This window comes from Camellia sinensis, chromosome 14, assembly GCF_055761805.1.
Source record: "Camellia sinensis isolate YWXY chromosome 14, ASM5576180v1, whole genome shotgun sequence".
Lineage (NCBI taxonomy): Eukaryota > Viridiplantae > Streptophyta > Magnoliopsida > Ericales > Theaceae > Camellia > Camellia sinensis.
In genome coordinates this window covers 72,827,044-72,899,132 of record NC_138974.1, presented here as the reverse complement: position 1 = coordinate 72,899,132, position 72,089 = coordinate 72,827,044, and the positions used below count along the sequence as shown (strand labels likewise).

At 35.2% G+C, this 72,089-nt stretch overlaps 2 protein-coding genes and 1 long non-coding RNA gene across 6 annotated transcripts; 2 read left to right on the top strand and 1 right to left on the bottom strand.

The window, feature by feature from the left end:
- Nucleotides 1-37,919: 37,919 nt before the first annotated feature.
- LOC114287072 (putative serine/threonine-protein kinase PBL7) lies at nucleotides 37,920-44,120 on the top strand. Of its 4 annotated transcripts, none has more exons than XM_028230338.2 (5): nucleotides 37,920-38,257; nucleotides 39,239-39,480; nucleotides 39,630-39,819; nucleotides 39,990-40,381; nucleotides 43,526-44,120. In XM_028230338.2, the coding sequence occupies exons 1-5, from the start codon at nucleotides 38,149-38,151 to the stop codon at nucleotides 43,841-43,843; spliced, it is 1,251 nt and encodes a 416-aa protein (XP_028086139.1). In that variant the 5' UTR covers nucleotides 37,920-38,148; the 3' UTR covers nucleotides 43,844-44,120. The 4 variants fall into 4 exon arrangements, with proteins under 4 accessions (XP_028086139.1, XP_028086140.1, XP_082761972.1 ...); XM_028230339.2 differs by having other exon boundaries at nucleotides 37,921-38,257; nucleotides 39,990-40,385; XM_082905846.1 differs by having other exon boundaries at nucleotides 37,921-38,257; nucleotides 39,990-40,534.
- A 2,166-nt stretch (nucleotides 44,121-46,286) lies between these two features.
- LOC114287073 (uncharacterized) lies at nucleotides 46,287-47,751 on the top strand. Its single transcript, XR_014350648.1, has 2 exons — nucleotides 46,287-46,772; nucleotides 47,320-47,751. It is a non-coding gene; the product is annotated as an uncharacterized LOC114287073 (long non-coding RNA).
- A 215-nt stretch (nucleotides 47,752-47,966) lies between these two features.
- Nucleotides 47,967-50,118, bottom strand: LOC114287071 (uncharacterized). Its single transcript, XM_028230337.2, has 3 exons — nucleotides 49,140-50,118; nucleotides 48,466-49,011; nucleotides 47,967-48,099 (listed from the first exon to the last, which is right to left on the bottom strand). The coding sequence occupies exons 1-3, from the start codon at nucleotides 49,992-49,994 to the stop codon at nucleotides 47,998-48,000; spliced, it is 1,503 nt and encodes a 500-aa protein (XP_028086138.2). The 5' UTR covers nucleotides 49,995-50,118; the 3' UTR covers nucleotides 47,967-47,997.
- Between the last annotated feature and the right edge of the window lie 21,971 nt (nucleotides 50,119-72,089).

Sequence of the window (72,089 nt, the reverse complement as noted above, 5' to 3'; positions counted from 1 at the left end):
TTATCGGTAATCAATCGGTCATTAATCAGTAAACAGTATGAGGGTTGTTACACCCCCGCACATTTTTTCCTACTATTTGTTGGAATCATCATCAACAACAACAACAATGAAGAAAAAAAAGACACCAATAATCCAACAACAGATTTAAAAAATGAACAAAATAGATCTTTTAATCCAAATCCAGATCATTCATAGCATATCCACACACGTTACATATGATGATCGGGTACATAATCGGTCTCGTTTTCCTTTTATTTGTGATTATCTTACTTGCGTTAGGAGTGTCAAGGATTAACATGAGGTCTTGTCGACCTCTTGGGTTCACAATTTTTGAAACCTTCTTTAGATTCTCGTCTTTATTTTATTCCTGAGTTGGGTTTTGCTTGTTTCGAAAGGTGTGGAATTGGATCAGGGATGTGCATTTTTCTGGATGGAGGACAAAATCGCACATGTGGGGCCTTGAGCTGCACGTGTAATGCGGTGAGGCAACCGATGGTGCGAAACTACTTTATATACATAAGCAGTGGGAGGTGCGGAATTGTGAGCCGCACATGTAGGGGAGAGTGTCACACGTACGGAAGATAAGTGCCGCACATGCAGAAGAAGGGGCGCACATGTGGGAATATGCTGAGTCTGAAAATTTTCTCTTTTTCTTCTCTTGGGTTGAGCATCCACTCCACTTTTCTCTCATCTCTCTCTCTCTCTCTCTCTAAAACACATATCTCCTTATTCTCTCTACATTACTTCCACCAAATCACATTAATCATTTGATTCCTCCAAATCCATTAGAGTTTTAACCCTAGTCCCTCCATCAAAGTTGGAGAACTCTTCGAGGGCTATGTTTTGTGCGGTGAAGATCGAGTTTTAACACCGTTGATTTTGGGGATTTCTTCTCTCTTTTTCTTCAAAACTTGAGATAAGGATAATCTTTGAGTTATATACACATTTTTGCAAGTCTATGTTGATTTGGAACTTCTTCTTGTAGTATGGAAGTTTTATTTTGATTCATGGTGTCTTGATGAATTTAAAAATGGGGTTTTCTCAATGTTTTCAATGAAACTCTTAGGTGTATGTACTACATTGTTGAAGAAGGTTGTTGTTGCGAAACCCTTTCAAAAATGATGAAAAACCTAGTTTTGTGAAAACCCTAGAATTTTGGGGATTTTGGAAAAAAAAATGTTAAGATATTATGAAATTTATGATTTATAAAGTATTATGGTGTATAAATTGTGGAGGATTGCCATGTTTGTTTTTAAATGAAGAAATTCTTGGTAAGACAAGAAATGTTAAATTTGGGAGGTTGATCATCATTAAATTGTCTTGAAGTGGCTAATTTGAAATGGTTGATTAACATGTGAAGAATGTATGTAAATGGTGTTGTCAAATACATTGTTGTATATTGCATTGTCATTCCATTTCATTTGTTATCATTGATGTAGAATTTCAATTGAAAACTATTGTTTTGAGAAAAGATATATTTTGAGAACGAAAATTGATTTGTGAAACAAGATCTTTTCGATTTGTTTTGAGGTAAATACGTTTGGTAAGTCCAGATATGGGGTGTAGATGGTTTTGGTTAAGTTGGCTTGAGTGTCCATGGTGAAAGACTGAAAATACGCGTGGATGAGGTACCACATACCTTCTGGTTAGCTACCGGTAAAGTGGGGATTTAGTAGTGCTTGTTAAGCGTACTTGCAGACACCAACTTAGGGATTACCTGAGTCGTATTTACTGCCCCTGTTAACTACATTGAAATTATTAAAATGTTGATTTCTCATGATTACATTGTGCACAAAGGTTTTCAAAAGATAAAGATATATGTTATTTTGAGCATGGCATGGCATGTGCAATTATCTCATGAGATTGCATAAAATGTATATACTTTGTTAAGATTTTCCTATTATGCTTTGTCACCTCTATGAGATTTTGTGTAGGAAAAGATGTAGTGATTCCGCTAAGTTAGAGGCGTGTGATATGTTTTTGGGAGCACGAGACTCTTTGTCACGACCCAAACCCACCTCTATAGGTTTAGTATCTTAACCGACCAGTAATCCAAGATTACCAAAGGCCTTCCTGTATAAATCAAAATATTGAGGCTAGCGAAAGCTTATAACATAAATACAACAAATAGTCCATTGAGCTATGAATCTATATGAACAAACTTAGATGCATATAACATTAATTTATTCATTGAACAATACATACATATGCCATGTACAAAACCTTCCATCATCATATATACATGTTATCAAAACTTCCACAACAAAAGCACAAAATTCGCCAACAGTCTTCTAGACCTAGCCTCAACTCAAAGGCACCAAAACTCCATAGACTTCAAACAGTGGCTTGACTAACGGTGTTCACCTAGGCTTGACCTTCATGTCGCTCACCTATACATATATATATATATATATACACAGTGAGCTAAAGCCCAGTGAATAATAATAAAGTAAAGAGGTTAGTGAATGAATTCCATACATGTCATAAACATAACACAAATCATGTGAGAATCATTCTCATATCAGAACATAATAGTGGTACATCCAACAAAACAGAACATATCATCTTCCGACTAGAGTAATCGATTCTGGATACCGATTAAACACATCACTACGTTATCACGTGGCTAACGAGATCTCGTAATCACATATATGTCATGGACTCACATTAACATGCTGTCCCTCATGACTTGGGACCATTCTTTGGATGCTGCAGTAGATTCAAAATCAGCTATTCGTTCACTTGAGCAAATAACGTTTCAGAAATATAACATATCAAATAGCATTTCATATGAGCATATCTTTACAGTAATGTTACTCACAATGCTTGGTCGGTGATACACCTCAACGGCTCAACCTGCAGACACATAACTAAGCACAACATCTCAAGATTACATGCCATTCAATTCATTCGTTTCATTCGTTACTCATTCGTTTGGTTATTCCTATTCTCTCTTTAATTTCTTTCATGCTCATGCTATGCATATGGATATGTATTACATGTGAAAACTGTGTAAATGAAGGCTCGGAAGTCATGTAAATGAAGGCTCGGAAGTCAGAAAAAACAAAAAAAAAATCAAAAAAAAACAAAACAAAACAAAACAAAATCAAAAAAACTGCCCTGCTAGCCGCACGAGCGGTGGTTAAGCAGAATGCATTTTGAGCCAAAATAAGCTTCGCCGCTCGTGCGGTGACCCAGGCCGCTCGAGCGATCTGGGTGAAAACCAGTTCGAAAATTCAACTCAACTTGGAATTTCTCTTTACACAAATCCAACCTCAAATTCATGAAAATCAAAACCCAAAACTTATAAAAACATGTTGAATTACCAATTTCTAACTTCAAACAAAACCATAATTTCAAATCAAACTAACTTTTTCCATGTAGAACAAATCAAACCCTTGAATTGAAATGTAAACCCACAAAACTTTTATTCTTGAGTTTCAAAACCTCAACTCCCATGGAATTTCCTCTTTAAATCAAGAACCATGCAAGAAAGCAAGTGTATGAACAAAAAGCTCAGGCCATGAATGCCAAAATCTTGAGCTATTTCTTATCTTTTTCTCTTTGATGTTCTTAGATGCATAAATCTTCCTAGAAAACCTGTAAATAATCATGAATTTATCCTATCTCAACTTAATGTTCATGAGTTTATGTATGTCTTAGCTCCATATCAACAAATTATAAGGAAATTCTTACCTTTAAGTGTTGATCTATGAAGATTATTTGATTTTCCCCATTTGCTCTTCTTCTTCTCTTATTCCTTCTAAGTCGCTAGAACTCTCTCTCTCTCTCTCTCTCTCTCTCTCTCTCTCTCTCAGATTTGTCTTCTTTTGTTGAGTCTAAGTTGTCTAAATTAAGCTCATATATATATATATATATATATATATATATATATATATATATATATATATATATATATATAATATTTAATTAAATCCAATTAATTCATTCTGAATTAGATTTTTACAAAACTTCATATCAAGTCCTATAAATCATGCTGATTACCTATATGTCCTTCGTTTTGGTTTCTGGGGCCTCTAAGACCTTCAATTTTTAGTTTAAAGTTGTAATTGCAATAGGTTTTTCTACCATCAACAAATATAAATTCAAATCCTTCCAATTCACATGCAATTTCTCATCAACACATAATCAATTAGCACAAAACAATGCAATTAGATGATTATTTCATCAAATACATGTCCGGGTCGTTACATTATCCCCACCTTAAAAAGTTTGGTCCTCCAAACTTGTCTTATTACATCACAAATCGAATTCAGGTCCTATTTGTCGTTTCATTTTCCTATTACTCTACTAATTTCTCGTTTTATACGGTAATACAAAAGGTCGATCAAATTTCCCATAGTCAAAACCCATGAGTACAATAATCCGGCAAGTGAACAAGTAATGTTTCTTAGTCCTTCTTGGAATTTTAATAACATGAGGCAGCACATTTCAATAAAGCTTCATATAGTTCCCATATGTCATACACGCAAGTCATTCATGCAGTTCACAATTCTCATTTCCCATAGTACCAATTGCATAATACACTAATCCTAAAACAATTAATCATAGGACATATAAAATGTACATGCGTCCAAGTAGTTGGGGTTTACAATCAAAGCCCATAACATCACATTTAAATTGTAGTAGCATGGAAGCAGCCGTTTTCTAAGTAATCAATCCCATGATCACAATAATTCCCACATGTCATAAAATAAGTCATTCATACGATGCAGTCATTTGGCATAAGAATTTCATTCATAGTCTCATAATTTTCGTTCAGTGAACATATCCCTCCGAATTCCAAAACTGTAAGAGGATAGTCAGTAGTGTAACAAAGAACTTGTTATTCATGCTTAGCTTCAAAAGAACTTAGATAGAAGAACCTAGACGGAATTCGACCAAAAAACCTAAAGCTGAAAACAAAAAAGAAACTGCCCTAAGATGATTTTTTCCAAAAAAATTCAAAACACAAAAAGTGTTGATAATAATATTTTACTTCAATTTACGCCAAATTAATGAAAATGAGCTCGTTTCATGAGTTAAAACAGCATCTAAAGTCTACATTGCTAAAATAAATAAAAACTATTGTAACCAAGATCATCCGATTACAAGTTCTAATTGATCTTTTTGGTAAAAAGTTAAAATACAAAAGTTGTCTAGAATTACGTATATACATGCATCTGCTTAAATTTCATAATTTATCGAGGTCGTTTACTATTTTTCAAAATGTACAAATTAATACAACTCAAACTATACCAATAAGCTCACATTTAATTCTTTGTACCTTATCTCTACCACTTTGGCCCTTTACTTTTGTCTTACACATATATCTTGTGTGTCTTCCATATACCTAACACCGCTCTAAAGCCAAACTTGCATGGGGATATCACACCCACACTCCTTGGACGGTTAGCATATACGTACGCACGTAAATTAAAGCACTCGTCTACTCATGAGAACGAAGCAACAATATATATATATACACAACCCATCATCTACTTATGAGAACAAACATAACAATGCCAAGCCCAAGGCATTCAAATAATCTCACAATCCTCACTTTTTTTTTATACACTTTTTCTCACCAACACTCAAATAAAACAACAATTCATGGAGTCATGGTATAGTATTCGGAATTTATCTATGGGTTCCTAGTTTATTTTAATTTCATATATCCATGAGTGTGATTACATCCATAATATATATTGTGTGAGTGATTTTCTAACCACACTGCCCGCTTTAGTATTCAGCTAGAGAGCACAGGTAGAATAGATGACACCTGGCTAACCTGTAACAGAAAGAGAAGATTCCGGAGGTGGTTCGTCCACCCGGGGGCACTCCGGCGATCAAGTCAGTATATCTCTCAAAGATAATCAATAGTGCTTAACTCACTAGACAGAATATAAATTGCGTACCTTAGACCCACGGAGGTGCCTCTCTTTTATAGCTAACTCAATCCTAGTCCCAACAGAAGCCTGACCTCTATGGACTCCCGTTCAGTATATACTTTGGACTCCTCAAGAGATATGGATAGATTCCCTAAGAACATTATCCTTATCCATCTTGAAGTCTTCCCTCATTCTAGGACTTTTGTCCTTTATCTGCTTTTCTCGGACTCCGATATCTTCGGAGATTACCTCGGCTTAACCGAGATTACCTCGGCGTCATGACCTGAACACGTGGCACCTCGGCTGACACGTCAGCATCACCTTGCCACGTGTCGGTACTCAAAAATATATCCCCACAACTGCCCCCTAGGTTCTATTACCTCGGCATTCTGAGGTGATAGAACATATATCAGTACCTCATGCTCGTACATTGGTTTAATCCGAGATCATTATCGTAGGCCGACATGCCTTTTTAAAGATCAAGAATTTTGTGAGTTGTCGTGCACAAGCAACTCAACTGTTTCAGCCACACGTCTTCTTTTTACTGGATCGTACTCCAGACGTGCTTGTAGATCGTTTTTGCGCCTGTATGCGCCGCCTGATGGATTCGTTTTTCTAGAATCATTAATTTTCCTTTTTTGCCGTCGTTTCAAGTTTAATCAAAAACTCTTTCTTTTTCCCCCGTCTTTTCACTTTACTCTTTCGCGTCTGAAGCTCTTTCTCTCTCTTTCTTGCTTTACCCTTTGAAATCCTCCATTGCTCAAGCTTCCAAAGTTCTGTAGCCACCGGTGTTTGCTTTCCTTGACTAGGTTCATGCTGATTCTCCGATCCGCCACCGTCGTCTGTCCTCGGCAACGTTTAACACCGGCTCCGTTCTTCCTCTGGTAATATACTATTCCTTCTTATTTCAGTTTCTTAGTTTTTTCTTGAACTTGTTGCCATTACTATTTTGCTTAAACATTCGATCTTGTGAATCATTCATCTGAATGTGTTTTTTCCACGATTTTACCCTTGCCCATATCTTGAACACACGCACTACTTCACCACTTCCTTGTACTTTTGCCACTGATCTTGGCCGTATACTTCTTGTATTCTTTATCCTGTTGATAGACCCTCTCTGTTCTTGATTCTGAAACTTCGTTCTTGTTTTCTATTTTTTGTGTCTTTTCCAGATTCGTGCCTTCAATCTTTGTTTTCATAGATTTAGGTTTGGGATTTGTCTGTAGAACCCAAAATTTAGGGCAAAAACTGGAACATCCCTTACAAATTTCTACACCAGCTCAAACCTAGGTTTTTGCTGAGGTCCCAATAACTTTTTTTTGACACATCTTCTTTCTAAAATCCAGTACCTTTAATTATCCCGATATCATAGGTATGTGGAAACATCGAGTAGACATCCCCTCAAAGCTAGAATTTTTTAGGCAAGAGTTTGAAATCTCAGCCGATGTCAATCTGAGGTTGGCTGGGGATGATGACTCCATCATGCCTACAGACAACTCCATGCCCTTCCTTGTGGTTGCCTTTATTGAGTGTGGACTTCGGTTTCCACTTGACCCTTTTTTCCGTCAAATCCTTCACTTCTATAAGTTGAAACCAATGCAACTCGCCATCAATTCTTACCAAGTTATTACTGGTACCATAGCTTTAGTTAAACAAGAGAATGTCAGGATTACGCTTGCCGATTTCCAGTACTGTTATACCATGTGTCGCCTTAGAAAAGACACGGACTATGTCTATTACCTCAAGCCAAGATCCACTGAATATAAAATCGTAGCCGACCTCCCAAACTCCAACAAGGGAGCTGGAGACGATTACTTTATCGTCTCGGGCAATTGGGAGTTTTAGCCAAATGATGACCTTCATCTTTATCCCTTAAGCCAAACAGTTCTCGAGGAAGGAGTTGGTAAGGGCCACCCTTCATAAGTTTTCTTATCTTCTTGCATAAAGTTTTCAATATTCTGTTCTAATGTCTGTGCTGTTCTATCTTTGCAGTTCTTCCTCAGCCTCCAAAGAACTTCCACCAATCCTTCTTCCCCAGCAGGGATTTGAAGAAGCTACTGAACTTGCCAGTTCACAAACGGAAGGTGCCTTTGCTTCTCAATTTTATCCCAACCTATAAGTCAGCTTTGCCCGACGTCCCTAAGAGGAAGAAGAAATAGGGGTGAGCATGGTCCAGATTGGACCGAATTGGGGTAAAACTAGGACCAATCTGTTATCTACGGTTCTTGAAAAATTGGAACCAATCCAATCCGTTTAAATCATGGAACCAATCCAAACCAATCCATTTAAATATGGATTGGATCGATTTAGGACCACAGATTCACATAATTAAATAACAAAAATATATATATATATATATATATATAACACTTTAATTTCATAAAAATATAAACATAGCGCTATATTAGTTCCACAACAGCAACATGTTTTTCTATAATAGTGATATACTGTTCTAGAATTTAAACAACCATAAGAAAACTGGTTTCACCATAAGTATTTAGACCATTACAAATTAAAACTAAAAACTAACAAACAAAAGTAATAAAAGAATATATTATACGGTTTTAGGTTTGAGTTTAGATTTTATATAGAATAAAAGAAGATACTATGGGGGTGGATGTATAATAAAAATACAGACTATTTGTATACGGTCCGGATCGGTTCCAATCCGGAACTGTGGGGTTCAATCCGGAACCAATCCGTGGACTACGAATTTTTAATTCTTCAATCCGGAACCGAACCACGGATTTAAAAAACTAATCCAAACCTATCAGATTGGACTAGATTGGATCAGATTACGGATTTCACGGATTCCTTGCTTAGCCCTAAGAAGAAAAGCCTCTCTCCTCCATCTGTCATACGTCCACAGACTGCGTTCACATCTCGGACAGATCAAGGGTCAACTTCCGATCCAGCTGATCAGCCATCAACCTCGGCTCTATACTTGATTCCAATATCACAGCTGCTGCCAACGTCGAACAGTTTCTATTGCCGAGATGGGTCGCCCAAAACCGGTTGCAAAAGATCTTCTGGCCAGCATTCCGTCATCCGTTGATGATCAACCAGCACAAACCCAACCTTCACCGAAGCCGAAAAGAATAAAGAAGGCTTAACCAAAGGCTAAGGTAACTCAGGTTGAGTCTGAAGATACCTTGCCTATCTCAAAGTTGGCTGAGAGTGACAAACCTTAACCCTCTACTGGGAAGAGGCCCTCTGAAGCCCAACCATCAGAATCCCCAAAATCCAAAAAGCCGAAGTCATTCTCCGCTACAACTTCGAGGTCTAAAAAGAATGATGCCCCCTGGTCCTCAAAAATTACTTTGGAGGATAAGCCAGTCCTTGCTACTGGTAGTGCCGATGACATAAATGTCGGCGTAGCGCTCAGTACCGCTTTGCTTCTGCCCGGCGATCTTGATCGCAATGTCGAGCTGAGCGAATATGAAAATTACGTTCTGATGCTTCAACGCTCCGTCCAAGTAAGTATCTTCTACTTGGTAATTTTCTTCTTTCTTTTATGTACTTAGAAAATTTTGCAATAACTTTTACCTTGTGTTTTTTTTCAAGCCATCCAGCATGCCCACTCTTTTTCTGTTCAATCTTTTGAAAATCGATAGAAGTTGGCCGATATGAAGAGGGAGTTCTCTTCTCTTCAAAAAGTCAACAAGAATTTGCAGTCAAAGATGAAAAAGTTGGAGGACCAAGCCGAGGCTGCAATCAAAGCCCAAACTAAAGCCGAAGAGAAGGCTGAATCTTCCGAAGCCATCAGAAAGGTTGCTGAGTCCCAAAGAAAAGAGGCTGAGGAGAAGATGGCCCAAGCCGAAAAGAGCTTCAAGAATCCTTGGCCACCAAAGAGGCTGAAATCAAAGACGCCAATGAAAAGGCATACGCCCAGGGCATGGCTGATGTTACTGAGGCTTATGAAAAACAGGTGAAGGAGGCATGCAATAAGGGTTTCACCCTTGGTTGGATGTCCCTTCTGAAAAATCTCAACGTTCCTGAGGACTTACCCTTAAGAAAAGCCGACGCCATTCCTCTTCCATTCCCTCCATCTCCACCTCCAAGTCAAGATGTCGGCGAATCTGAGTCTGAGGATGGTGATAAGGATGAGGATGAGGCCTTGGTGAGAAAATCCAAGGATACTGATGGGGCCAAGTCCCCTCTTTAGAAGGAGCAAGTCCTAGACTTGACTCAAGATGAGGAAGGTGATGAGGTTCCCAAAGACGCTGCTCATGAGAAGGTATCAGCCGACGTCCCCTTCGCCGACAAGAGTATTGAAGAAACTTTACAAGAAATTGATGCTGAGCTAACGGCGGAGAAGACAACCGAGGTTGCTCCTCAACAATCGTCCGAGGTCCCAACCCAGCTTACTGTCAACGCTGAGGAACCTTAGTTTTCATGTCTTTTCTTTTGTACTTTGTTTTTCTTTGTTTTTTGAAACAATGTAAGCCCTCCATATGGCCGATGTGCCTCATTTTTGTTGAATGCTAATACAACTTTCCTTTACTGATTGCTTGTACTTTTGTCTTTTCTTGACTGCTCTAGCGTGATTCTATACTTAGAATATTCTGCATGTCTTTCACATACTCTTCCTTCTTTGTACAATCTTCTCGGGGTGACACACCTCGGATAGACAACCTTCTTGGTTTTAATCTTAACTTGTAAACTTTTAACAAGTGTTGAACATCATACTGGTTTAACTCAACTTGTAAATTGTCCATAATTTCAACAAGTGTTAAACAATGACTTCGGCTTAACTTCAACTTGTAAATTGTCCACAAATTTCAACAAGTGTTAAGCAATGATTTTGATTTAACTTAACTTGTAAATTGTCCACAAATTTCAACAAGTGTTAAACAATGACTTCGGCTCAACTTCAACTTGTAAATTGTCCACAAATTTCAACAAGTGTTAAGCAATTATTTCGGTTTAACTTAACTTGTAAATTATCCACAAATTTCAACAAATGTTAAACAATGACTTCGGCTTAATTTCAACTTGTTAATTGTCCACAAATTTCAACAAGTGTTAAGCAATGATTTCAGTTTAACTTAACTTGTAAATTGTCCACAAATTTCAACAAGTGTTAAATAATGACTTCGGCTTAACTTCAACTTGTAAATTGTCCACAAATTTTAACAAGTGTTAAGCAATGATTTCGGTTTAACTTAACTTGTAAATTGTCCACAAATTTCAACAAGTGTTAAACAATGACTTCGGCTTAACTTCAACTTGTAAATTGTCCACAAATTTTAACAAGTGTTAAGCAATGATTTCGGTTTAACTTAACTTGTAAATTGTCCACAAATTTCAACAAGTGTTAAACAATGACTTCGGCTTAACTTTAACTTGTAAGTTGTCCACAAATTTCAACAAGTGTTAAGCAATGATTTCGGTTTAACTTAACTTGTAAATTGTGCACAAATTTCAACAAGTGTTAAACATATTCTTCTTCTCTCTGTCCCCTAATATGAACCTGAGTTCTTCTTGGGTTCTCATTATGCATGTATTCTAGAGACAATATCAAGTATCTTGAAAAGAGAACTGAATCTTTATTTATTTACTTTGGCAAATGGCAAAAGAACAAAGAAATTCTAATGATAGAAAATTTTCAAATTACAAGTGTTCCAAGGTCTTGGCAACTCTTTGCCCTCATTATCTTCAAGCCGATATGCCCCATTGCCCAGTACCGAGATGATTCTGTAGGGTCCTTCCCAATTTGGGCCAAGTTTGCCCTCTCTAGGATCCTTCTTGTTGCCAACGACTTTTCTTAAGACGAGGTCACCAATCTGAAATTCCCTTGGGTTAACCTTCTTGTTATAAGCTCTGGCAAGCTGTTGCTGGTATGCTGCGAGTTGAATTGCAACTTTCTCCCTTTGTTCTTCTAGAAGATCTAGATTTAGGGCTAAGAGTACATCATTAGTCCCATTCTCTACTCCCTGGGTTCTGCTTATTCTTGGGATCCCGATCTCTAGCGGAATGGCTGTTTCTGTGCCATAAGCCATGGCGAAGGGGGATTCCCCTGTTGATCTTCTCGGCGTAGTCCGATATGCCCAGAGTACATTGGGCAATTCGTCTACCCACTTGCCTTTTGTTGCCTGCAGCCTCTTCTTTATTCCATCCAGAATTACTTTGTTGAATGCTTCTGCTTGTCCATTGCTTTGTGGAAAGCTTGGGGTTGAAAAGTAGTTCTTGATCTTGAATTTTGCACAGAAGTTCTTGATTAGCTTGCTGTCAAATTGAGTTCCATTGTCTGTAACAATTGCTATTGGAATTCCAAACCTGGTGATAATGTTATTCCAAATAAAGTTCTTTACGTCTACATCTCGGATCTTGGCAAGAGGTTCTGCTTCTATCCATTTTGTGAAGTAATCTGTTACTACCAGTAAGTACTTTCTTTGTCCAGTTGCTTGGGGTAATTGCCCAACGAGGGCAAATGGCCAAGGACTGGATACAGGGTTCAGGTCAGCAGCTGGCTGGTGTATCAAAGGTGCAAACCTTTGGCATTGTTCACACTTCTTCATGTAAGCTTCTGCATCTTTTTACATGTAAGGCCACCAATACCCCTGGGTAATGGCCCTGTGAGCTAGTGATCTGCCCCCAGCGTGGCTTCCACAAATTCCTTCATGGATTTCGTATAAAAAATCTTCAACCTGTAAAGGGTGTACGCACCTTAAAAGGGGTCCAGTGAAGGATCTTCTGCACAGGTGTCCCTCTGCTGTTAGACTGAATCTTGCCGACTTCAATCTGATCTTGTGTGCCTCCTTGCGGTCGTCTGGCAGCTTTTCTTCTTTTAGGAACGCAACAATTGCGTCCATCGAGCTTGGTCCCATGTCTACGCACATTGCTTCATGCTCTATGGTTGCTAGTTCAATGCTCGAGCCCGACAGGCAGTCAATCATTATTGTCCTTGCTTTTCCAGGTTGTACTACACTAGCTAAGTTTGCCAATGCATCGGCATAGCTGTTATCATCTCAGCTTACCTGAAGTAGTTGGCAGTTCTGAAAAAGGGCTGACAGTCTGATTACTTCTTTCGCGTAGGCCGACATTCTTTCATCTCGGGTTGCAAACTCGCCTATTGTCTGGTTAACTATCAGTTGTGAATCACAAAAAACTATTACCTCATCTGCTTGCACTGTTGCTGCCAACTTCAGTCCTGCAATGAGTACTTCATACTCTGCTTCATTGTTTGAGGCCATGAACCCCAAACGAATTGATTGTTCTAGTACCTGCCCATCTAGGGATATTAATACTACTCCTGCCCCTGCTCCTTGTCGGTTTGAACTCCATCAACAAATAGTCGAAAGGAGTCACCAATGTAAATGCTGCAGGGTCTGAGTTTGTCCTCTTTCCTTTGTTTTTTTGCCTTTGGCTGTGCTTCTCCTTGCTTGGTTGGACATCGCTCATCCTGGCTCAACGGAGGCCGATGTTCGATGGATTCTGGTGTGAACTTAACCACGAAGTCGGCCAGAACTTGGTCTTTGATTGCTGTCCTTGGCCTGTACTCCAGGTCATACTGGCCTAGGGTGACTGCCCATCTGGCTATTCTTCCTGTCAGGTCTCTTTGTTGTAGTAAGGACTTCAAGGGGTGTTCTGTTAGCACCACAATTTTATGGGCCTAGAAGTAATGGTACAACTTTTTTGAAGCCATTACTAAAGCTAGTGCCAATTTCTCTAAGGATAGATACCTCGTTTCTGCATCGGCTAGGGTTTTGCTTACATAGTAAACAGCCCTTTGCTCCCATTTTTCTTCTTGGATTAGTACTGCACTTATCGCATGTTCTAAAACGGTTAAGTACAGAAACAACTCCTCCCCAAGTTCTGGATTTGAAAGAACTGGAGCTTTGGTCAAGTACTTCTTCAGGTCGGTCAAAGCGGCTTCGCATTCTTCTCTCCATAGAAAGTCTGTGGCTTTCTTCACCAAGTTGAAGAAAGGTCTGCACTTATCTGAGCTTCTGCTGATGAATCTGTTTAGGGCTACGGCCCTTCCAATTAGCATTTGCACCTGTTTTGCCGACGTCGGGCTCTTCAACTCTAAGATGGCCTTGATTTGATCTAGGCTGGCCTCAATGCCCCTTCTAGTTACCAGGTATCCTAAAAACTTACCAGATCCAACTCCAAATGCACACTTTGATGCATTGAGTCGGAGCCGATATATTTTAAGGATTTCAAAGACTGCTTGTAGATCGGCGAGATGACCTTCGGGCTCCTTGGTCTTAACGACCATGTCGTCGATGTAGACTTCTACTGTTCGGCCGATCAGGTGTTTGAACATTTTGGTTACCAGCCTTTGGTAAGTTGTTCCTGCGTTTTTCAATCCGAAAGGCATTACTCTGTAACAGTACAGGCCTTTTGGGGTGATAAACGCTCTCTTCTCTTCGTCTGGGGGGTACATGGCTATCTGGTGGTACCCCCTGTAGGCGTCTAGGAAGCTCATTCTTCCATGCCCTAAAGTGACATCAACTAGCTGGTCAATCTTGGGTAGAGGAAAGTTGTCTTTGGGACAGGCTTTGTTGAGGCTGGTGAAGTCTACGCAGACCCTCCATTTACAGTTCTTCTTCTTTACCACCACTGTATTGGATAGCCATGTTGGGTAGTGAACTTTTCTGATGGCCCTGCCCTCTAGAAGTTTGTCTATTTCTTCCTCTACTGCTTCGACGTGCATCAACGGCGGTCTTCTGGCTTGTTGAATTACAGGTTTGGCCGACCTGTCAACATTCAGTTTGTGGAAAGTGACCTCGGGGTCAATGTCAGGCATTTCGTAAGGTGTCCAAGCAAATACCTCAATATTTGCTCTCAAAAAAGCTTCCAACTCTTTTTCCTCTTCTTCGGCTAAGCCCGAGCCGAGAAGAAAGAAGCGTTCTTCATCCCCATCCTGGATGAGGATTTTCTTCAGTGCCTCTTCGCTTTTCTCGGCTAGCTCCTTGCCGACGTCTTCTAGGACTTCCACGTCCTCATCTTTAATTTCTGCCTTTTCTGGCTCTCGTATGCTGCAGGTAGATTTCATTGCTACCATGAAGCAATTCTTCGCCTGCAGCTGATCCCCTCTGACTTCCTTTATCACATGCTCTGTTGGGAATCGCAATAGTTGATGCAATATTGAGGGAACTGCCCCCATTGCATGCAACCATGGCCTTCCCAAAATGACGTTGTAAGGGGGGGAGTGTCGATGATGGTGAATTCTGTCTTGATCTTCTTGGTGCCGGCCTGCACCTCCAAGCTTACTGTTTCCAGTGGCTATGTCAACGTTTCATTGAACCCAACCATTGGGTCATTGGATTGTTCCATATCATCTGGGTGAAAGCCGAGCTCCTTGTAACATCGGACGTATATGATGTCACAAGAGCTGCCTTGGTCAATCAGGATGCGCTTCACTTGGCACTCTCCAACCTAGAGGGATATTACCATGGCATTATGCGGATGTTGGACCATCTCTAGGTCAGCTTCAGTAAAGGTTATCATTGGTCCCTGGTACTCTTTTGCCCGATGTCTTTTGTCCCCGACTTGGTAGACATGTTGTAGGTGTTTTACCTTCTAGGTCTCTCCTCGAATTTCGTTTTCGTTGACCTTTGAGTGGATTACGTTGATTATTCGAGGTCCTCCTGCCTGTGGCTGTTGTGCTGGAAGAGGTGGGGCTGCTGGTGCTTGAGGCAATCTTGCCCGTTCTTCCCTTGTCCTGGTCTCATCGACAAGGTCTCTCAGATGTCCTTGTCTCACCAGGTCTTCCAAATGTGTTTTCAAGGCTCTACACCCCTGAGTTGTATGCCCATCTTCATTGTGGTAGGCACAATGTCTACTAATGTTTCTTCCCATGAACTCTCCTAGAGTCCTTTCTGGCGTTTTGAAATAGGGTTGGTTCCGAATCCGGTCCAGGACTTTGGGAATTGGGATATGGAACACAGTTGTTACTGCTTGTGTGGCCCTCAATTCTGCCTCTTGTTTGTTCGTTCCATTGTTACCTCGGCCTCGCTTCGGCGAGCCGTTTCCTTTCTCTTGTTTTATCTCCCTAGTTCCCGACGTGTCTTCTTCGGCTCTGGCGTACTTCTCGATTCTCGCCATGAGCTCTTCCATACTTTTTGACAATGTCTTTGCCAAAGACTTTCGTAGTGGACAGTTGTCTTTCAGGCCATTCTTGAAAAATACGACCGCCACCTCTTGATTACATTCGGGTATTCGATTGAACACCTCATAGTATCTTTTTGCATCGGCCCTAAGGCCTTCATCCTTACTGATCTTCAGAGCCATCAATGCGTCCACCTGTAGACGCGCCCGTGGGCCTCGCTACAGTTCGGACTCGATTTGTGTCACGGTTCTTAATCTAAACCAAAGAGTCCAAATCCGGCAAATCGTTTTGAGAAACAGATTTTTTGAAAAGAAGTGTCAAACATGGACTGCTTTGCCAGATACAGAGTCACCACCTAAATATTTTTATGGGGGAATTTAAGAAACCCTGACTCGGTGCCAAAGGCCACATGTCCGTCATCACCGGAGTTGCCTCGGCTCGGGAGCTAGGGTACGATTGGGGAAGGTCAACTATGAGCACCCCCTCTCGCCCGATCCAAAGATCGGCCTCTACTAACCGTGATATCCTTTTTTGAAAACGTTATGTGTTCTTATTCCGGTTATTAGCCTAGAATTACTATGTTATGCGCACAGCAAACAAGTATAGACCAAATCGCCTAAATTGGAACAAAGCATTTCATGCTTGTTTTGAAAATGGTTTGCTACTCGCAAGTAGGCTAAAATGTAGGTTTTGCCACCCTCGAGTGGGCTTTGGTTTTGCCACTATCTAGTGGGCTTAAAACTCACAGTTTTAGTGCATTATCCCAATTTAGGTAATTTAACCTCCATCCACAGGCATTCAAGCAGTTATATCACATAAGCAGCTAGTCTCATGGTAATCATGCAATTATGGCAACACTCACACGCATGCGGCATGCTAAAGCATAAAAGCTCACCTAGTACTCCAAGCCAAAACAGAAACCAGTTAGTAATCACATGCATGATTCTAGTTCATGTTAAGATGGCTAATGTAACACATGCGGAATGTCACTAGAGTAAGCTCGGCTAGTCTATAAATGACATGTGAAAATGCACAAGTAACATGTACTCAGGTTAGATTTGAAATACTTATGCAGTTAGTATGATGCGCCGAGCCTGGTGCATGTGATACTGATGAATGATGCACGCATGCATAGCATAAGGTATGCTAAAGTAAACATGTCCTAATACTAACCATCAAAAGCAGGTAAGTAAAAAGGGTGAAAGAAGTGGGGGTTGGAAGACATGCACACACGCACCCACACTTATTACAAATTCACCCTCGCTCGGAGAGACCAAAAGAATAATACAAATTAATTAACCTACAAGCTAATTAATTATTACAGACCAATTAATTAATTAACAAATTAACTAATCTAATGAAATCAGTAAACGGCCTCGGGAAGAGGGCTCAATGCAATGCGCGCTCGGCTCCGCTCGGAAAGTCACTGCCATGCACAAGTTTGCCTCTGCTTTGACTGTTCTGCTTCTCTGAAAATTGCACAACTCCCAAGGTTGCTTCTCTGAGTGTTTTGGAACACCACCGGCTGAGTGGGATCATCACCGACCATTTAAAATAGTCATCGGCTAAAAGTTATACTCTCGGCCAAACACCCTTTGCCGGTCGGCACTCAACACTGCCGGCCGGCCAAATCTGCCTGCAAAAACTGGTTTGACAGTAGCAGAGGACAAAACATGGCATGGCAATGCATTTCAAGCAAATGTGTGCACCACCACACTCCATATCATGTTTAAGACTCAAGGGAGTATGGTGCTCGACCCTCGGACCACCAATCACGCATTTCAATGCATGATGGCCCAAGAAGCCAAGTTGTGCATTTCGATTTCAAATGACATGCAAACCAATTAAACACATAAGGCCCAACCTCTATCATACTCAATTCAAGAGGCAAAGCATGCATGCTCTATGCAATGCAACCTAGGCATGAAGGCTAAGTATGCAACATGAACATGAGGACAAGTATACAAGTTAGCAAACATGCAAAGTGTAATCTTAACCATGCACACATGCAAGGCATATAACATGTTAGGAAACTTAGCAAGAAATGCATGCCAAATGCAACACCAATTAAACATGCAACAAAATGTCATGAGCCAAATACCTAAGCATACAAACATGCATGCAAACATGGTTGAATACCTAAGCATATAGAAGCAACTTCCAAGCACACTTAAAAGGGGCAAACATTGGCACATAGCATACATGATAAGCTTTGAAAAACATGTAGAAGATGATGCCAAATCAACCTACCAATGCAAGCAAAGCATGCATCCAAGCCCAAGTACTTAAACTATGATCATATGACACACGAAGCAAATGATCAAAGTGAATCAAAACAGTCCCAAATCATGCCAAATTAAGGTCAAAGACACACCTAGATGGCATCTAAATGGCCTATACATGGAAGCACACAAAAGGGGCCAAACATGGAGCATAAGATACCAACCTTTTAAAGCATTAAAGGAGCATCAAATGCAAGCATACAAGCATGCTATAAGGTCTGAAATGGCATGATAAATGGTTCCAAACCATTGAAACAAAGCAAGTAAAGCATGCTAGGGGGGTCAACACTCAAGGCCTACAAGGGAGATTGCATGGTAGCTATACAAAGCAAAGCATGGATGACCCAAATGACCAAAAACAGACCTTAAGCACACTAAAACATGCATAAAAGCTTCACAAAGCTAAGCCAAAATAAGTAAGCATAGTGGTCTAAATGCTAGATACATGTTGAGGCAATTTCATGGCATTACAAGACAAGTATGCAAAGCAAGCATGGTGTGTCTAAACCAATTAAAAACAATGTTATATCATGGCAAAATAAGCACAAATAACACTTAAGACATGGCCAACATGAGCTTAAAAATGGTGTTCACACATGAGGCTAAAATGGCACTTTTTGAAGACAACAAGGAGAGGGGATGGCCCTCTCCTTCTTAGGACCTTAAACCACCATCCTCACCACTGAAATCCCTCAAGATTTCAGTGCTGAGGAGGCCCAAACAAGGTGGTCCCGAAGTTCACCAAAAATAGCACAAAATGGGGCCAAACAAGGCCTAAGAGGGGGTAAACGACCCCAAACACAAAAGTGTCCTTAATGAAGTATCTTAAACACAAAAAAACAGAACTTTTTTATGTTATACACAAAGCCCAAATCCGAAAGTAAGACAGGCTAAAATGGTGTGCAAAAACGGGGAATAAAGAGGGAAAATGGGTTACCTTTGTAGCCAAAAGGGAACAGCAGCCTCTAGACCCAAAAATGCAACCCTCAACCTCTGAAAATGGCCTCCAAGCTCTTTAGGTTGATGATGGAGGTGTTAGGCCAAGAGTTGTAGTTCAAATGGCCAAAAATTAGACCCTTTTGAACCCTCTAACCAACACAAATGTAGAGAAAGAGAGAGATATAGAGAGGGAGTGATATATATGTGATATATCAGATTTTTCTAACCTCTCTAATGGAAGGAGAGGCTCTCCTTATATAGAGAAACCAATGGGGCAAAGCTTCTCTTAGAAGCTTTGACCAAAAAGGCCAAGCTTCTCTTAGAAGCTTGGAGCAAAAGGGCCAAGAAGGCCAAGCTTCTTGGAGAAGCTAGACAAAAGGACCAAGCTTCTTAGAGAAGCTAGGCAAATGGGTCAAGCTTCTTGGAGAAGCTAGACAAGGATTCAAGAGGTGCAAGCTTCTCTTGGAAGCTTAGAAGGGTTCAAGCTTCTTGGAGAAGCTAAAAAAAGGGTCAAGCTTCTTGGAGAAGCTAAAAAAGGGTCAAGCTTCTTGGAGAAGCTAAAAAGGTTCAAGCTTAAAAGGTTCAAGCTTCCTTAAGAAGCTAAAAAGGTTCAAGCTTCCTCAAGAAGCTAAAAAAGGGTTCAAAAGGGTCAAGCTCCCTCAAGAAAAGGTCTCAGCCAGGAAAAGTGGCCGATTGATCAGAAGCAGTGGCCGGCCGACCAAACACAATGCCGACCAACAATAAACAGTGCCGACTGGCAATATACATTGCCAATGGCAGCAAAAACCAGCCGGTGGCCTCTGGCCATGGCTGGTGGTGTGTGGGGATGCCTCACAAGGCATTCCCTGCCCCTCCAAGGCAAAATGCAAGTGTTTGGTGCAAAACCAGACACTAAACAGTCAAGTTCGGAGATCCTGAGGCAAGGCGCGTAGCCGAGACCTCCGGGAACTCCAAACGAACACAAACATGGATGATCACCGAGTGTTCAAACGGTGACGTCCAAGTCTTGAGGACGGTCAAAAATGGGGTGTCTACACCACCCTTAGTGGCTGCAGCTTGTTTGTCACAAACCTGGCCACAAACCTCTCGCCAGGCCTTCCGAAGTCTTCATGCTTCCCTTCGGTAGTTTATGGAACCAATCTGATGCAATCTCCCCGAAAGATGAGGGGAACACTTTGCAGAGCAACGACTCGTTCCCACTATACAATGCCATTGAGTTCAAATATAGTCTAACGTGGAAGTTGGGGTTTGGCATTCTCTTCGGTGCCTTAAATCTGTCTAATTCCACCGAGAATGGTGTCCTTGGCTTATCTGGAGAGGTTACCTCGGCTTTGGCATTCTGTTGCTTCCTCTTGAGGTAATCTCTTAAGTCTTCTTTGCTCCACCCAGGAGCTCGGCTATCTTTCGACTTCAGTCTTTTTGGTATACTACTCCTGGCCTCGTGGTGAGCCCTTTTCGACCTTTCTCCATGAGTTGTGTTAAAGCACAGTGCCTGCCCCTGAACATGCCGATGTCCTTTGGGGTCTGCCACTTTTGTGCGATGCGTCCTCCGTGATTCCTCTCTTTTTGATTCTCTTCGTCTGACTTCCCTAGAAGGTCAGTGAGAGTATCTTTTGCTCCCGTTGTGCTGAGGGGCTACGGGGATTGTTTTCTGCCCTCCCTTCTGGGCATTGGCCACTGGAATCGGCGTGTCCTGCAGCGGGTATGGTAGCTGCATGACGTTATTTTGCATCATGAAATTGACGACCGACTGCAGGTCTGCCAATTTGTTTGCCATCTCTTTTACCTCTTCGTCTCTTCGTAGGCACCTATCCTTCCAAACCTGGAGGTCGTCCTCGTTTCTTTGGTGCGTCGCCAGTCTGGCCGACATCTTTCGCTCCGTGATTCTAGTCACGAGTTTCTGCATGGCATTCGTCTCTTGTGATATCAAGGTTAATAGGTCTCCCACTCCCAGCAGGAGTGTCGTCCCCAATCTTTTCCTTCTGTCCGTTACTGGCAATCTATTCTCCTTTCGTTCCCACAGATGGCGCCAAATTGTGTGAGTGATTTTCTGACCACATTGCCCGCTTTAGTATTCAGCTGGAGAGCACTGGCAGAATAGATGACACCTGGCTAACCTGTAATAGAAAGAGAAGATTCCGGCGATGGTTCGTCCACCCGGGGGTACTCCGACAATCAAGTCAGTATATCTCTCAAAGATTATCAATAGTGCTTAACTCACTAGACAGAATATAAATTGCGTACCTTAGACCCACGGGGGTGCCTCTCTTTTATAGCTAACTCAATCCTAGTCCCAATAGAAGCCTGACCTCTATGGACTCCCGTTCAGTATATACTTTGGACTCCTCAAGAGATATGGATAGATTCCCTAAGAACATTATCCTTATCCATCTTGAAGTCTTCCCTCATTCTAGGACTCTTGTCCTTTATCTGCTTTTCTCGGACTCCGATATCTTCAGAGATAACCTCGGCTTAACCGAGATTACCTCGGCGTCATGACCTGGACACGTGGCACCTCGGCTGACACGTCGGCGTCACATTGCCACGTGTCGGTACTCAAAAATATATATATATATAAACCCTAAACCTTGCATACATAGCTAACAAAAATAGTTGAAATCAATCCATCATCTACATGCGAGTATAATATCAAACAAACATCAAATAAATAAATAAAAACAATGAAATAAATATAAATCAAGGAGAGAGGGTTTTGCACTCACAATTATTTTTTTGAAATCAAAGAAATACTTGGAGAATTAATGATGCCAACAAAATAAAATCCTAACCCTTTTTTCTCCCATCTCCTCTCTCTCCCCGCTATCTCTCTTCCTTTCTTGAGATCTCTCATACACAGAGCCCTATTTCTTTCTTTTTCCTTCTTCTTTTCTCTCAACCTCTCTCTCTCTCTCGTGGCTGTTGCTGCTGTTATATATTGTATTAGGCAACCTAGGGTTCCTATATATATATATATCTAAACAAAAGGTTCTAAATTATTATTTTTTATTTTTTTTCTCTCCCTTAATTTAAATAAAATACCGCTATTACTAGATCAAAATATACTAACTAATTTTTTCCATATTTTTTTTAATAATAAATCTTACCTCTAAATTAAAGATGTTCACGATAAATTTATTTTAGGTTCAAAATTAATAATAATAAATAATGACTTAAGAAAAATTAGGGTCGCTACAATAGCGAAGGAATAGGGAGGTCAATGTCGTTCTCAAGTCCAAAGCACCTCAGATCCGTAATCTATTTGAGAGACCTCAGATCTCAAATTTGCCACAAATCTAGTAGATCCGAAAACCCGCCACCAGGAACTATGACCAACAGCTTGACTTTCACCGTCTGAGATTGAGTTGTTTGGCGCTCACTGGGGAAACCTTTGGCGAGATCGGAGATGGCGAGAGTTCGATGATTGTTTTCTTTAATCAGGTAATGGTGAGAGAGAGAGAGAGAGAGAGAGAGATGACATGTTAGGGTTTCGAACGAGTGTTTGGTCATGTATGTGATATATATAGAGAGGTTGACAGGTTAGGGTTTTGAATGAGTGTTTGGTCATGTATGTGATATATATAAAGAGGGTATTTTGGTCATTTTCACTGAGTTTGTCCTATTGAACGAAGTATTTGAGCAGCTAGGTCTTTAACCAAACAAATTATAAATTTGGATTTATGAACCAAGTGCCCTTTAATATTTATCATATAAAATCATTATATGATAATTACACTTTTACAGCACAATAGAACTAAAATTATCAAAATAAATAAAAAAATTTAATGAAATTTATTATATATAAGCATTCAAGTAACATTTTTATAGAACAATAAGGCTAAGATTATTAAAATAAAGTAATTTAAATTTAAATTTAAATTTAAATTAATATTATTCTTTTGTAACACATATCATAATATATTACACCATGAGTTATAGCCAAGTCATAATTTGTATATTATAAAATTTTCCAGTGTTTTTATTTTTTTCAGGAAAAAAATATTTTGATACAAGTGAAATTCATGATTTTTGATAAATTTGATTAACATAAATGAGAGTTCGATTTCAGGTTAAGAATACACATTTTTTAAAAATAATTTTGAAATAAATTATTTTTATGAGCCTTTTACATTACACACAATGACAAAAATTTTAATCAATCATTAGCAAATCTGTTTGTATTTAGCTTTCAAATTTTAAAATTTTCTATACATAAAGTATTAAGACTCAAAATCAAATTTTTATTTTAAAAATAAATTTCCATACATCTCACGAGTCACCTACTAATACTAAAGTTACAAAACGTATGTGATGAAATGTATTTATATTTTCTCATAAATATAATTATGACAAATGTGTCCATTTTTGTTTAATTATGCCTTTTTTTTATTTTAAACAAAGTTTTTATTATTTTTAAAATTTTAAATTAATTTTGATTATTTATTTAAATATGTATATAGCACGGGTATTATGCTAAGTGCCTCTTTAATTAGGTTAAAAGAGTTGTATTATTGTTTGATCATAGTAAAACCGCAATAGCCGTGGATGTAACCCTATTCTGGGGTGAACCACGTAAATTCTTATGTTTGTGTGATTTGTTTGATTCGTTTTATTTTTCTTATTTGTCATTTCATGTCTCACCTATCGTGGTTAAGAAGAATCAATTCCTAACATTCTCAAAAGTATATATGTCATCCAGTGGTGGAGCCAAGAAATTAAGTTAAAGGGAGTACTTACTAATTATAATTTTTTATTTAAAAAAAATCATGATTTTATGAGATAAATTTAAACATAAAAAATTACATATTCACCATTAATAAGAACAAATCAAAATTCTATAATAGTGTGGAATAGCTCAGTGTGGAATGATGATGTAAGTTTGTAATTTTAACACAAAAAATTATGGATCAAAATTCCTAATTTTAAAAAATAAAAACACATCATTTATAGCACAAATTATTATAAAATCTATTTAATTTTTATTTGACAGAAAAATATTAAAAAGATGACATTACTTATAAATGATGTATTTTGAATAAAAATTATTAAACAGTTTAGAATACCATATAATGTTACCTACGTGACCCCCTGACCCTGCTGCGCCTCCGCTCCTGATGTCATCTATTTTTTAAAAAAACAAATATGATTTAATCACATAGTTTCATTTATCAAATTGACATAATTTTTTACAAGAAAATTAAAAAATAAACAGAATAGATCATCCAGGTTTGATTCATAATTTCAAACAGTACAGTCTAATCCTTAATAGGACCACAGAGAAGACTTTTCTTACATTTTTAAAGGTACAAAAACATAATGTATACACAAATACACATATATATATATATATATATGTTTGGGTGCATTATTGCATAGTGAAACATGTTTGGCTTGTGGAGCTACCATGGTGGGAGCAGCCTCTTCTGTCTCAATCTTGTTAGTATTGTTATTGTTATTTTTATTATTTTTCAGGTGCTTTTTAGGTCCATGGTGGGAGCAACATTTTCGTTTTTATTCTTTGGTTCATGGTTTTAATTTTTGAACATACATATATTAGCGATTGCTTGTTCTTTGAATATGCTATGAACCCAAAAAAAAAAAGAAAAAAAAAAAAGAGGGTATGTTTGGTTCTAATTTTGTAAATATTGAGTTATTTATTTATTTATTTATTTTTAATATTTTAAGTAATTTTTTAACTTTTCAGATGTATCTAACTTAAATGTACCTAAAAAGTAAAATATTTCTAAATAAAATATTTTAAAAATCAATAAATATACAATAATACGAAAATGTACTGAATTTTCGTATTTTTTTATTTAGTGAATTTTTTTAAAAAAAATTACAAATATTATATTTTTTAATTGTATTTATGTTAAGTGTATTTAAAAAGTAAAAAAATTGCATAAAATATTAAAAAAAATTCAATAAAAACAAAAAGAAAACGAAAAAATTAATTTTCTCAAAAGTGAATTTTTTGAGAGATAATATGATAGAAATTTTAGAGAAGTTTTCTTTAATTAACAAAATAGAAAATAAGAGAATTGCATGATGGAGAGTCATTTTCTTACTTCCCATTATAATAACAAAGTAATTTTGAATATCATACCACATTATTTACGTGGCAAAAAAATTTACAAACAAGATAATACTAATCCACATTAATTAAGTAGTTAAAAAATAAAAAATGATTCACATAATATGTTTTACAATTACTTTATTTATCAAAAGCACTGTAAATAATGTTATATTGAATTTCGGGTCCAAAACTACATACTAATATTCTTGTCATCAACATGTTAATTTGAAGACAAGTGTAACCTGTAATACTTTTATTTGGAGTTAAATTTTTTTTATATAAATTAAAAACCAGATGCTTAGGGTTCGTTTGACAAGAAGAGTTTGGGGCTTTTTTGGTTATTTTAGCAACAAAAGACAAAATAGGCTATTTTAGCACAAAAAACAAAACATCACATCCAGCCCATAATCATTACACTCTTCTCTCACAAAAAAAGTCAAAAAAGCCAAAAACCCAAAAAACTCTTCCCAAACCAAGTTTTTTAGCCCAGGCTAAAATAGCCAAAAAAGTCAAAAAGTCAAAAAACCAACCCACTTCCCAAACAGAGGCTTAGTCACAAACACAATCTCAATCATATCCTGTGATCTCAGTCTCAATTAGTCTCATAGCCATGGTCAATACAATTTAATTTAGCTACTTGTAATGTTGCATTATAACTTGAGGACATATAATTTACCAACAAACAAAATTAGAAAACTTATTGGATAATAACTCAAAATCCATAATATTATATTTTCCTTTCTTTCAAACTAGCCTAGGTTTCCCAACATGAAATAATCAAAATTAAAGTGGAAAAATGGAAAGATTTAGTATGAGATAATAAATAAGCGGTCGCTATTTGCATACATCTCTTAATTGAGAATTATCAATGATTCAATATTGTGATCATCCATATCATTTGGTGGTTTTTAAATAATACTCACATCATTCATGAAGTGACATTTGTTCAATTATATCTCAAAATCTAAAAAAAACAATACTGAATCTTAAGTATTTCAATTAATAAAAATTATATTAAAACGCCACTTATAGTTATCCAAAAATCACTATATATAATTTTTAGTGACAATTATGTGTAAAGTTTGTCTTCAGTGACCACATTGGAAAGCACGATTATCCTAGTTAGTTTCTTTCAAAAAAATAATTTGTACTTGGCACCCAAACTGGATTTGGATTTATTTAATAATAATAACAATAATAAAATATTAGACACGTACATGCTTATTTGTCACCTTATTACAACACCACAAATCTTTGTAATCATCACCACTAGTTGTTTAATGTTGGTTTGACACTATTTAAGAAAGAGTTATGTTAGGAATATTAAAAAAAAAATTATTAAATATTTGATTAAATATCTCACTTGAATATGGGTTTTATAGTATCTCACATGAGTAAGAGACTTATATTTATGTGAGATATTGGGTCAAATATTTGATTGAGTTTTTGGCCCCGTTTGTTTTCAGAGGTAGAATGAAGGGGATTGATAGTGAAGAGATTAATAGTGAGGGGATTAAGTAAAATTCTGTTTGTTTTGATGATAGTTGTTAATGTAGGAATTGTTAAATTATTTTTACATAAAATAATAAAACAAATAAAAAAATATAAAAAATTAAACATTAATATTTTTTTAAAAAATTCCCAATATAAAAAAAATAAAAAAAAATTCTAATCCCCTCGCTATTTTTCTAATACCATCTCCACCTCCTCCATCTCAATTCCCTTCCAACCTCCATCGATATCACCTCTTCATTCTAATCCCCTCCCCAACTCTACAAACAAACACAATACTAAATAATCTCACCTCCATCCTAATCCCCTTCTATCTATTTAACCCCAAAACAAACGGGGCCGGGCTTCTAGCTTTTTTGTTAATATCCAAAATTTTGTGATCCATAATGTACTTAGAAATAAATTGTGTAGTAGAAAATGTGAGGTCTACATATGAAATAAATTTGAGTCATTGATGTGAAATTTTGGATAATTTTTGAGTTTTTATATCTGAATATGTAGCATTACAGTTAGCAAAATAAATAAAAATCCCAAAATTGTTGGTTGGAAATTTAAGAAGGAATTTAAAAAATAAATAAATAAATGAAATATACTTATATTTCATACTTTTTTTTTCTTTTTTCTTTTTTTAAAATCTTTCGTTTAAATTCTTTCTTAGGTGTCGTTTAGAAAATTGGTTGGCTTTTTGATTTTTTTGGCTATTTTAACATGGAGCTAAAAAGCCTGGTTTAAAAAGGGCTTTTAGTTTTTTGGCTTTTTAAACTTTTTTATAAGAGAAATAATGTAATGATTATGAATTAGATGTGATATTTTGTCTTATTAAATTAAAAAAAATTCTTTTATTTTTTGTGACAATTTTAGTCAAAAAAAAAAAAAAAAAAAAGACAAAAAAAGAAAGGGTCCTAAAAGCCTCCTCCCAAACAGAGGCTTAAATCCTCCGTTCAAACACAAACCTCCGAAACCATGTAATCTTGCAGTGTCTCACTCAATAAAAGTCACTTTAATACAAATTGCTTTCGGTGACAAAGATTTAAATCAGATTATTGATGTTTTCGATCCAAAAAAATAAAATAAAAAAAATATATTATAGATTTCAAATTTTTTATTAAATAAATAGTTAAATATCTTACATAAATATAAGGTTCACATTAAAAAAAACAAAAGTATTTGGGAACTCTAATTAGAGCCACTATTAATGATGCCCACTGTCACAGTATATGTTGCGCCTTTTTTTTTTTTTTCAATTTTCACCTCACTAGTGGTAGATTTAAAGCTCCTTATTTAGAACACTAAATCATTACTTTGTTAAAAAAATTTGAGATCTCTAACATTTCTCAAAAAATTATTAATGTTTGATCATGTGACACGTGTATATTAATGTCGTCTTATAAATCAGATTATTGATGTTTCTATCAAAAAAAACACCAAGGATCCTTTAGAGTGAAATTTCCCTAAAGTTTCCTAAAGTGTTATATTGTCTGATTGAGATTTACTGGCAAGTCACATCAGAAAAATTGATGTGACTTGCCAGTAAATCTCAACCATACAATGTTACACTCTAGGAAACTTTAGGGAAAAATCACTCTAGAGGATCCTTGCTCCAAAAAAAAAACTATTGATGTTTTAATCACGTGACACGTGTATATTAATGTCGTATGGAAACTTTTGTTTTACTTTATTAAAGCCGTCCATCTGGTGGAATTTTTATTGGCGGGAGTTTGGCCAACTGTTTGAAAGATCAGGACCTTCTAGATCACTCACACATATATGACTATAGTATTGATTTGGAACACCGACGGTGCACCAAAATAATGTGTGTTTGGGTTTTTTCTAAACACGTGGCAAAGTGACAAGATGGGTTGATGTAAGATTGTTTATTAGTTGTTAACTATTTTTTTTTTAAATTAATTTTTTATCCTCTAAATTAACATTAATATTACGATAAATTGTAAGGCGTCGTTTGGGAACATATTTTTTAGTAATTTTTTAACTTTTTAGTTAAAATATTATATAAAAAAATTAGTATGTTTAGAATAACGTTTTGATTTTTTACGAAAAGATGTGCAAAAAGTAGAGAGAAAAAAGAATTTTTGACTTTTTGGTATAGGTTGTTGGTTTTTGACTTTTTTGTTTTTTTGTAACTTTTTGACTAAAAAAGTCACTTGCCAAACGAGGCGTTACTTTCTGTAATTTATCTTTTCTTCAATTTAGGCCTCGTTTGGGAACGAGTTTTTTTAGTAACTTTTTACCTTTTTAACTAAAATATGATGTAAAAAAATTAATATATTTGGGACGACTTTTTTTTTTTTTTTTTACAAAAAGATATGCAAAAATAGAAAAAAAAAAAAAAGAATATTTGATTTTTTAGTATAGTTTGTTGGCATTTTTTTTTTTATTGACTTTTTGAATTTTAGATTAAAAAGTGATATTGGCAAACAAGGCCTTAGTCTTTATAGTTTTAATTGTATAAATTTTGCGTAGAAATTTTTACATTGTATTAATTTAATGGACATTTACACACATGACTTACGAACTTATACCCTATTTAGTCCTAACTAAAAAATTTTGTACCTTCAAGTCTCATTAATTTTTAATAGTCAGAATTGCCCTTCAAATAATAATTGTTCATCATTTATGATTATCTATAAAAGAATATAATGATTTGACATCTATTTTAATTCTCAAAATTTTAAAATATTAACTTTCAAATTAAAAAAACTACAAAAAAAAATTATGTGATTAAAAAAAAAAAAAACTAATCAGCTTGTTTAGTTTTGGTTTCCAGAAAACACTTTTTAGACAATTCTATGTTTTTATTTTCTGAATTTTTTTGTTTTCAATGATTTTTTTTAATATTTGAAGCAATTTTTTTTTAATTTTTAGACGCACCTAACATAGATACACTTAAAAAGTATAATATTGATGAAAAATATCTTTAATAATTCACTAAATACCAAAATTACAAAAAAATAAAATTCAGTACATTTTCATCTTTTTATGTATTTATTAATTTTTTAAAATATTTTTTCACAAATATTTTACTATTTAGATATATCTAAGTAAGGTGCATCTAAAAAAATAAAAATAAAAAACATATTTAAAATTTTAAAAATATTTACTAAAAACAAAAAAAAAATGAAAAATAAAAAAATTTAATTTCCAAAAACTGAATTCATAAAATTGAAGCCAAATGCTTTTTTTTTATTTATAAAAAATTGAAAAACTAAAAATTTTGGGTCTATAAAGGAGTATAATGATGGAATAATGATGTGCAAAACTATAAAAATAAATAAATAAATAAATAAATAAATAAAACTTTAAAAATAAAAAAATTGATAATGTTCTCAGTTTTAAAACTGAAAAGAAAAATTGTTAATATTCTCTATTTTATTGGATAATTAAATCAAATCAATAAGAAGAATGGTAAAAACGTTTAATTTCATTTTTTTTATCAGTTACTGAAACAATTATCTAAAATATTATTATGCAAAATTAATAATATTCTTAGTTTTAAAATTTTAAAAAAAAAAACTGATATTATTCTCAATTTTACTAAATATAATTTATTAGTTCAAAAAATCTAAAATAAGAAATGAACTACCATAATATTTGTATATAGGACTTTTAGATAATCAATTCTAATTTAATTTAATTAATAACATTTCTTAAGAAATTGAAAAGAGATCAAGGCAAATTATTTTAACTTGAACACCAACATTATAATTGCTTTAAAAAAAATGAATGAATTATTTTTTCATTTAATTTTAATCTAATTAAAAAATGACTAAAATATGAAAAAAAAAATCATTTTTTTCAAAAAAAAAATTAACTTGGTTTTTTTCATGATTTTACACAATCTAAATATCATGTTAGTAAAAATTACAAATAATAAGATTATATTTATAAAAAAAAAATTACAACATTTAAAACAAAAACGCTTATAATTTTTTAAATCAATTAATATTAATTTTTTATTTTCTACTTAAACGATCGTATTTCACTTTCGGGTAATTTTATTTGTGCGCCAAATAGGGTTGCAACTCGGGCGAGTTCGGTCGGGTTGGAAGGTTATCAAAATCCAGTCCAAGTTGTGCTGAGATCTAGCCAAACCCAAATTGTTACCCGAGGTTGTCTGTCCAAACCCGACCCGAGTTGCCCGAATTGTAAATGAATTTCAGTTTTTTTTTTTTTGCAGCTACATTATTAAATTATTAAAATTTGTCTCTATTTACAAATTTTTTAAAATTAAAAATCATTAATACCATCAAAACAAATAATTTATATAATGTAAGAGAGATGCCACTATAGTAGTCCTTACAATTTATGAGTGAAAATAAAAAGAAAAAAAGTAAGATTTTATGATATTTGTATATATAATATATATTCAATATGATTTAATAATATAAATTACTTTAATATCATGTAATGACTAATAATCTATATGTATATTTAATATTTTTATATATTTATATACGTATAATTTGGGTTTCGGGTTGTTTGACGTATTTGCCCAAACTCGCCCAAATTTAATTTGAGCTTCTAAATTTTTGCTCAAGCCCGTACTGAATTTAAAAATATTTTGTCCAAACTCTAAAAAATTCGAACTGGGCTCGGATTGCTTTGGTTGAGCCCGCCCAAGTTGCACCCCTAGCGCCAAACAAAATTTCAATCCACACTATTTATGTCGTTATGATATAAATTTATGAACAACAAGTAGTTGTTCGGATATAAACAATTAAACTGAATGTACATTTGAATAATTTCTTTTTAGGGTAAATTATCAATAGGTTATAATAGTTTCACTTAATTCTCATTAAGTCTTATTAAAAATAAGTCCTAATACAATCGTTGCTAAAAATAATTTTTTGTGCCATTTTTAACATATATTGCTAAAAATTGACAATTAGTTACCTTTTTTTGTCAGTTTTTATAAATTGTCAGCAAAACTTACAATTAGTGACGTTTTTCTATGACAAATTTTTTAAACTATCACTGAAAATTAAAAATTAGTGACTTTTTTGTGACTATTTTTTTAAATTGTCTCTAAAACTTATAATTAGTGATATTTTTTGTGACAATTTTTAAACTGTCACTAAAAATTAACAATTAGTGATTTTTTTTAATAGTGTTTGATGAAAACTATCATTAATTATTATAGAACCTATTGAATAAAAAGTTCATTTAATAAGACCTACACTTGAGTCCCTTTATTTTTATTTAGGGTAAACTACTAATAAGTCTTAATAGTCGGACTTAATTCCCATCAAAACTTATTAAAAATGATTCATAGTACAGTCATCGCTAAAGGACATACATACCAGAGGAGCAAGAGTTTAATAGTTGTCACCGGTGACGGAGTGGGTACAGTGGCTAGATGTGGTTTGCTTCGGAGCCCTCTAATTCGAGAAAATGCTTCACAAATTTGACTTAAGGCAAACAAATTTGGGAATTAAGTACAAAATCAATCAATTGCATACTGAACCCATACATATATTTGGACAGAAATTTATGAAAATTGTACCTCTTTGTTGTCGTTACTTTGTTGCCCGGAGGGTAAATCGACCACAACGCACAAACTAAAAGTCAGTTGATTTGTGGGAGCTCGTCGATGCCAATTTATAGGTGGCAAGGAATCGGTTCACATGCATGGTTTGGGTTTGAAGGTCAAAGTATTGTTCAAAGAGAGAAGAAAGTGATTGAAGAGCTGCAAGTCACTAGTGAAGCATCTTCAGCTTTGATCTTCTTTGGCACATGAACCTTTTCAGAATGGAGAAGACGAAAGAGAGGGTATGTATGAAAAAGTGAGAGCTTTGGCTTAAAAGGAGCTCTGCCTAACGTGAAAGAGAAATGTGTGATGGAATCAAAATTTGAAAATTTCATCCAAACAGAGGCTTTACATAAAAGGGTGGAATTATGATTAGAGCACTAAAACAAACACGGCCTAGATTTTTGCGACGATTTTTTTACATATGTCGCTAAAAATTGATAATTAGTGACTTTTTTTGTCACGATTTTTTATAAATTGCTGTTAAAACTTATAATTAATGACGTTTTTCTTTAACAAATTTTTCAAATTGTCACTGAAAGTTTAAAATTAGTGACTTTTTTGTGATGAATTTTTTTAATTGTTGCTAAAATTTATAATTAATGACATTTTTTGTAATAATTTTTTTAAATTATCGTTAAAAATTAACAATTAGTGACATATTTTAATAAATATATAATAAAAATACTATTATTAATTATTATAAGACCTATTAAATAAAAAATCTACTTGGGGTTGTTTGGGATGTCTTAAATAAGTGTACTTTTTGACTTTTTGAACTAAAAAGTTGAGGAAAAAAAGATGGTTGTTTGGGATAACTTTTGACTTTTTACGAAAAAATGTGTATTAAAAATTTGTATAAATTAGTTTATAGAAAAGGCTTAGGATAGATAGGCAGTGTGGTGGATGCCCTAGCTAGCAGCGTATGCAGAGTAGTGTATAGGAGATGGTTGCCTCCTTTTTGGGCATTGAATTGGACGGTGTTGTTCGGCCCGTGGGGGCCCACCATGGGTCCCGTTTTGCTATTCGGAACTGTTCAATGTGTAAAACTCATCGAGTACTATATGCTTGTAAAAAATCACGTTGATCGAATATCTATAGTATCTGATCAGATTAATTTTTTGTCAACCGTTAACTATAACACCATTCATTTTTTATACAAAACTGACTTGATCATGTAGTTAGCGATATCCGATTAACGTGATTTTTTACAGGCATATAGTACTCAACGATTTCTATACATTGACGATTTAGATTATCAAAATGGGACCCGTGATAAGCCCCCATGTGTCGAACAACACCGTCTTGTTTACTTCTCCGCCTGTTCCCTTTGTATAAACGGTGGGCAATTAAAGTACAACTCACGTGACATGCCATGTGAGTTGTACCTTTTTTTGTAAAATTAATTTTTTATATTTTTTTGGTGAATAGTGATAACATTTTAACTTTTTTAATAATTTTTTGACTTTTTAATTTCTTTGAGGTATGTCAAACCAGCCCTTAATAAGACCTACACATAATTTTTTCTTTATTTATAAATTATGTTTGAATAGTTGATTTGTATTTAAAAAGTTTACTCCAACACCACAAATAACAGCAGTGATACATCTCCTAAAGATACAGGTCTAAACAAAATTCTATACACTTGCTTAAGGATGGTCTAATTCCCTTAATTTGATTGTTTGTATGTACTGAAACTCTGATACTTTGTTCTCCTTTTCATTTGAATCAAAAAAACACATACACACAAAAAAAAAAAAAAAAAAAAACAAAAAACAAACAAGACACAAACATCATTATCATTGTACAACATGTTTGTTTGGTGGAATTGAAGGGTGGGATTGGACTAATAGTCCGTTGTTTGTTTCGAATTTTTTGCACTAGACTAATAGTCTATCTGGACTATTAATCCCAAACTGTTGGACTATAGTATCTCATGGGGGGATGAGACACAAATCATGAGATTACTCATCCCATGAGATTAGGTTGCCAAATTACATTGTTGACCCTCTAGTATTAACACTATGTTTCGGAACTTAAGAGAGAAAAGAAAAGAAATAATTACTTAAGTTATAAGAGAAAAAAAAAAGAGAAAGGAAATGATTGTAATTTATCTCCTTCTTGTTCGGATAAGTAAGAAATAAAAGAAAATAAATAATTATGATTTCTCTCCTTCTTATTTGGTTAGATTTCATAAGAGAAAAGAAAAGAAATTATTTTATGTTATATAACCAAAATAACCTTTTTATATGTTCAATCATTTTATTTCTTTTATCTTTACAGGGACAAAAATGGTATTATGAAAATATTGATTTCTTTTTTCTCCAAATCTCTCAACTTTTGGGAAGATTGAAAATGAGGTTATAAGAGAAATGAGTTTTTCTCTGTTTCTCTCAATTTTTTCCCATTTCTCTCTACTTAAATTATCCAAACAAATAAGAAAAATACATATCTCTCAGTTTCTTTTCTTTTATCTCCAAATCACTCAATCCAAACATAAGCTAAATATATTTTTCGCACGGTATTAATTATACTTAATAAAGTAGTCTCAATTTAAAAATAAAATAATTTTATTTAATTTTTATTGATGTTTTATTTATTTTCTTTTTAAGATAATTTTTTATAGATATTTTATTTTAAAATTTTGTTGATATTTTATTTAATTTCATTACTTAACAATTATTATTTTTTAAAATAAATTTATTTAAAATTTTAATTAAAAAATAGCATATATTTTTAATGATTTTTATTGATTTAATTTTTTAAAAAAATTATTTAATTGTGTAAAAAATAAAATAAAATAAAATAATTTTTTTTATTTAATTTGGCTAAAAATAATTAAAATATTAAAGATATGTTTAATATTGCTATTACTTAGTAAATAATTGAAAAAAGTAAATTAGTCATTTGAGCATTTATCGTTCTTCATAATATTCCAAACAAATATAAGATTATGTCCTATCTATCCAAATAACCATTTCTTAATATTTAATCTCATGACTAAATAAATATGGAATACATATTCTATCCAATCAAATAGTTTAAAAACTATGAATTCTAGAATTATAATTTGATAGATTCCAATTTTCCTTTATTCAGGAGTGTTTTGGGAAGTTGGTAAAAAGTTAACTTTTGAATTTTTACCAAACTTTTTAGCTTTTTGGAAAGTGATTTGGAAAGTTGGTAAAAAATTGACTTTTTACTTTTTAGTTTAATATTTATTTGTGGTGTCAAATCAAATTAAAATAACCAAAATACTCTTACCTAACATAAGAATTTTTTATTTTTTATTTTTTTTTCAAAGGCCCTAATTTATAATTTTACACCTGCATTTTTAGCACTTGCCAAACCAATTTTTTGACGTTTTTGACACTTGCATTTTTAAATATTTTGTCAAAAAACGTGACTTTTTACTATATTCTCAAGATGACACTCAATCCGTCCAAACAAATATACTATAATACATAATCCCATTAAAATTTATTAAAGCTCTTTTATTAAAATTCCTAATCATTTCGTGTACTAAGATTTTCTATATGATGCGAATAAAACTTTCCTTTCACTTTCATTCGAAACTGTAAAATTGTGCCGAGGGTCGACAGAACAACTGATCACATGCTTTGACTCACTAGGTAATTCGACGCATGTCTACGTATTATTAGTCTGTGCTTTCTAACAAGTAGATTTGTGGTTAAAATAGTAACAAAAGATAAAAATAAGTTATTTTAATCATAACAAACAAAACATAACATTTAATCCATAATTATTACATACTTCTCTCACAAAAAAATTCAAAAAAATTCTTTACAAATCAAACTTTTTAATCCAAATTAAAATAATCAAAAAAATCAAAAAATCAATCCATTTGTGAAACGAAGGCTGAGGGAGCTCAGTTCACTGGATCACCTCAGCTATGAATCTCACCAGATACGAAATTAAGAAAAGATTATGAAGCGCATGCCTCATGTTTCTGTAAATATTATTATTTGTCATATAATTTTAAGGGATATTTATTAATAAATCTTATCTTATAAACAAATATTTTAATTAGTTTTAATTTTTTTTTTCTTGATCTGTTAAGTCTTATTAGTAGAGATTTTCTTTTTGTATGGTCTTATTTTTTATTTTGATAATATTTTTGTGGATAACTATACCTTTTTATTAATATGATAGGTATGATGTGATACTTTAATGTTACAAGTATGAATGTGACACTCCACGATGTGACAGTCTAAAAAAAATTAAAAATTCCTTAGTGTATTTTTTTAAAATGTGACAACGTGATAGATATGATATAACATCCCAAAACTTTTACTTCAAAAAAATAAAATAAAAACTCATTAGCGTACTTTTCTCAAATGTAATAACGTGGCAGGTATGATGTGACAATTTTAAAAAAATAAAAACTCTTTACTGTACTTTTCTCAAACGTGATAATGTAACGAGTATGATGTGACACTCTAAAAAAAATAAAAACTCCATAATGTATTTTTTTTTAAACATGACAACTTAGCAGGTATAATGTGACACTTAAAAAAAATTTAGTGTACTTTTTCAAACGTTACAATGTGTGGCGAGTATGATATGACACTCTAAAAAAATTAAAAATTTCTTAGTGTACTTTTCTCAAACGTGATAACGTGGCGGGTATGATGTAACACTTTAAAAAAAATAAAAACTCTTTAATATACTTTTCTCAAATGTGACAACGTAGCGAGAATGATGTGACACTTCAAAAAAATAAAAAATTTCTTAGTGTACTTTTCTCAAACGTGACAACATGATGGGTATGATGTAACACTCTTAAAAAAATTAAAAACTTCTTAGTATATTTTTTTCAAACGTGACATGTGACACTCCAATGTGACGAGTATGATGTGACACTCTAAAAAAATTAAAAACTTTTTACTAGTGTACTTTTCTTAAATGTGACATTCTAACGTGACATGTGTGATGTAATACTAAAAACTCTTTAGTGTATTTTTTTTAAACGTGACACACTAATGTGGCGGATAAATGGGTCATTACACATCCAAAAGAATTAAATGGATCACAAGAAAAAATATAGAATTATATGAATTACAAGTCCAAAATATGAGACTTATTAGTCAATCTTCCTATTTTTAAATATATATATACATATATATATATGTATCATTTTATATATAAAATATCAAAAAAAATTTAGCCATCCTATTAGAAATTATTTCTATAGTATATAATTTTTATTTTATTTTATGTATATATGATTTATATATTATATATGTATATATGTATTTTGTGTATATGGTGACCCTTCCGTAATAACATCCTATTCGGTACCTGCCTCTAACTTCTTATTTTTATTTCACATCAGAGTCATCGTACGGTGGAAAACAGCTCTACGGTGCTGACATGTATACGGCGTCGTTTTTCTATGGTGCTAACCAGCTCACACAGTAAATTAATGTCCCGACCCGAAGGCCGAAATCACGCGGCGTCAGCAACCCAGCGAAATAAATCAATACGCGCAGACTGATGACGTGGCGGTTTCCGGTTGGTGAGTGTGTTGAATTCGTTTCACAGCTGATCTGCACCATGCACAGCCCAAAAATATATAAATCATAAAAACAAAAACAAAAAAAATATATATAAAAAACGCTTCTCTTTCTCACTCTCTCTCTCTCTAGTCTCGTCTCTCTCTTCTCCTCTCTCTCTAAAAAAAGTTGCAGGGGTCTCTCATTATTTCTATCACGTTTCGGACTCTGTTTCATCTTCTCTCTCTGAAGACATACATATATATATATATATAGAGAGAGAGAGAGAGAGGGTGTTGGTGGAGGAGAGAGAGAGAAAGAGTAAAAAGCATGGGTTGTTTTCCATGCTCTGGAAATCCGAACAAACAACTGGAGAAGGAGAAGACAAGTCGCAATAACAATCAAAATAGACGAGATGATCAAACACAGTCCACCTCAGGTATAGTAGTAATCACTGAACAAGTGATTCGATCGTTGTTTGTTTTCTCTATTTGGTTTTTGCATTCAATCAGTATCATTTCATTGTGAGGGAAGAAATGAAAAAGAAAAAGAATCAGCTAATTTTTTTGAAATTGAAGTTATTGGGTGATTCTGTGAAATGGGTTTGATCTAAATTGATCAAAATTTGGTATTTTTGTTGTTGATCTTTATGTGTCTCACCTGGGTTTGCACTGGATTAAATCTCAGGAGTGCATTGTTTAGGTATTGCTTTTTTGGTACTTCTTAGTTCTTTTTCTTTTGTCTTCATCATTTTGTTTTGTTTCTTTTCTTCTTTTTCTTTTTTGCTTTAGTTTGATTTAGATTGTGATTGGTTTTCAAATTCACACTTCTTGTATTTTTCAGTTCCTATTCCCATTTCAGATTTTCGAACAATTGGGTCTTTTCACCTCTGTGTGTGTGTGTGTGTGTGGAAGCAAAACTTTTGACTTTGGGGTTGGGTGTAGGGAAAGGCTAAATTTTGATTAGTCTAAGAAGTAAGAATTATGTATTTTTTATTACATGTTTGAATCTTTGTATATGAAGAATTATGTGTTTTTTCATTCTATTAATTCGGGTACTCTTAAGATTATTGCTAGTTTCTAAGCAGTTGCAAAAATCGTATGTTGGTTCTATAACTGTTTTGGGATAGTATATGGTTGTGATTGTTGCTGTACAAATATAATTGTGTTTTTGGAAATTCTAATTCAAAATTTCAAAATCTTTCTTGAATGTGCATAATGTTTGCTTTCTTCTGAGTCGGTTCGTTGTTTTCTTCTCTATTTTAATAATAATTGTGGTCATCATGTTTCCGCTTTTGTGAGAATCATATAAGAATCGAGTTTTGGCTTTTAGCCACCATGTGCATTTTGTGTCGTTTTCTCTGTTCTTCAAATGGGCTCTCACTCTCACATGTTTTTTGGTGTTTGTTTATGTGATTTAGATACATTGAGATCAAGTCCATATAAAGGTGTGAAGGACCCTAAAGTAGTAAATCAATCTCTGGCAGCAAAGGAGTTGGATGTGAAGGAGGTAATTAAGGATGCAGGGACTGAGAATAATAAGGCAAGGACATTTACTTTTGATCAATTGGTGGCGGCAACAGAAACCTTCAATTCGGATTATTTTTTGGGTGAGGGAGGTTTTGGCAAGGTTTATAAGGGAAAATTGGAGGATACGGACCAGGTTGGTTGAAACCTCATGTGATACCGGTCATTAAATAACTAGATTTTTTTGCTGTTATTGCCTATGAGGCTATGCCCATCTTGGTGGGTTAGATTTAAATCTTTAAACAAAGCTGGCAATCAGACCTGAATATTCGCGTTTTTGTGCAGATTGTAGCTATCAAGCAACTTGACCGTAATGGGTTGCAAGGGATTAGAGAATTCATTGTTGAAGTATTGACACTGGGTCTTGCTAACCACCCTAATCTGGTTAAATTAATTGGTTATTGTGCTGAGGGAGAACAGAGGCTGTTGGTATATGAGTACATGGCATTAGGATCTTTGGAAGATCATTTGCATGGTATATTTTTTTTTCCCACCAATCTTCCATTATCATCATTTGATTTTTCTTAGTTCTTTTCCATTTGCTCAAGCTTTCTGTAAGTTTTAATGCAGGTCCTTCTCTTTCTTTTGTTTTTGGACTCTTTTTGCCTCCTAATACATTTTCCATACTTCCTTTTTCTTGTTCAGACCTTAGGCCTAATAGGAAACGACTTGATTGGAATACTAGAATGAAGATAGCGGCTGGTGCAGCAAAGGGCTTAGAGTATTTGCATGATAAAATGAAGCCTCCTGTTATTTATCGTGATTTGAAATGCTCAAACATTTTGCTTGACGAAGCCTATAATCCCAAGCTATCTGATTTTGGTTTGGCTAAAGTAGGTCCGGTTGGAGATAAGACTCATGTTTCTACCAGAGTGATGGGCACATACGGGTATTGTGCACCAGATTATGCAATGACCGGTCAGCTCACATTCAAATCGGATATTTACAGCTTTGGGGTTGTTCTTTTGGAGATCATCACAGGCAGGAAAGCAATTGATAATATGAGACCCACTGCTGAGCAAAATCTGGTTGCATGGGTAAGTAAGTTACTTTTTGTTTTCCCACTCTTTCCTGCTAATCTCTTTATAGATTATTTGCGTAACAGATATTGGTTGTCCTTTTCAAAAAATTTGTACCGAAAGCAATATGTTGAGATGCCGATGATCTTTTAACCAACTGAACTGCCTTGAGTAAGTAAGCATCATTTTGGGTAGGTCACTTTTCTGATTGAATAGTAATTATCCATACAAGAGTCAATGATTATAAAAAAGTATAAGAAACCAGTCGGTTAAAGTTCATGCTTGATAAGATTGATATTCATTTGTAGGAATCTCTTTTCGTTTGTGGCTTCTCTGGGGAATCATCGTCAATTTTAGAGGGCCACTTGGATTGTGATGTTTTTGTGGTTTGGGCCCCTGTCCAAAAGGACTCTAGTAGTGAGAAGCCCTGCATGATTAGAGTCTGGGGCCCACACTTCCAAGTATCCTATGTTTTGTATAATTTTTGTAGTGTTTATATCATTTTATGCTTTTACTTGAAATAGTAACACGTTTTTGAAACTTTGAAGTTCTTATCATTATCTATATGAATTTTAATCACAGTTAGGGGTAACTATTTCTGTGTCTTATTAGGCTTGTTTAGAAACTAGATGATCTTACTAAAACTTTTCATTCTTAAGAAATTCTACAAACCAACTGAATATATGGGAAGTAACCTAATATTTTAGAATGTTGAATTTGGTAGAGTCAATAAGGATGTACACCAAATGAGGAAAATGGCAACTGAATATAATATTGAATTTTTTAATACAAGAAAAGAACAAACATAGGAATGATGAAATGATATGATTTCTTTAATCATGAATTTGAATGTATGATAAATCTCACTCCTACAAATAGATGATGTACATTCTATTTCTTACCACTGCCATAAGTAGATGATGATGAAATTTTTTTTCAATATTGATGTGCTCTTCTAGCCTTTTTATTATTTGTTGCTGAGAGAAATTGATGTACAAGCGAGTTTAGTGATGTCGGAAATTTATGCTCTTAGAAACTTCTTTAAAAAAAAAACGACGCTCAATTAGTATATATTAATGTGTATTTAGAAGGGGAAAGATTGAGTGCATACCTAACTTTTGGCATAATGCACAAACAAAGTGATGGTCTCAAGCAAGGTTCTGAAAAGCGGTTGCGGTCGCCGTAACGGTGGCGGTGACGCGGTTGCGGTTGCGGTTGCGAGGTGTAAAGGCCGTAGTGTAACGGTTGCGGTAACCGGAACCGTGAATTTTTTTATTTTTTGCACAATTTGAAAAAAACTTACCAATACGCATATTTTTTTTCCATAATCATATTTATTGGGTTAAAAATAAATATTGATCAATTTTTTGTAAATTGTTAAGTATAATCCAATATATTTCATATTTTTAAATCACTATAAATTGAGTTTTTTACATTTTATTTTAATAATTAATAACTTTATATTATACAAAAAATCAATCACTAACTATTATATATAAGATAAACAATAACAAAGTAAGAGAATAAATAAAAGCGTAAATATATATATACATATTTTAACCAAGCCAAATAGATGACCACACTTATTATTATTATTATTATTTTCAAACAATATATAGATAGACACACACAAACAAAATAGTTTAGTAATAGCAGCTGAATAGAATAGCATAGGTCTTACAACTTCAACAAATCAATAACATGTCCTTCATCTTCCTTCTTCCCTCTTCTCTCTCTGTCTCTTGCTCCTCCATTCTCTCTTTATCTTCTCTCTTCTCTCTATCCCTCTTTCCCCATTTTCAGCTTTTTTTTGTGTTTTTTTGAAACAAACAGTTTGGAACCGTTACGTAATGGTGTGTAACAGGCCGTTACGACTGTTACGGCACCGTTACGACCGCTACGGCAGCCGCTACGGCCGACACACCTGTGAATCTCAATCACACTGCAAAAGCGGCCGTAACGGGTGGCGGCAACCGCCAAAACTGTTACGTAACGGCGTTACGTAACGGTTGCGGCCGCTTTTTAAAACCTTGGTCTCAAGACTTAAACCCATAATCTTAAAGTTATTAGGCAAAGCCTTACCCATTAAACCAATGGTCACCCCTTGCTCTTGGAAACTTCTATGGAACTAAAAATGGTTAGTGATGCCATTGTCGGGGATTTAATGCCCTCCCTGGGGAACTGTTGTAGAATTAAAAATGTGACTGGATTTCTGAGTTATCCTCAAATGTTTAAACATGTTCCATACTCATCAATCATACCTTAGAGATTCCTTGAAGGTGGATAATAACCTAGTACTGTAGTTTGATTCATAGAAGCCAGAGGTTGAGCTTTGTAAATATATCTGACCTGGAAGAAGGATCAGTTCTGAACCAGTTAAAACTTTTCTGTTCCCAAGATTTTCAATGGTTACATTGGTACAAACTAGTTGATGACAATATTATGGAAATTGTCATACCCCAGTGCATCTTTATCCTGTTAACAGGTTCGGAAGAGGTAGTGGATAGGCATCCTTATCCCCACTTTGGAAGAGGTAAGTGGATAGGCATCCTTATCCCCACTTTTTTATGGAAAAAGCTGATTCCCCATGACTCGAACATGCATTAATGCAATTTTCTCGACCATTCTTTTGTACTAAACAGCTTCATTGGCTATTAAAATCTGGGTTTACAACTTAAGTAGCAGATCTCTTTGAGGTCATTTTTACTTGTATGTCTTTACTTTGAATTTGAAGTTGCTCATGAAGCTCTCTAGAAACTAGTTAGTGAATTCACACACATCTTGGTTAGAGAATGTAATGAACACATGACATGACATGCATCGAAGAAGTGAACTACAAAAATAATAAAATGACCTCTTGGTATGCCTTGAATGCAACAATATATGCCTTTTTTTTAATATATGTTCGTTTGCATTCTGATTGTTATTTTGTTTGTCTTGATAGACTTATTTCATTTTCACTTTCACAGTATGAAAGCCTCACATAATAGCCTACCTAGCTAGAATAGATTAGTTGTTTGTCATAATCTTTTGAATCTCAAAAATTGATAATTGGTGGTAAAAAAAAAGAGAAGGAAACCCCATATTGAAGACTTTAAAAATGAAAAATTAAAGAGGAAAAGGAGGTTGCCTAAAATTTAATTACCCGGGATTCATTTGCAGGCACGACCCCTGTTCAAAGACCGGAGAAAATTCCCACAGATGGCCGATCCGGTGCTCGAAGGTAAGTATCCCACGAGAGGCTTGTATCAAGCTCTTGCCATTGCTGCAATGTGTGTCCAAGAGCAACCAAACATGAGGCCTCTCATTGCTGACATAGTCACAGCTTTGAATTACCTTGCTTCCCAAACATACGATCCCCTAACCCATCCTCTCCAAAGCTCCTCCCGGAGGGCTGCATCTTCTTACCGATCATCTTCTCACCGATCAGAAAAGGATTCTGAAGACAACGGACGAGGGAGAGCCGAACCAGAGGACTAGTTTTTAAATATCATGTGCCTGGTTATCATTTTTTTTTTTTTTTTTTGTGTCCACAGAGGATAACAGGTGCTACTTTCCAATCATAGACTCTTTATGGAAATTATAGGGATATTCTTCCATTTTTGTCCCTCTTTTTCCATGTAAATGAAGCTGTGATTCATATATATATATATATATATAATATGTAAGATACGTCTTTGTAGAAAAAGTTTTCTGTAGTTATAGTTTAATCTTCATATCATTATAAATAAAGAGAAAATTCCTTATTCTTGCTTCCTATTTGCTGTTTTCTTCTCTGTTATTTTCTTCTTCTTTTTCTGCTTATTTTAAATTTTTATTTTGTTCTTCTCAACTTTTATGAAATTTGGTAGATGAGCTTTATTAAACAAGTTTTTAGCATTTTTGGATGTCATTAAAATAGGTTTATGTTCAAGTTAAAGTTATGCTAATCACCCTCCTTTCAATCGAACAAACTGGACTCCTTCCCCTCATAAATTTCCAACTGCCTTTTTATGTTTTGAATAAAGTGGAAAGTTAAAATTCAAAATCAAATTGTATAGGGTTTGATGTGTATATGCAAGTGGAAACAAGACTTGTTCCTACATAAAAACAATTTTTGGATTAAAATCATTTTTTCGCGATGAAGACATGAATCTAAAAGACACCAACGATAGTCGAATTTAAGATGGCTAAATTTACTGTTCACGTCATGACTTTTAACTGTTAGGCTATATGTATGGCTTTGCTTTCTGGGTCTAACGTAGAAAATTAAACATTGACAATCTAATATATTTTGTTTTGGAATTATTCAATTTGAGCCAATTAAAAGGCTATGACTAATGCAATTACTTCTTTTTTGCCTGCCAATTCAAAATTATGTAATTCCAAAAAAAAAATTAAAATTCATCTCCAATTACATGAACTTCATATTGTACATTTGATTCTAGCAGCTTTAACTTTCAATGGTGTGACCCTCTCCACCAACAATAAAAAGAAGTGCTTGCCTATTTCTATAAAGAGCAACAAATATACATGAAGATAGAACTTCTAACAATGATCGACCAATTTTGGAGATACATATCATACTCAAAAGCAATAATATCATGTATATTGTTTATTGATGCTCCTGATAAATGATGGATTGCAAAATATATTAGGTGAATCATGTACATTTATATATATAATTTTTTTTTTTTTTTTTTAATGTTAAAAAGGTCTTTATCCATAAGCAATGAGATTCAATATATAGTTGTTCAGTATTTTTTTTTCCTATCAAACAAAAGGAGGTCAATATTATTGTATTTATTCCTAGTTCCTTATGGATTAAGACTTTGCAATGTTGGGTTAAAAATTAAGGAGGTCAATATTATTAAGTTTGTGCATTCTCATTCATATAGTTGCAATATTCTCTTTCATTTAGAGAATAAGGGTTCCACTCTAATTGTGTCAATACTATCTCCCAATTTAAGAACTTATTTTAATAATAAGAGTGTTTTCTACTGGTGAGCTAGATATCTCAATTTTTATATATTAATAGTTATCAAATATCTCCAATTACTTAAATTTTGGAAGACTTATATTAGGTGGACCTATTACTTAATTGGTCTTGTAGAAGTGTAACTAATTAGTAATTTTCAATAATAGTTAAAAAATTTATTATAGAAAAATGTCACTAATTGTTAATTTTTAGTGATGATTCTTATAAGATTAACTTTCAGCGACGAATTTGATAAGATATAATGAAAATTAAGTCTAACTATTAAAACTAGTTAATAATTTATCATAATTTTTTGGGTAAATTACAAATACACTTCCTGAGATTTGCTTAAAATACGAATTGTCCCTTGTGGTTTGAAAAATTACAAATACCTCCCTGTCAAAATTTTTTATTTAACAAAATTAATTGAAAAAATGAAATTTGTAACTGTTCACCTATACAATAATAAAATAATTTGAATTATTAACTGAATAAAATTTTAATATTATTAAAAACTACAAATTAACTTGATGATTTATTAATAAAATGATCTATTTGTTATAAAATTAAAAACCTTAAAAAATATAATTTATTTTTTAGAATCATAGGAATAATTTATAATTTAAATAAATATGTTTATAATTTATCCTAAAATTTTTTGTTGGAGAAAAACCAGACAGCAGCCCTGACTGACTAACTGTACAATTTTTCTACAGATGCCCACTTTTCTACCGAATTAATACCAACCCATACATGGATGGGGAGATAGTTTGGTAACCGATTCCATCCTTTTTTTCTCCTTAGAATATATTTTTAAAAAATAAAAAATTTAAATTAAAGAATAAAAAAAGGAGTAGGAAAAAATATTTTACTTCAATTAGTTAATACAAAATAATAGACTACACCTTTTTCTTTCCATGTAACCAAAAATAAAAAAATAAATAAAATAGACTTCATCTTTCACCAATCACAATGAATGTAATCAATGACTTCTCGTGGTCGGGACTCAGAGTTGACAATTGAAAGTCCAGCTGTAGAAGTCGTTACCTTCATCGCACGCGAGGAACTTTTCGCGCCATAAAATCGGTTACGAAAGCTCTAACTCACAAACCGACCTAACAGACACTACTCTCCTCCTCAACAACACCCACCACACTATACTCATCATTCTCTCTCTCTCTAGAATGCAAAGACCTACTACGAGCTCGTCCCGTGCTTCCGATGAATATCGCCATGACCATGTCATTGAGATAACGCAGCAGCAGCAGCAGGACAAACACTCTCCGAAAAGGAAGACGACGGAAGGTCACACAGGTCGTTCGTTCTTCGAGCGTCTTCGCGTTCGCCGGAGGGAGATGTGGCGTTCCCGATCTAGGGCCAATTTGATGATTCATGTTATTCCTGTGATTGTGTTGCTCTGCTTCTTCATCCTCTGCTGCTTCTCTTATCCAGGTATATATATATATATATATATATGATAATTCCTCATATCTCAAGATCCAATTTCATCATTTGGCATTCCATTTTTGCTTTTCTTTCCTCTCTCTCTCTCTCTCTCTCTCTCTCTCTCTCTCTCTATATATATATATATATATATACACACACAATTTGCATTCTCATTGGCCACCAGCTCAGCCTTGTTTAACCTTTTTCTACTGAGTTTTTCTTTTTCTGTTAAATGTTTAGTGAAGAACATCTTTGTTTTCTGATCTGTGTAAGTTGAGCGTGATTTCAATTCGAGAAATTAATACTTCTGTTTGGTTGCTGAGAAATTAGTGTTTCGCAAAGGATATTTGGCGGCTTGTAAACCAAATACTTTTTTTGTGCAAGCACTGAAATCACTTATAACATAAATTTTTCGTTGTTTTTATTTTCTTCGAGACGTCTCTTTTTTTCCTCTGAAAAACATTTGTAGAAAAAAATTGAAAAAGATTAATTGCCTAGTACTTTTTTGTTCTGTAATTATATTAATTGTCTTTATGTTTTACTTTGAATACAGTGAACCTGGAAATCAAAGATGGCAGAATCATGGAAATCCATAGGATTGTGTTGACATGGCCTCTCAACAACGAAACCGTTGTTGACCACACCGTCCTGGCATCGGCTACTCCATCAAATGCCTCAGTCCCTCAGTTTCTGATACTTAAGAATGAAACTGAAGAACAACCGGTGAGTCCAACTGATTGAAGAATCATTTCTTTCATATGAGTCACAATTTTCACGAGTTCTCTTTTTTGGCATATACAATTCAAGAAAACCACTAAAAGATATAAGGTAATCAATTAGGATATTGTTGTTTTGGAATCAGGATATCACGAGTTTGGTTACAAATAGAACTTGTAAGAACAGGTTCATTGGTTGACATTCTTTTGAAAAAATTTACACTCAAAAAATTGAGAAATAGCAGAATTAGCCAAGCCCTTTCTTTCAATAAGTGATGTTTGGTGCAACCAAAGGTTAGCTGGGGCAGCTATTTGATGTCCTGAAGCTCAAAAACTTGAGTCCTCCGAGCTCAAATTTGTTGAACGACAAAAGGTAATATTGGTTTGTTTCCAATATATTGCTCAAATTCCTTGAACGACAAAAGGCACTATTGGTTTGTATCCAATATATTCAATCAAACAACTTGGCAGGAAAGAACAATTGAAAAGATGCAAAATTTAGCTCCCTCTTGCTGCTACCATTCACTAACCTCACCTTCTCCGCAATTGCCCACCCATATATACAATTGTGATTTCTTATTTGACGGCAAAAGTCTACAACAATCCCTCCTTGGTGACTGCAAGAGAAAATCTGGATTTAGTTAGTACTAGTAATATTATTCAAATCAAACAAATGAAAAAAAAAAAGGTGGTTTCTTGGAAGTGTGTATGGTTAATTTTTTTTGCATTTATAATCGTTTTAACACGTTTGAGTTCCAATGAATGAAATGCATTTTCTAGGGGTTGTGGGGGAGGGGGAAAATGTTTGATAACAAGGACGAGGCTATGTTGTTTGTTGGAAGTGTGTATAGTTTGATTAGTACTTTCTGTTAATGTTTTTCAAATTCACTTTCAAAACAAAACTTGTTAACCGGTTTTAGTCTTCAAGTCACCTTTGGTACAAAAAGTATAACCAACTAGAATTGAGTTGCTGAACACCAAACCTTTTTCCAACGTTGGCTCTCCGGTCTTTTCATCACGACAACGGTGTCAATTGTGTCAGGCGAGTCCATTCTCCATCGACAAAAAGGTTGAGTATCATGACGATCACGAGAATAGACCCCGGTTGTTTGATTCTTGCCTTCATTGTAGTGAGATGATTTCATATAAAACAGAAAAGGCTTCTGGCAGGGGTGCCTGGTCACAGGCCTAGTGTTGAAAGCATATGCCGTGTAATCAGCTCTCGGGTACCAGTTCAGAAATGTCCGTGTGGGCTTCTCTAGCTCTCTGGGAGTCATGACTCCTCTTATGATCTGAACCACGTACCCAAATGAAACAGAGACGGACCATTGGTGTTGCCTGTCGTAGCAAATGGATTGCTGCATTGTACTGGCCGTGTCATTCATGGTGGAGTCAAAGAGGTGCCGGAGGGCCTGAACTCTGTCCATTCGTGGGAATATCGGATGCACAACGTCGAGGTGATGAAGAGACACCAGGGGAGTTACAGGATGAGCTCCCAAAAGGCCTAAGAGGTTTCCATACACATCGTACTGCATAACCAAAAGACAACAATATAGATATATTATAACGTATTGTATTGTATGTGTTTGGTGACTCACCAATTCTGATTAAATGTATCAATTCTTTAACGCATTCTAGTCAACAAGTATAAAATTACCTGATGAAAGCCAGCTTCTCTGGTAAGTGGCACCCCAAGCTCAGCCATACAAGCCTGCATCCTATCATCACTTCCATACAAATTCGGGTACCTCCTTATACAGGCATCCTGCATCTTCTCCAACTCCTTCGCCAATGGATAGCTAATCGCAAACCCGCCGCCTCCAAACGCCATCGAATAGGAGAAAAAAATATTCTGAATATGACTCTCGGACGAGCTCCCGATGTAATAAAGCTGCCGGTGATCGTACTTGGACAGCACCCTCACCAAATTGTCAACCACGAACACCGTGTCGTCGTCCCCCATCACGAACCACTTCACGTCCTTCAATCGCAATCTCAAGGTCTCCGAGACCACTCTCGAGATCCTGAGCGCCGATCTCATCCCCTGCTTGTTGGTGTACTTGAAATCGGACGTGTTGCCGGAGATATGAATCTCCGGCAAGAATTCCTTCTCGTTCTGCGTTGTGTTCACGGGTTGGTCAAGCCAGACAACGCCGCAAGTTTCGTTGTTCCGCCACCAGAGCTTGAGGTATTCTTTTCTCTTGTCCCACAGGTTGGACGAGGCGGCTATGCAGAACACGATGTGGTTGAGCTCCAAATCATCATTTTGTTGTTGTTGTTGTTGTTGTTTGTTGAGTGATGTGATTGAAGAAGAGTTGGTGTTGAGAAGGTGGGTGTCGGCCTTGATGGAGCAGAGGGAACAATTGGAGGGGCCGAAGAAGAAGAGTTGGGAGGAGTAGAGGGCGTAGAGGAGGAGGAGGAGAAGGAAGAGGGAAGTGAGGAAGGTGCGGAGGGTGGTGACGAGGCCGGTTAGCGGGCGCTGGTGAGAAGAAATAGCGGTGGTCGTCGTCATTGGGAAACTCCGCCAACGCAAATTGGGAGTTCCCGCTACCGGCCTCGCATGTCTGAGTTGATTTGCATAGTTTGAGATCCATGTGGAGAGGGGGAGAAGAAGAGGAGACTGAGCTTGCGCCGGAGAATTGTTCGGATCTAAAGAGAGAAAAGAGAGAGGGAGAGTGTTTTGGAGTTCGTTAGCAAATTTACGAAGTTCATGTTCCACCACCCGCCTTATATGTTGGGAAAATTATTCAATAATGTTAATCAATCATTATTTAAGCTTTGGCAAGTGAGTTTTAGGTTATCTTTTTCACTAAAATCTACACACAAAAAAAAAAAAAAAAAAAAAGAAGAAGAAAAAAAAAGGTAAAATAAGTTAAAATAGTTAATAAGACATAATATCACATTAAATTTATAATTATTTTATTTTTTCTCTCATAAATCTCAAATCTAATTATAAAAAAATTCAATTATCTTTCTAAATATAAAAAATTTTAGCCTATTAAAATAGTCAAAAATTAAAATAACTTACTAAAATAACAACTTCCAAACATCCACTAATATGTTCTTTCATGTTTTCTAATTACCCAATACAATACTCCACCTACTCACCTCTCTACCAATTATAATACTATAAAATATTATGAATTTATATTTCAAAATTATTAAATAATTACCATATATGTTGTAGCTGTTCACAAATATTGGTTTGTGTGGAGTTTGGACCGGCCGACAGTATTATGTAGATAGAATGTCTAAATTTCAAATTTACACACATATTTTTTCAACTTTTTATCAATAAATAAAAAATGAAGAAATAAAATGATCAAAAAAAAAAAGATAAAAATGTGCTAATATAGTTCTTTCCAAACAATCCTTTAATTATTATTATTATTTTTTTTGTGTGTGTAGTCTATTAAATTATTTAAATTTTTTAAATAATTATTTAAATTTAAAATATTAATAACATGTAATTATAAAATAAATATAATATTTAAGAAATAATTTAATTTAAGCTACAGAAATATATATATATTCTTTATTTATTTTTTATCCAGCTGGACCCTATGGACCGGTTGAGCCGAGTTGGGCTAAAATTATTTATCCAAAACTCAAAAATTCAATGGGTTCAAAAATTTTATCCAAGCTCTACGAGCTACATATTTTTTCGAATCCTAAGGTGTCATTTGGTAACACTTTACATTTTCAATTTTCTGTTTATATTTACAAAAATTTAAAAAATTCAAATAAAAACTTGTTTGGTAAAATTTTTGATTTATAAATCAGTGGTCCCAGTTTATAAATTTAGCCAAAAAATGAAAACACAAAAAATATGTTTCCGTTTTGAGTTTTTTTTTTTTTACCATCCAACACTAGTCACCACCCATCACCATTTTCCATCACCGTCTTCTGCCACCACCACCCACCCCTCATCACCACCACCTGCCACCACCAACTACCACTCACCTACCACCACTCGCCACCGCCGCCACCACCACCACCACCACCACCACCCACCTGTCATCCACCCGCCACCACCATCCACTGCTCGCCACCACCACCCGCCACCTACTTGCCACCACTACTCACCACCCACCACCAGCCACCCATCACCACCAGCCACCTGCCACCCACCCGCCACCACCACCACCCACTCGCACCACCTACCACCCGCCACTGTCACCCACCCACCCACCACCACCACCACCCGCCATCCGCCACCCACTTGCCACCACCACCCGCCACCACCACCACTCACTCGCTACCATCCACCACCCACCATCGTCACCTACCCACCCATCCACCATCACCACCCACCCGCCACCCACCTGCCACCACCACCTGCCACCATCACCACCCACTCGCTACCACCCACCACCCGCCACCGTCACCCACCCATCCACCGCCACCACCACCCACCTGCCAACACCACCCACCACCCGCTACCACCATCACCACCACCCACTCGCTACCACCCACCACCCACCACCCGCCACCGTCACCCACCCGCCCACCCACTATCACCACCCATCACCCACTCTCCACCACCACCACCACCCACCTGTCACCACCACCACTACCCACCACCACTACCAACCACCACCACCCACCACCACCAGCTACCCACCACCCACCGTCACCACTTTCCACCACCGTCTTCCGCCGCAACTTGCCGCAACTTGCCACCACTTGTCATTTCTCACTCTTTTTTATATTTTTAATTTTTTTTAAACATTTTGTCAATTACCAAACGCGTTTGTAGTTTATGTTTTTCTAAAAATAAATAAAAAATAAACAAAAACCAGTTTATAAAATTTTTATAAATATAAACTGAAAACGTAAACGTTACCAAACACACCCAGAATACCAAGTTAGATTGGGCAAGTTATCGGACCGTTGGCCACCCTTAATGACTTTGCTTGGTAGAGTTTTTTTTTCAAGTTACTGATAGAAAATTTTGCGGAACATAAACTAAAAACCATTAAGGATTCAATTCTATATATAAAAACTATATAAATTTCTACTATACAAAATAAGTGTATATATACATTGATCCATGATAGCATGAAATCCTCTTTTAAGAAAGAGAAACCTTAAATAGACGATCTTAATCTTCAAGTTCTTTACTTGTCTAAGATCTTCAAACCACTTCTCTCTCTCTAGGCAATGAGAGCCTTCTTGTGGTGACAATTTGAGTTTTGTGATGGAGAGTGTGGTTTGGGACCTTACACTATTTATACTAATATTCTTCTCATCAAATAATCCATTCATTCAATGAACTTCATTAAATAAATTAATGTATCTTTTACATTCATGATACATAATGTATCTTCTATATTAATGAACTCATTAGATAGATTACTATATCTTCTACATTCATAATAGATACATAATGCATCTCTAAGATTTATTCATAATAAATCTATCACATTCAATGCGTTGACACTATCTCCATTAGTCTTCTATACATTATGCATATATAGGTGCATTCATCAATAATTAGTTACCATCTAATTGATGTACATGTATTTTGCTTAATGAGATGAATCTAGTATAATCATGCATAAGCCACATTAAGCCATATTTAGGAAAAATTCTTACAATCTCCCACTTGGCTTGCATGGTTATATTATGTCACTAGATTATCATAATATGGCCAACGTTCTCCCACTAGAAGATTGCACCCTCACCATTAGATTTTGTTCAATGAAATTATTAGCACAAAATCATTGTAGTCAGTGATTTACATATTGATCAAGACTGTACAATGGTTATAGTGTTAATATTTTCCATCAACATAGATAAGTGAATCTTAAATCACAGAGATGACATTAGCAACATAATGGTGATTCATGCTAATTCATCTATAACCGTCCCATTGTTTATATCTTCTTCTAAATTGTGCACAAGTATGAAGAACGAAAACAACATACATAATCATTACTAACATAAGATGATTATAACATAACAATTATCATACACTCATTTCAAGTCTAAACACGATAAATTTTCTACTAAGCCCAAGCACACACCATGTTCTTGAAAGAGCTTAGGTGTGAGACCCTTAGTTAAAGGATCTGCCAACACAAGTGTAGTGCCAATATGAGAGATAAAAACAGTCTGATTCAAAACCCTTTCTTTAACAACTAGATACTTGATATCAATATGCTTTGATCCTCCTAAAGTTTTGTTATTATTAGAGAACCAAATAGCAGCATCATTATCACAGTAAATCTGTAAGGGCCTCGAAATTGAATCAATAAGTTGAAATCTAGCTATGAAATTCTTTAACCATACTGCATGACATGTGGCTTCATAACATGCTATGAACTTTGCCTCTATAGTGGAAGAGGCTGTCAGAGACTGCTTATGACTCCTCCATGAAATGAGTCCATTAGCAAGCATAAAAATATACCCAGAAGTGGACTTTCGAGTGTCTTTACATCCAGCATAATCAGTATCTGAATAACCAATTACTTCAAGGCTGTCTGTTCTTTGATAAATGAGCATGTAATCCTTAGTGCCTTGTAAATATCGCAACACTTTCTTAATTGCCTTCCAATGATTAAGTCCGAGATTGCTTTGGTATCGACCAAGCATACCAACCACAAATGCTATGACTGGACGTGTACAAACTTGAGCATACATAATGCTCCCAACTGCAGAGGCATAAGAAATTTCTTTCATTTGTTCCTTTTCTAAATTATTTCTGGGACACTGAAATTCACTAAATTTATCACCCTTAACTATAGGGGCAACACTACTTGAATAGTTCTGCATGTTGAACCTCTTAAGAACCTTTTCGATATAGGCTTTTTTGGACAATCCTAAAATACCACGAGACCTATCTCGGTGAATTTCTATCCCACTGACAAAAAAGGCTTCACCAAGATCTTTCATTTCAAAATTTCTCGTAAGGAATTTCTTTGTCTCATGTATCATTCCCAAATTATTGCTAGCAACCAATATATCATCAACATACAAAACTATAATGCAGATATTGCTCCCACTGATTTTAAGGTAGACACATTGATCAACCACATTATCCTTAAAATCAAATTTGGCGAGAACTTCATAAAATTTAAGATACCATTGTCGAGATGCCTGCTTTAGACCATATATGGACTTCTTAAGCCTGCAAACCATATTTTCCTTACTTTCATCCTGAAAACCTTCAGGTTGGCCATGTAGACCACTTCATGCAAGTCACAATTTAAAAAGGCTGTTTTAACGTCCATTTGATATAACTCTAAATCATAATGGCACTCCGGCGATCAAGTTAGTATATCTCTCAAAGATAACAAATAGTGCTAAACTCACTGTTCAGAATATAAATTGCGTACCTTAGACCCATCGGAGGTGCCTCTCTTTTATAGTTAACTCCATCCTAGTCCTCATAGAAGCCTAGCTTCAATGGACTTCTGCTCAGTGCTTATCTTAGACTCTTCAAGAGATAAAGATAAACTCTCCAAGAGTGTTATCATTATCTACACTAAAGTCCTTCCCCATTCTAGGACTCTTGTGTCTTATCCGCTTATCTTGGATTCCGATATCTTCGGAGATAACTTCGGCCTAACCGAGATCACCTCGGCGTCACAACCTGGACACGTGGCACCTCGGTTGGCACCTCGGCGTCACCTTCGCCACGTGTTGGGACTTAGAAAATATATCCCTACAAAATTTATATCAGGTATCAACTACATTGCATTAATTATAAATTTTAAATTTTACACCAATTTTGTAAATGTTTTTTTCCACTACATAATATTTTTAATTTTATTATGAACCGAAATTATACACATAAAGAGAGAGAAGTTATTTGTCAATCTTGAAATATTACTCTTTTCATCTTAGACACTTATCATGTTGTTTTAAAAATCAATGCAAAGCACTAAGTTTTATTATTTTAATTCATAAAAATCATCACATGGACTTATCTCAATACCACTAAATAACTTTCTGTAATCTTATTTTTGTTTAATTTTTGTGCACCTTTCATTTTCAAATGAAACAATAATAATTGATCATGAAATTAACTTGTACTTTGCAATTTTTATAAGTATAGAGGGCAGAGGCGCAATTTGAAAATTTGGTAAAAAATCGATTTTTTAGTTTTTTAGCAAGTTTTTTGAAAAAAGTCACAAAAAAAGTCAAATTTTTATCAAAAAAAACCATCAAAAAAGTCAAAAAAATCAAAAAATCAACTTTTTATCGACTTCCCAAAATACCCCTGAATCCAACAAATGAATTAAAAACTTATGTTATATTTTACCCTTTTTTTATCTTTATCTTTTCGCACCCTCTATATAGTTCAAGTCCTTTTAACTTTACAAAAAAAAAAAAAAAAAAATAAATAAATTTAATATAATTATGTCAAAAATACAACACTTGGGTCAGTCTAATTTACCCACTTTTTATGTGCTAAAGTAAATAATTTTTAGACAGGGAAGCAAAAACGGTTAAGAATGGCACACATGTACCTATAAAATCAATTACAAGACGGCCATCGCAGTACCGTCCGGCGGGCGCTCGGAAATGTGTCTCTCCGTTCGGCGGAGATGCCTGTCCAAATGCTGCCGACAAGCGGCCCGTGTCGGAATTTGAGTCGCCAAAATTAAATACTGCCGAAAACTCACAATGGGTGGTGGTAGTTTTGCCAAACACTGAATTGGGGACTAAAATTGATGAAAGCAAGACAACTAGAGTGAGTATGAGAAGCCTCAGGCATTGAGACTCCATGAGAGAGCTCTTGACTTTAAAAGAGAGAGAAATCTCAAAGGAAGAGAAGAGAGGCAAGGAGTGAGGACAATCAGTAACAATCAAGACTGTTCCATGATATTGTATTATGTTTGCTTTAGGCATCTTTGTTTATAAGGAGAAAGAGAAGAATAAATTTACCAAAATACCTTGTCCATGAGAGAAATTTTGCATGGCTAAGCCCAAGGTTTTGTGGTAGAGCTACAGGGGTATTTTGGTCTATTCAAGACTCATGTGAAATGTTTAAGGGAACTTCTATTTGCACCCAAAAAGTAGCACTACTACAAAATTATAACAGATTATGAATTTTAAGTGTAGTGTATATTATTTAACAAAAATATTTGAGAGTGTTAAAATAAGAGTTGTAATGGATGGGAGCCATTCATTTATGTGATGTTTTGAATTTTTTTTTTTGTTTTTTTTCAATGCCACATGTATACAGCCCATTTAGTGCTCTATACCTAGAGTTCTCAATGACATCCCATTATTTAATTAGGAATTTTTTATTTTGTCAAAGTGTGATCTTTGAAAATGTGATTGGTTAAGGGTCATTTTCAATTAGACTTTTTGACTGTCATCAAAAGATAATTTTATCATGTGTTTTGATAGTGATAATAAATATTTAGATTACGGATTTTAACTGTGATTAATAACTAATAAAATCTGAGATTGAATTAAATAATTTATGATTAATAATGAGATAAGATCACAGTTATAAGTATTCGACCACAAAACGTGACTATCAATCATAGCGTATAAAACCTTGATTAAAATCTGAACAGAACTAATATCTAAAATATAATCAATATTATTTGTACAAAAATTTTCTTTGAATCACAACATTGACCACATATGAATAGCTAATAATCTCCTATATTTCATAGATAAAAGTCAAATGTTAAAAAAATATATACAATAAAAGTTAAGGAATAAAAGGTTTTTTTTAATTGTAATTACACAATAAAAATCTCATTAAAAAAATAAAAATAAGAAAACTTAAGGAGAACTAAGTTTCTTGAAAGTTCTGTATTTTTTGACCATATTTTTCATCTTTGCAAGCAATTTCAAACCTAAATAATAAAAACATAATTAGTTCAAAGGCCGTTAGAAGTATAGGAATAAACTTACTCATTTGTTCAAGATTAAAGAAAGAAAAAATTGGAAGAAAAAAAAAACTAAAAAGCTCATAGGATTGATGAGAGTTTGAATTAATCAACTAGACTTGAATTAAAGGCAGGGGTAATATCATCACAGATCCATCAACTGGATAGATAAGTACCTGATTGAGGACTTGAATGATTGCAGCAGCATTCTCAGGCTTGTGTTCAAGTAGAAAACCCTACAAAGACAATCAGAAATATTAATAAAAGTAAAACCACAATTCCCTGTGTGCCCATATAACATCACTTTCAAGTAAATTTTTTTTATTACTATAGAGTCCCTATTTAAAATGATCAAAAAATACTTAACTTTGAAAAAAATATAATAAAATTATTTTGGACACCCCATTTATCATCAGTCCCAATATTCTTTTTTCTTTCTTCTCTTATTACTTTTATCACTTTGCATCTTCATACCCAACATTATTGGCTTTAATCCATCATTCTTGCATTCTATTTCATATTAAAAATTTAAAATCAACAATGGATGATAAAGAAGATGTTTCCAAGCAATTTTCTATAGATAAAGTAAGTTTTTAATTTTTGTTCATCGTTTTTCGTAAGTTAATTTTTCGAATTGATTTGGCACTAAATATTCGAACAAACTTCACATGTTTGGAATTAAATATCCGAACAAATATATTTTGTTTTGGCACTGAGTATTCATATGAAACAACTTGAACCGATTTTTTTGTGTTCAGTATTGAGAATCCCAAAAAAATTCTACATGTTTAGAATTATGTATTCGGACAAATATATTTTTGTTCAGTACTAAGGCCTCGTTTGGCAAGAGGCTATTTTAGTCAATTAGCCAAAAAGTTACTAAATTAGCCAAAAAGCCAACAACCCATACCAAAAAGTCAAAGATTCTCTTTTCTCTCTACTTTTTGCACATCTTTTCATAATTAGCCAAAAAGTCATCCCAAACATACAAGTTTTTTTTACCTACCTTTTTAGCCAAATAGCCAAAAAGTTACTAAATTAGCATGTTCCCAAACGAGGCCTAAGTATCCATATGAAATAATTGGAACTCAAAATGGACGGATTGTGTAGAGGAGCAAAAACCCTCTTCGTCTCGAATGAATTTAGAATTTTTGTTCATCGCATGGAATTCCAAAGATCCCAAATATGATTTTTGTTCCTCTGTTTATTGGTAAGGGGGTGTATAAAGTAAATTTGTATAGGATTCTAAAGTTTTTAGGGTTAGGATAGGTATTATTTGAGGTCATGGGTCGAACTGATTCAAGCATTCCACTGGTTGGCTGTCATGCGTCTTTGTGACAACTCTGTTCCGTTTTGTGCCAATTGGTCCTTAATATGAATATGATTATGTGTTTAATGTGATTTTGTGTGTCATTATGTGAAAATATGTGACTTTGAATTTCTATCTGTTCATCGTAGAAATATCTGTTTGATTATCTGCTTTGGAAATTAAATTGAAGGTCTTATCGGCCACAGAACCCGAAATTGATTACGCCATTGTGATTAGCATAATTTTTAGAACTTACGGTGAAATTTAATTGGAAATTGATTCGGATCAAATTAATTAGATTAAATTAACGAATTAAGTGCCCAATTGTTTTATATTAATAAATTGGAATTAGTGGGACTTATGTAAGGAAAGGCACTACACCCAATTCACTCACTTGAGCTCAAAAATCAGAATTTGTGTCTTAGAAAAGAGAGAGAGAGCCGACCTTGAGAGGGAAAGGAGGCATCTTGGTGTATTTTGGCTTATAATTTGTGAATTGGGAAGGCTAGGTGCAAGACTTGGCCACAATTGTGAGAATCAAGGCTCCTAGGTGAGTAACCAACCATTGACCCATGGATTTTTGTTTGTAAATTGTGAATTCAAGTTTGATTAATGGTCAAGAACATGAGTTAGTTTGATCATGAGGAAATTGGGTTGATTTTGTTGTATTTGAAGTCATGGAATGCATGCATGTGCATAATAACCATGAATTTGCATAATTGAGCATGAAAAATATGATCCATGTAAAATTGTGACTAGAATCCATGCTTGTGACCACCATTTGTACAATTTGAGTTGAAATGGAAGTTATATCTCACATGCATGTACCATTCATAAGAGGTATGAGCTTGAATGTATGAAATTGTTATGTTGAAAGTGAATTTGGTGAAGATTGGGACATGCATGTGATTTATTTGTGAAATTGAGTTTCATTGGGTTGTAATTTGGGGTTAATACCATGTTAGTACAAGTGTATTTGAAGTTTAAGCTATTGCATACAAGAAATGTTGGTTGAATGTCGAATTGGAGCTCAAGAACATGTTCTGGAAAACCCAGAAAATTTGATGTCCGCTTGAGCGGGGAAACCGCCGCTCGAGCGTGAATTTCGTGCTCCCAGCATTTTTGCAGACTTGGATGTCCGCTCGAGCAAGTAAGTTCACGCTCGAGCGGAGAACTATTTAGACAGACCTTTAGCTCGAGCGCCAGACCTCACGCTCGAGCGTAATTTTGATGTAACCAGTACTTTTGCAAACCTCATGGGTCCGCTCGAGCGGGGAAGTCCACGCTCGAGCGGGGACCCTATTTTCTGAAATTTTGAAAATACAAAGAAAATATTTTAAATAAAAAAATGACAAAAATATTAGTAGAGTGAAATGTTAATGACATTTTAAAAATTATGAGAACAATAATAGTTATTTTGATTGAAAATGAAGAAACTATTATAAATCATATTATCTATGAATTTTTTTGAATATAACGGTGATGTCATTATTATTGACATGCAATTACAAGTAATCTCACTATAAATATATGCAATTTATTAGATTGTCAGTTACATTTGATATTTGAGATTCACTCTCTATGTGTTTACACTACAAAAAATTAAGATTTTAGAGACCAAAATTTAGGGACAAAATTATTTTTTAGGCACCCAATATTTTTGTTGCAAAAAGTGTAGTCATTATATTTTTAGGAACGAAAATTGGACATTAGTGATGAATTATTATCATTTTAGAACCAAATTTTTTGTCTCAAAAAATAAACCATTTTGAGACCAAATTATTTTATCCCTATAAATCTATTTATTAGTGACATTTTTAAAATTTTATCGCTAAAAGCCTTGTTTTCTATTTTCCGGGACGACCTTTTAGCGAATATTCTCATGACGATAGAAATTGGTCCCTAAATGCCTTTTGCAACAAAAATTTTACTTTTAGAGACCAAAAATTTTGATCTGTAAAACTCTTATATGTTGTAGTGTTATTTACTATTAGTTAGTAATATCACATACTAATGATGACGTGATATTACCATTGTAACAATCCAGATTTTTAATTATTCTGTAGAATTTATACTAATATTATTTAATCTCAGCTCGGAAAATATATAATTTATTATATATTATTATGCGTAATTTTATAAAATAATATGATTATTTTGGTACCTTTACTCAAATATTTCTTCCGCTTGCGTTTATTAATTTGTTTATGAATTGGCCGTAGGTAACCTCGGTTACTGGCCATCACGATACTTAACCCTTAGGTACGGGGAGCGGGTCGTGACAAATGGTATCAGAGCAATGGTTTATAAAAAAAAAATAAAAATAAATCATCATTGGAGCATAGGACACACGCACATTTAAGAAGTGGGATAACGGGTAATTAGTACCGAATTATTATATTTTGTTTGTCGATTTAATTATATTATAATTTTATATGATTATAGATAAAAAAAAATTTTAGTATGCCTAATTTGTGAAGGATATTAGATATAATTTATATTTGTTATAGTAAAAGAAGGACAAGAAAAGAAGGATGTCAGGCTCAAGCACCCACTAAAATTATAATATAATTAAATATATGGAATTTTCAGTTCAGTATTCAAAAAAAAAATTATTTCGATATTTTTTAAATGTAGGTTCAAATTATAACAATACTAATTTTGAAACTATTTTCCATCAGTGAAAAGTTTATCTCAAGTTTTTCGATTCTTGCATATGATTCTGTCATTGTATTCTCATTTTATTTTATTTTTTTATTTTCTTATCGTAAACAAAACGAGTGAAAAGTTTTTAAAGTCATAAATTATTTCTTATTTTGGCCCAAATCAATTTTTGACAACTATACAGTGAGTTATTTTTGGTAAAAAAATTTTTGAGGTAGTATTTTCTATCAGACTAATCATCTAGTATATATTTATCAGAGTGCGCAGCGGATAGCTTACATATGACAAATTTCGAGGACGAAATTTTAAAAGGAGGGAAGATTGTAACAACCCAGATTTTTAATTATTTTGTAGAATTTATACTAATATTATTTAATCTCAGCTCGGAAAATATATAATTTATTATATATTATTATGCGTAATTTTATAAAATAATATGATTATTTTGGTATCCTTACTCAAATATTTCCTCCGCTTACGTTTATTAATTTGTTTATGAATTGGCCGTAGGTAACCTCGGTTACTGGCCATCACGATACTTAACCCTTGGGTACGGGGAGCGGGTCGTGACAATCATTATATTGAATTTTTAATCAAATTTTGTAAAAAAAAAAAAATTATTATTATATAATTTATTTTAAGACTTATATTTATATTTTTTTATATTATCCACGATACACTAGTTATAAATAACATTATTTTTTTGATGTTTCTCGAAATCAATTATAAAAACTTGCATGAAATATATTTGTAAATAGACATTCATTCATTTATTCAAACACCAAAAATATTTACACAAATTCAGTCATCATCTTAACTTCATTTACATCAAAATATTAAAAAAAAAATTGTTTAATCAATACAAACCATAATATAGCAACATGTTGTAAATATTAAATACAAAAAACTTGACATCTAAAACTATAATATAATATGTCCAAAAATAAAATTAGCTTCCATGCCACCACTAATTCATCCATTCGTCAGTCATTAATTAGTTAGTCTTCATGCAAAACCTGAAAACAAAAACAAATTAAATCAAATATTAAGTTATATAATATATATATATATATATATAGCTTCACTAAGTCATAAACTCAATTTAAGCATGCTTTACAATTTTGCAGGACACTTTGTAGCTAATACTATCAGGCCTCACTGAATATAATCAAATTTTCTAGATTATATTGTAGGGCATACCCTACAAAATTTGGGTATTTGTTGCCCTTTTGCAGCGAGCATAAAGGCGAAAAAAACTTGTACTGTAAACTCTTTCATGTAAGAGTAAAACTATTAAATAAAGTCATGTAGCTTTTATATGCATGAAAATAACACATTCTCATGCCAATTTAAATACTACTGAATCTGTTTCTTAATTATTATTTACTTTTTATTCAAAGCATTTCATAAGTATATATATGAAAGGCACAAAATACACAATCTTTTATTTGATTGACTGGTGTGGTATGATGTTCATGAATTTGGCAGCATATCTGTTAATGTAAATTGTATAAATTACCACTACCTACCACCTCCACTACCACCTACACCTACCACCTCCACTACCACCTACACCTACCACTACCACCTATCACCTCCCACCTTTTCAATCTATATATACAGAGTTGTAATCATCAATACATCTATCAAAAAAAACATTTCAATACATATTCAATACACAATTCTTTCTCTTTCTTTATACATAAAACTAATATGGTATCAGAGCTATAGGTTAAAGATTTTGGTGTTTTTCGCCTTCCGGCGGGCGGCAACTTTGCCTTGACCGCCCGCCGGACCTCAACCAATTTGAGACCTCCGTCAACTCGCAAGACCTCTCTCACACTTTCTCTCTCTACTTTACAGTGATAACTGCGCGTCCCCATCCTCAGTTACAGCCAGGGCATAACTCGGACCGGCAGAAATCTGAACTACATATCCAACTGACTCTAGCAGTTCTACAATTGTAGGTGTTGGTCTATCAAGGGTATCACCATGGCCAAGCTGGCTATGTGCATTAGTCCCACTTTTTATGTATAGCCACGGCCTTGTGTTGTGAGAAACATTGTAAAACTAAGCCCTGCACCAACCTGCTTGCAAGGGATTCCTTTCAATGCTTCAACAAGCCTAGGCCTAAATATTGGACGGCCTGTATCTCTATGTCCACAACAAAATGATGAATTGTCTCCACATGTAAATACCTCTCCAGACTCCATGACAAAAGCAGCATGATTGTGGGAGGCTGAGAGCTGGATCACATGTGCACGAGCTGGATCACAGTGGCTCCTTTGCTGCAACCGCAGGCACCACCGACGCATCCGTAGGCGGTGGATAAACAACTGCGCGTCCCCATCGTAACATGCATCTAACGCCGGAGCTCTGCCGCCCTCTTCCGGCATCATTGGCAACCTCCCGGCATCGTTGTCAGAGACGGCACCCATACACTACACAGGCACACGGCATACAGAGACTCAACACATGCATCTAACGCCGGAGCCATACTCGACTTCTTCGTCCCAAACGTCGCTGCCGACACCGCCGGCGACAGGGCCCTCATTTCCACCCCACCACCCACCGGCTGCGGCGCCGACACAACCGACGAGATCGGCCTCACTGACACATCACAAACCGGCGTCACCGACGGCGACCTCGCCCATCACTGCGGCTGATTCAATCCGGAACCACCACCACAACCTCTTCAACACTACAATCATCTTTTTCACAAATCAGATCTCACTCGCATATGTCTCCCAGGCCTTTAGTTCCTCACTTTTATTCTATAGCCTTCGGCCTCCATTCTCATATCCTGGTCTCCAGTGAGATGAACCCCAACTCCACCGTCATCTCCGGAACCCTTTGCTTTCTCTCTCTCCTATCTCTCCAGATGATGATTTTCTGTGGGCCCTATCTCTCCAGAGCATTTTCTCAAATCCAATCAAAAGCATTTTCTCTCTCTCTCTTTACTTTTTCCACTCCCACCACACATTATCCTCGCCATTCCCTAATTCACATGGCCTTATTCCCATCTTTTCATATAATCCATCATGCCTCCCACTCACTGAAATATTAAAACTATATCACACAACCACCGCAATGGTGCTCTTCTGCTCTTTTGGTTTTCACCAACGTAATGGGCCAGCTGTCCACTCCCGTTGCTCCACTTTCTTTATTTTTTTATTATTATTTCTTTTTTTTTTATTAAACACAAAAAAAAAAAAAAAAAAAAAAAAAAATACAGATTTGCACAATACACTCATTTTATTCATATCGGGCTCCACCCTGATCCACATTTTACACAAAAAAAAAAAAAAAAAAAAAAAAACACGAAAAAAAAAAAAAAAAAAAACCCAACAAACAAACAACAACAACAACAACAACTTTGTTTTTCTTTTCTGCAGACGGCCACCCACCGACCTACTCTGCCGCTGGTCTCTTCTTCTTGCCTCCGTCCTGGGCGGTCCTTGACGGTGTTGCCTCCGTGTTTCCCACTCCACTGGGCATGATCAGTACACCCTGCTCCTCCACTGCAGCATATGGCGGCCCTCCAAATCGGAACATCACGGTGGCCTTCCGCTTCAGCTCCTTGTTTTCTGCCCTTAGCACGCTTATCTCTGCTCGCGCATCCTTATACATGCGTTGGAGCAGAGCCAGCTGGGAGTTTAAATGCTGCACCTCATTTGTCCTACTCTGCAGCCGGTTCGACAAGTTTGTGACCGCCGTCATGCTTTCCACACATGCCTTCAGAGTATACTGATTGGCCTCCACATCCGACTGCACAGCCATTTTTTGCTCCACCGACTGCATCGGAAAGTTCAACGGAGCAAACCCAGTGGTGTTTGGTTGAGGTTCACGGGACACCGCACCTGCTATCTCTCTTGTGGACTCGTTGAGGTCGGGAAAGAGAGTAAGTAGACCACGGGACGACGAAGCCATTTTTTCTCGCAACAGAGTGTTACAGACTCTCTCTCTCAGCACAACAGTGTTACAGCCTCTCTCTCTCAGCACAACGCAGACTTCTTCAGAGGTTTCTCTCAGTTTCTTGTCTGAGCCTCTGCCTCGGCCTCAGCTCCGTCTTGGTTAAATAGCCGAGGCAGCCACGCGCATCGCGCGCCTCTTCTCGCCGACAAACTGGCACGCCTTTTCATGGCACGCCTTTTGATGCATTCGGGCACGCCTTTTGATGGCACGCCTTTTGAGGGTGCGGGCACACCTTTTGAGGGCACGACTTTTGAGGGCTCGATATCTACATCCATGTATATTTTTTGGGCAGCCTATATACACCCTCATACAGTGTCTTTTACACCGGCCAGCTTTATCAATCCCTTTGTTTCAACCTCAAATAGGTTTCTATCTTCACACCTATTTGAGTTTGAGGGGGGGTTATACACAGTATCATGTATAAGTCACTCATGGCGCACTCCCTAAGTCGCCCCCTTGGTGCACCACCACAACTCCTGCTACATCGGTCCGACATGACCCCGTAAACTGTCTTCTCCAACGGTCCGACATGACCCCGTAAACTGTCCTGCTACAACGGTCCGACACGACCCCATAAACTGTCTTCTACATCGGTCTGACACGACCACACAGTGTCTTCTACAACGGTCCGACATGACCCCGTAAACTGTCTGCTACAACGGTCCGACATGACCCCATAAACTGTCTGCTACATCGGTCTGACACGACCATACCGTGTCTCCTATCCTGTTTTATTTATCAGTTTATTTTTCTGTTTTGTTACTCTCTTCAAACTCAAGTTGGTTAGTTCCTATCCTCCTTGAGTTTGAGGGGGGCTGTTAATGTAAATTGTATAAATTACCACTACCTACCACCTCCACTACCACCTACACCTACCACCTCCACTACCACCTACACCTACCACTACCACCTATCACCTCCCACCTTTTCAATCTATATATACAGAGTTGTAATCATCAATACATCTATCAAAAAAAACATTTCAATACATATTCAATACACAATTCTTTCTCTTTCTTTATACATAAAACTAATAATATCAATATCTTTCAACCATATAATTCACAAACAAAAGTAATGATGTCAAGAGCAAATCCGAGACCCTCAATACATTGGATTTTGATTGGTACTTCTAAAATTCAAAGATTTAGTATTGGTTTCAAATAGATAAATTTTATTGTTTTGTGTTTAAATATCTGCAATTGATGTCGTAACAATGGAAAAAACACAACTTTAACAACTCAAAATATAGAGTAACAATTCTGATAATGAGGAAGCAAACTATTAAGAAATGCAAAATAGGTTCAACAGTAATTAGTATTACTCTAGGTTAAACATCAAGAAAATAAGTTCAACTGCAACAATAACAGAGCAGAATTCACAACAGACTCATCCATCATTCATGATGCATTACTCAACCAGCACAAGATCAGAACAAGCAACAAAGAGGTATAGTTGAAGTAAGACCAAAACAGATAGCAAGGAGATCAGCAATAATAGGACCAACAATAAAATGACAGAACAGAACAGATCATCATTCAACACAGAACATATCAGCAAGAACAGGACCAGCAGAAGCAAGACCAATGTGCCACCATTTTAGTAGGCCAATTAATCCTTAACCTCAACTGTGTGATATTATGAATATTGCATTATGTAATAGAGGATACTTGCACAGGAGAACCCAATAACTCATCATCATCATTATCATGATCTCTTATAGACTCCCTGACTTGTCGACGTCCAATAGAGGCATTTGGAAGCTATATAACCAATACCAATACCATTTTATTAAATATAATACATAGAAAGAAAAGAAAAGAAAACAAACAAAACAAAAGTTATTTAGTTGGTTATTGTTACTCCACCTACATACCACTTGTGTGACACCCCTGTTCTGTATTATGCTAATTGGTCCCAAATGCCAATGTGATTATATGTTTTGATATGATTTTGTGTGCCATTATGCGAATATATATGATTTTGAAGTTTTATCTGTTCATCGTAGGAATATCTGTTTGAATAACCTGCTTTGAAAATTAAATTGAGGGCCTTATCAACCACAGAACTCGAAACTGATTACGCCATTGTGATTGGCATAATTTTTAGAGCCCACGGTGAAATTTAATTGAAAAATTGATTCGGATCAGATTAAATCGATTAAATTGGTGGATTAGTGCCCAATCGCCTTATTATTATTATATTGACTTAGTGGGACTTAATGTATTTGAGCACTACACCTCATTTCTCTCCTTTAGCTCATTTTTGACTGATTCTTGGACTCAATTTGAGAGTGAGAGCCGACTATAGAGAGAGAGAAAGAGGGATTGTGCAATTGTGGTCTTGAAACTTGGAAGTTGGAAGTCTAATTCAAGATTTAATCATAGATTGTGAGAATCAAGCTCCTAGGTGAGTAATTCTTAGATTATAGTTTGTAATTTTTGTGTGCTCAAACTAATTTGGTGATCAAGAGTGAGATTGAAATGGACTTGGGTTGAAATTTTTGAATTGAAGCTTAATATGTGCATGCATGAAGGAAATCACCTTGATATTGCATGTTTGAGCACAAATGTGTATAATCCATATGGAATGTTAAAGGAAACTCATGTCTTGATCACCCTTTGTGTTGTCTAAGTTGAGAATGTGGCAATTCATCACATGCATATACAATTTATGAAGATATGAACTTGAATGTATGAATTTGTTATGTTAGAATGAGTTTGATGGGAGATTGGGGCATGCATGTGAATTATTTGTGAATTGAGCTCCATTGGGTTGTGATTTGGGGTTTACATCATGTTAGTATAATTATATTTGAGATTTGAGTCATTGCATGCAAGATATGTTGGTTGGAAACCGAATTTGAGCTCAAGAACACATTCTGGGTTTTCCAGAATTTTGAGGCCCGCTCGAGCGGGAGAAACTACGCTCGAGCGTAAATTTCGTGCTCCCAGCACTTTTTGCAGAGTTGGCTGTTCGCTCGAGCGGGATATTTCACGCTCGAGCGGGGAGCTTTTGTAGACGAGCCTTCCGCTCGAGCTCCCCATTCGCGCTCGAGCGTAATTTTGAGGTGACCAGTACTTTTGCAGGCCTCTTGGGTCCGCTCGAGCGGGGACCCTGTTTTCTAAAATTTCGTTCATGCATTCTGTGTTTCGTTTTCCGTTCTGTTTCACTTGTAATCACTCTTAGGCATGTGTTAAACATCATAAATGAGTTAATGAGATAGGAATAAAGCCTAAAGAGGAATATGTGAATTAAAGAACGGATTGAACTGTTAGTGACCCTCTTGTGTTCGTGCAATGTCTCAGGGTCAAGCTCCAGGGCAAATCCGCAAGCCGATCACTGTGAGTAATATCAATATTTGAAAGCTTGTCAATGTCCAATTGTTTATTCCCTTATAAACTTTATGAGTTGTTAATTGGGATTGTGGACAAAAGTCTGACAGGAATGAATGAATGGACCAAAGGTCGTTTTGATGTAAATGAATGGACCAAAGGTCGTTTTGTTATAAATGAACGAACCGAAGGTCGTTTTGACCTATATGAATGGACCGAAGGTCGTTCTGACATGAATGAGTGGGCCGATGGCCATTTCGACGTAAATGAATGGGTTAAAGGCCATTTTGACAAGAATGAGTGGGCCGAAGGCCATTTTGACAGGAATGAATAGGCCGAAGGCCGTTTTGACATAAATGGATGGGCCGAAAGCCGTTTTGACATAAATGGATGGGCCGAAGGCCGTTTTGACAGGAATGGAAACCTGAATGGGCCAAAGGCCAGTATGTTGGAACTACAGTCACTTGATCTAAATTTTGTATAAGTATATATATATGTTAAGTAGAAGTGTGATTTGGGCCAAAGGCCGTTTGGAACACGTTGTTCTACATTGTTATGTAATTTCTGTATTTGATATTATTCACTGAGCTATTGCTCACGCTCATTCATATCTTTGTAGGTAAGCCAAGAGAAGTCCAAACCCAGCCCCAGTGAAGTCTGCCAGGAACAACATGAGTTTTGGAGAGTCAGCCTTGTGTCTCACGCACGAGACCCATCCTTGCCATTTTGTTTTGCATTCATAGTTTGTCTTGTTGGCAAGGACTTTATGTATATCTGTATATAGTTTTGATATGGGTTGACTCAGTTTGGATGATCCTGTCTGTAAAGAATTTTATGGTACCGTATTTTGTTGTGGGTTATTAACATATACGTGTATGGTTTGTTTGATGTGTATATAAGCACGGCTCTATGGACAAAGTTTTTAATTATTGCTTCCGTTTGGCCCCTTTACTCTGACGAGTTATGTCTGTTTTGGTCTGAGGCCGCAGGTAATCTCTGGATTACTGGCCGGTTATGTCCTTAACCCATAGGGGCGGGTTCGGGTCATGACAACTTGGGCCTCCTTGGGACCCTATGAAGTCCATCCAAGCTCTGATTTGCTCGAACTCCACTGTCAACTTCTCAGTGACCCGTTGCTCAATCTCAACTATGAGCCTCTGCTCAATCTTAACCATGAACTTTTTCTCGATCTCTTCAGTAACTACTTGGCGTACTTGTCGAGTGATCTCCTCAACGGTCGATGATGAGGATGCTTGTGTTGAACTGATATCTTTTTGTACACTGCACTTTGAGGCACGCATGTTCCGTAAGTCTTGCAATATTTGTGTCCGTCCTTTCCTACTAGGCTGTGGAAAATCATATCTTGTACCTCTTTTGTCCTGAGGGGCTCATCTATCATTGAGAGTTGCTCATTATACTCGTCCTAAAATTTAAAGATATTAGTATACAAACAACATACTAAAAAAAATATGAAACTGATACAAGCAAAAGACTAATAAAATGCTTTTCAGAATAAAAATAAGAAATAGAGGATATAAAGAAAGCAAAGGATAAAATTTTTCTACATTTTCATTGATAAAGAAACAGCCTATAAATAGGCTAACACATAACAGACAGCAACATGAAAATAGACACTATCCCACGTTAAAAACAAACTCATATGACTAGATAAATAGATAAACAAACTCCCTAAAGACTAGGACAACCCATGTGCAAATTATTAAATTTCCTCAACAAAAACCAATATGCAAAGGCCCATACCAAAAATAATTTCACATCTGGATCAGTTATGCTACGTGTCTTCATGTAGACACTCATCTTGTCCATGCTCTCTCCATCAGCCATCATCTAAAATTGCCAAACATATAAGAGTTAGCATTTAGTTAATTTTTATATAATTGTTAATACAAATCATTACCTTTTGTCGTACATCAGAAAAGGGTGTTCTCTCGGTCCTATGTACTGGACCACGTAACTCCCGATTTTTAGAATTATGGTCAACAATCTTCTGTAAAAGTAAATGTTACCCAAAAGACAACCTAAGAGGGGAGGGTGAATTAGGTTTTTACAATTAATTATAATAATACACCAATAAAAATTATAACTAGCACAATAGATAAATATAGTAAATGAAATGAAGATAATTAAAACAAGTGTTCTAACAGCAATATCAGTTAATGATTTTGGCGCAGTAAAAATATAGCTATGACAATTTAAATAAAATAAAGAGATAAGGGAGAGAGAGGCAAACAGATTTATAGTGGTTTGGTTTCAACTCGGCCTACGTCCACTCCTCAAGCTTCACTTGAGATTTTCCACTATACTTTAGCTTCACAGGGGTGCTAGCAACCTTTTCACAGATGGAGCAATCCTCCACGGATTTTACACAGACTTTCTAAGTCAATAACACTGAGTGTACTGCACTCTTACAAGGTTGAAAAGAATGTGTTTTTGCTTTCACAGAAAGCTACAAGAATTATCTCTCAAAGATAGACATATAAAATGAAGCTTTGATTTTTCTAGAAACCTCACACAGGAAAGATGAGCTTAATGCTATAAGGCTCAGTGTATAATTTCTGAGAGAAAGATGTAAACAAAATTGAAGAACACTTCTTAGAGAAATTTTAGAGAAAATATGAGAATGATTTTTGATCAAGGAGTTTTCTGGGTTCTGTAACTTGTAAAAGGTTTTTGTGAATTGTTCATAACAGAGGCTTTGGTAAATATAATGAAACTTATAGTCGTTGTATTCATTTGAATATCTTCAACTCCATCATTATTACTTTTAACTTGTGAGAGACAAGGCTTGGATCTTGGAACAACTCTTTCAAAGAATAACCGTTGTATTCACTTGAATTCATTTGAATATCTTCCACTCCATCATTACTACTTTTAACTTGTGGAAGACAAGATCATTACTAATTTGAATATCTTTCACTTGAACCTTTTGGCCTGTTGCTGTGCTAGGCTGTTTGAACCTCTGTTTTGGGCTGTTTGAACCTCTGGTTTGGGCATTATTTTTGGGTTGAAATGAACTCCTGATTAAAGCAAATATTAAATACATTCAAACAACATTTAGGAAAAAAGTTTAGATGAGAAATAATGGGACAAAATAAATTTTAATTCTATTTTTTTCTTTCAAATAAATTAAAACATAATTGAAATAAATCATCAAAATAAATTTTAGATTTTCTTTTTCTTTTTCAAATAAATTAAAATATAATTAAATAAATCATCAAAATAAATAAATCTAACAATCTCTCCCTTTTTTATAATGGCACACAATGATGTTTTGATTTGATTTGGGAGTTAGAAAGGCTCCCTCTCAAGTCATGCTCCCTGAATTCATTTATAAATACATAGGTTAACACATGTGTAATAAATAAGCTTTAATCAAAGACATGATATGAGACTTGAGATTAACCAACTATAAAATAAAAAAAAAATTATAAATATTAGTTGGTCTA

Excerpts from the sequence above, each read along its gene's own strand:
- LOC114287072 (XM_028230338.2), top strand. The coding sequence starts at position 38,149 with ATGGGTTGTTTTCCATGCTCTGGAAATCCGAACAAACAACTGGAGAAG. Across the intron at positions 39,481-39,629 it reads AATTGGAGGATACGGACCAG|ATTGTAGCTATCAAGCAACT; the intron begins GTTGGTTGAAAC and ends GTTTTTGTGCAG. Across the intron at positions 39,820-39,989 it reads TTTGGAAGATCATTTGCATG|ACCTTAGGCCTAATAGGAAA; the intron begins GTATATTTTTTT and ends TTTCTTGTTCAG.
- LOC114287071 (XM_028230337.2), bottom strand. The coding sequence starts at position 49,994 with ATGACGACGACCACCGCTATTTCTTCTCACCAGCGCCCGCTAACCGGC. Across the intron at positions 49,012-49,139 it reads GAGAAGCTGGCTTTCATCAG|TACGATGTGTATGGAAACCT; the intron begins GTAATTTTATAC and ends TTGGTTATGCAG. Across the intron at positions 48,100-48,465 it reads AGAGCCAACGTTGGAAAAAG|TCACCAAGGAGGGATTGTTG; the intron begins GTTTGGTGTTCA and ends TTTCTCTTGCAG.